This window comes from Hyaena hyaena, unplaced genomic scaffold (genome assembly GCF_003009895.1).
Source record: "Hyaena hyaena isolate Hyena2069 unplaced genomic scaffold, ASM300989v1 scaffold_1438, whole genome shotgun sequence".
NCBI classification, from domain to species: domain Eukaryota; kingdom Metazoa; phylum Chordata; class Mammalia; order Carnivora; family Hyaenidae; genus Hyaena; species Hyaena hyaena.
The window spans coordinates 75,471-147,559 of NW_024082061.1; the positions used below are offsets into that span (position 1 = coordinate 75,471).

General features: G+C 41.8%; 3 protein-coding genes across 4 annotated transcripts in view; 1 reads left to right on the plus strand and 2 right to left on the minus strand.

Moving 5' to 3' along the window:
- Positions 1 to 8,586: 8,586 nt before the first annotated feature.
- Positions 8,587 to 36,060, minus strand: TRIM4 (tripartite motif containing 4). 2 transcript variants are annotated; one of them, XM_039223713.1, is made up of 7 exons: positions 35,387 to 36,056; positions 30,582 to 30,677; positions 29,685 to 29,915; positions 18,174 to 18,196; positions 17,813 to 17,910; positions 13,815 to 14,030; positions 8,587 to 11,694 (listed from the first exon to the last, which is right to left on the minus strand). In XM_039223713.1, exons 1-7 carry the CDS (start codon positions 35,777 to 35,779, stop codon positions 11,603 to 11,605), a joined length of 1,149 nt encoding a protein of 382 aa, XP_039079644.1. In that variant the 5' UTR covers positions 35,780 to 36,056; the 3' UTR covers positions 8,587 to 11,602. The 2 variants fall into 2 exon arrangements, with proteins under 2 accessions (XP_039079644.1, XP_039079643.1); XM_039223712.1 differs by having other exon boundaries at positions 11,601 to 14,030; positions 35,387 to 36,060.
- Positions 36,061 to 40,382: 4,322 nt separating this feature from the next.
- Positions 40,383 to 41,646, minus strand: GJC3 (gap junction protein gamma 3). The gene is made up of 2 exons (XM_039223722.1): positions 40,812 to 41,646; positions 40,383 to 40,468 (listed from the first exon to the last, which is right to left on the minus strand). Exons 1-2 carry the CDS (start codon positions 41,590 to 41,592, stop codon positions 40,383 to 40,385), a joined length of 867 nt encoding a protein of 288 aa, XP_039079653.1. The 5' UTR covers positions 41,593 to 41,646.
- Positions 41,647 to 67,844: 26,198 nt separating this feature from the next.
- The window catches only part of AZGP1 (alpha-2-glycoprotein 1, zinc-binding), a 6,362-nt gene continuing 2,117 nt past the window's right edge, over positions 67,845 to 72,089 (plus strand). Inside the window, exons 1-2 of the mRNA XM_039223714.1 lie at positions 67,845 to 67,962; positions 69,523 to 69,783. Of these exons, the coding sequence (XP_039079645.1) occupies positions 67,887 to 67,962; positions 69,523 to 69,783 (337 nt within the window). The 5' untranslated portion in view covers positions 67,845 to 67,886. The remainder of the gene's footprint in view (positions 67,963 to 69,522; positions 69,784 to 72,089) is intronic.

Consider the following 72,089-nt stretch of genomic DNA (forward strand, 5'->3'; position numbering starts at 1 on the left):
AGGCACTTTTTAAAGTTTATTTATCTTTTCTGAGAGAGAGAGAGAGAGAGAGAGAGAGAGAGAGGCAGAGAGAGAGAGAGGGAGAAAGAGAATCCCAAGAAGACTCTATGCTTAGCCTGTCACAGGCTCAATGTCACAACTATGAGATCATGACCTGAGCCAAAATCAAGAGCTGGCCACTCAACCAGCTGAGCTACCCAGGCACCCCTGCTCTCAGACATTTTTATATAGAAGGTACACATACAGCTGGAAGCATTGGTGCCATAATTATGGCTTGACATCCAATATTCCACCACCTCCAACTTTAAAAACTCCAGGAAAGAATAATTTAGCCTGGTGGCCTTGGAGCAATCACTGTGTGCCAGGGCCTGCAGATAAATGATGGACTTGCCTAGGACCAGTGCCTGTCACTTGCAGGGGTTGGAGAGGTAGGATGGTAACAGAACTACCAGAATCACATGGATCTGGAATGAAGTAGTATCAAAAAAGAACCATGATTTGAAGGGGTGACATTAACAGAAGTAGGAAAGAATCCATAAAGGACAAAACTGCATACACCTACTAAAGTGTGATAAAGAAATATTCATTATGCTACAGTAAAACAGGGAGGTCGCTATATTAGACTGGGTCATAAGGGGAAGCCTCTTTAAAAAAGTGGCATCTAAGCTGAGATCTCTAAATTAGGGTGTTAACCACGTAACTAAAAGCAAAAGAGGTCCAGATAAAGGCAAAGACATGCTAAAAATCTGAGTTGAGAAAATGTGTGATGTACTTGAAGACCTGAAAGGAAGCCAAAGTAACAGGAGCTACAGTGGAGAGAGATACAGTAGGAGATGATGTCAGGGAAATAAGCACGAGTCCAAAAAGCAAGGCCTTGAAAGTTTTATACAAAGCTTCTAAGCAAGGGAGTATCAAGATAAAATTTACATGTTTTAAAGTTCACACTAGATGATGCATGAGGGTGGACATATACCAGTGGTAAGCTTCACTTATGAAGCTATTCCTCCATTCCAAAGAAAAACAATAGTGCTTTGGACTAAGACCATAGCAGAGAATAATTTCAAGATATTTTTGGAGGGTGTCATTAACATAAATTTAATATTTATTTAATGTAAGGAACTGAGCATAAGGGACTCTCATGATAGAAGACTAAAAAGACTGCTTTTATTTTTTTAAATTTGAGAGTATATTCTATTTTGTAGGCATACTTATTTTTTAATAATTTATTGTCAAGTTGATTTCCATATAACACCCAGTGCTCATCCCCACAAGTGCCCTCCTCCATGCCCATCACCCCCCTCTCCCCCCCATCAGCCCTCAGTTTGTTCTCGGCATTCAAGAGTCTCTCATGGTTTGCCTCCTCCCTCTCCCCCACTATTTTCCCCCTAGAAAGAGTTTTAAGGGTGTCATGTAAAATCAGTTATAAGCAAAATACTAGGATAAAATATACAACTTTCTTAAATTTCAGAACTATTTTTTAAAAAGTAGCTATATGTATAAATATTTTTAAAATAAGAGCAGAAAACATAGAAATACAATGTGACAGAATTCAGGACAAAAATAGCTGGGATATATTTTTTTAATTTTAATGTTTATTTACTTTTGAGAGAAAGAGATAGAGGCATGAGCATGAGAGGTGCAGAGAGAGGGAGGCATAGAATCCGAAGCAGGCTCCAGGCTCTGAGCTGTCAGCACAGAGCCTGATGCAAGGCTCAAAATCACAGACCATGAGATCATGACCTGAACTGAAGTCAGCTGCTTAAACGACTGAGCCACCCAGGTGCCCCAATAGCTGGGCTACTAATAAATGTAAACGGACTTAATCCAATTATTCACGGAAACGGATTTTCAAATTAGGTCACAAAGCAAAATTGAACTCTATTGTAATTTTTTTAAATTAACTCCAAAAAAAGTATTTCATAAAGATAAAAGGATGGGCAGAGCTAAATGTACATTTTAAAAAAAGATTTTGATGTTAGCATCAAAAAAATTCGAATTCAATTCCAATGGAATGAAAGACAAAGAAAATACTGTAATGTTAAAGGGTATTCCCTGAAGTGTATATAATATCAACACTGAAATCTGTAAGAGACTGTAAAAAAGGATGCAATCTATAATGAAAATGAAGTCGTTTGGAGATGTAAGTACCAACACAACAACAACACTTAATAAAGTAAATTATAGGAACTACAGGAGAAACAGAGATTCACTGGTGGAAGTAATCTGCCTCTCAGTCTAAAAAAGATTAGATGGGCAAAAATACAATTCAAGACTGAAGAAAATAAAGATACCTAACCAACATAAGAAGAGAGCTCTCATCAGTCTGCTGAGAAAATCTGCATGGTGCAGTGATTAAGCACAGGAATATGAGGCCAGAGACCCTGAATTCAAATCCCAGTTCCAGTACTTACCGGCTATGCGGTCATAGGCAAGTTTCTTCAACAACTATGCTTATTTCCTCTTTTGAAAAAAAGGTGGTAAAAATAATATATGAGAATTCAATCATTTAATGTGTCTAAAACATGCAATATAGTGTTATGGTGTCTGTTACATAATAAGTTCTCTGTAAGTGTAAGCTATTATTATTATTATCCATGAGAATGTAGTTATACAAGGGCAGAGCTACATTCTGATTTGTGCAGAAGATGTTTTCTTCATTGATGCATTCTCATTACCTAAAACAGAATTTGAGTTTTCTGACAACAGATAATTTTAAATAATTGCCAAGATTGGTTAGGAAAAATGCCAGAAATTTAACACATCTGTTTGAATTTCTCTGTTCATAAAGCCACATCGCTTTATAATAATATATATTAAACATTCAAGTTATACAATTTAATTAGAATATGACAAATATTAAGGTACTCAAGAATTCCAATTAAGTAAAATGTATTGTCTAGTGAAAATAAAATCAGAACAAGAGGTAGAGATGGTTTGAGTGTGAGAAAAATCCTTTTCTAATTGCTTAAAACATACTTGTAGGGACTTTTGCTTCTGAAGATGGATTAACACAGGTGGGATTTTCTCTTCTGCCTGAAATAACTTTTAAAAATGTACATAATGTATGAAAATCAATTTAAGATACTAAACATCAGATTGTTTAAAAGGACAGTGATCCCTGCCCTAAGAGTTTCCAGGCTTCAGTGCTGGAAGAAATCAACTGGAACCAAACCAACTCCCTGAATTGAGAAGATAGAGCTGATAGTGTGAAAACTCCATGCTTACTGGAATTTGTAGGGCGGAGTATGCTAGAGAGAGAGAAAAAAAGCTGCACAAAGAGGAAAAACCCAGAGATGTGCAGGAGCTTTATCTCCAGTATTTAGCAAAGTACTGACCAGGATACACACTTGATGCAACTACCCAAGGCTTGGAAAAAGAAGTACCTGAAAATATTGGAAAAACAGTACCTGAATCTGGACCAGGCCACCACCAAACCAGAAAGCAGTTTTAGAGTATTGGGCACAATACACAGAAGGGTCTTGAGGAATAATTAGACTTAGACTACACCCTGCTATGGTTCTGCCTAACAAATCCTAAAACTTAAGATACAAAAGGATTCAATTCACAGTAAATTAACTGCATTCCAGAACAAAGCTCAAAAATTTTTAGAAATATAAAAATATCCAGAACATGACAAGGTAAAATTCATAATGTCTACCATCCAATAAAAAATTACCAAGCATGGAAACATAAACTGGTACAACCCCTCTGGAAAACAGTGTGGAGTTTCCTCAAAAAATTAACAATAGAACTCCCCTATGACCCAGCAATAGCACTGCTAGGACTTTACCCAAGGGATACAGGAGTGCTGATGCACAGGGGCACATGTACCCCAATGTTCATAGCAGCACTCTCAACAATAGCCAAAACATGATAAGAGTCTAAGTGTCCATCAACTGATGAATGGGTCAAGATGTGGTTCACCTATACAATGGAATACTCCATGGAAATGAGAAAGAATGAAATCTGGCCATGTGTAGCAACATGGATGGAACTTGAGGGTGTTATGCTGAGCGAAATAAGTCAGGTAGAGAAGGATAGATACCATATGTTTGCACGTATAGGAGGATTAGGAAGAACTTAATGGAGCACCATGGGGGAGAAAAGGGGAAAAATAGTGGGGGAGAGGGAGGGAGGCAGACCACAAGAAACTCTTGAGTGCTGAGAACAAACTGAGGGCTGATAGGGGTGGGGGACAGGGGAAGAGGGTGATGGGCATGGAGGAGGGCACTTGTTGAGATGAGCACTGGGTGTTATATGGAAACCAACTTGACAATAAACTATTTTTAAAAAGAAAAAAAATTACCAAGCATACAAAGAAATAGAAAAATATTATCCATCATGAGTAGAAAAAATCTGTGACTTGAAACCAACCCAGAACTGATACTCAATATACCAATTTGAGATATCTTATTATGTTGTTTAGATCAGACAGAATTAGCAAAGACACTGCACTTATTACAACTGTATTCCATCTGTTCAAAATGCTAAAGGAAATATTAGGCATATTAGTAGAGACAAAAAAGATAAAACACAAACACATATACATGTTTCTTTTGTTGAAAACTACAGTGTCTATAATGAAAAACACTCTAGAGTGATTAGCAGCAAATTGGACATTGCAAAAAAACATATATGTTTTATATATGTTATATACATATATTTATATATGTTATATATATATGAAAACATAGCAATAAAAACTATTCAGAATGAAACGAGATAGAAAAAAAGTCTAAAAAATAATGAACACAGCATCTGTGATCTTTAGGACAACCTCAAACAGCCTAATATACATATAATTGGAGTCCTGAAAAAGCAGAGACAGTAGGAATAGAAAAAAATATTTCAGGTAGGGCACCTGGGTGACTCAGTCAGTTAAGTATCCTACTGTTGATTTCAGCTCAAGTCATGATCTCATGGTTCGTGGGTTTGGACCCCATGTCAGGCTCTGCACTGATGCAGAGCCTGCTTGGGATTCTCAATATCTCTCTCTCTCTCTCTCTCTTTCTCTCTGTCCCTACCCCGCTCATGCGCTCTCTCTCTCTCAAGAATAAAAATAAATTAAAATTAAAATTAAAGATAAAATGAATGAATATTTGAGGAAATAATAAAACACTATTAGCTAAATAGACCCAACTGACACTTGTAAAACATCTCATTCAACAAAAGACTAATACATATCATTCAAGTGCATATGGAACATTTATCAAGATAGACTATATTCTGGGCATAATAAAAGCATCAGTAAATTTTTTTAAGTTTATTTATTTATTTTGAGGGGGAAGAGGGGCAGAGACAGAGGGAGAGAGAGAGAAACCCAAGCAGGCTCCACACAAGCCCAACGTGGGACTTAAACTCACAAAGTATGAGATCATGACCTGAGCAGAAATCAAGAGTCAGATGCTGAATTGACGGAGCCGCACAGGCACGCCAAGCACCAGTAAATTTTAAAAGAATTTAATTTGTACAAAGTATTTTTCAGGTCACAATAGAATTAGAAATCATAACAAATTCTCCATAAAAATTTCAAATATTTGTTAACTAAATAGCATAACTCTAAATAATGTATATCAAAAGATAAATCAGAGAAATAAGTAGGTATTTGTTTTGTTTAAACCACTTTATTGAAGTGTGATTGGCATACAAAAAGCTATACATATTTAAAGAACAAAACTTGAAGAGTTTGGAGATAAATGTACATACATGAAACCATCACTATAATCTATGCCATAACATATCCATCACCTCCAAATTTTCTTCCTGCCTTATTGTTTTGTGATAAGAACACTTAACATAAGATCTCACTCTTATCAAAATTTTAAGTATATAATACTGTAGTGTTAACTATAGTATCTATGCTGTACAGCATATCTCTAGGACTTATTCTTGTATAACTGAAACTTTATACCCTTTAACTAATACCCATTTCTACCTCCTCCCTCCCCCAGTACTTTGCAACCATCACTCTAATCTCTGCTTCTATGAGTCTGAATAGTTTAGATTACTTAATTGTTTAAGTGGTATCATGTAGCATTTGCCCTTTTGATTCTGGCTTATTTCTCTTAACTAATGTCCTCCAGATTCATCCATGTGGTCAAAAGTGGCAGGACTTAAAGACAAATAATATTTCATTGCAAGTACATACCATTTTCTTTATCTATTCATCATTTTTATGGTCTGATGGACATTTAGTTTTGTTCCCATGCCTTGAGTATTGTGAATAGTGCTGCAAGAAACACGAGTTTATTAAGATCTCAAAGATTCTTCTTTTGGATATTGATTTCAAGTGTTTGGGATATATAGTTAGAAGTGGATTTCTAGCTCATATATAGTTCTATTTTAAAATTTTTGAGGAACCTCCATACTGCTTCCCATCTTTTGGTTTCTTGATAATAGCCATCCAAATAAATGTGATGTTACATCTCGTTGCAGACTTGATTTGCATTTCCCCAATGATAAGTCATGTTGAGCACTTTTTCATGTACCTGTTGGCCATTTGTATGTCTTCTCTGTAGAAATGTCTATCCAGACCCTTTGCTCTTTTTGAAAAATAGGGTTATTTGACTTTTGGTATTCTGGTTATTAACCCTCTATCAGATCATGGTTTGCAAGTATTTTCTCCAATTCCATAGGTTACCTTTTCATTGTGTTGATCATTTACTTTGCTGGACAATGTTTTAATTTGATGTAATACCATTTGTTTATTTTTGCTTTTGATGCCTATGCTTTTGGTGTCATATATAAGAAATGACTGCCAAGGCCAACATCATGATTTTTCTGTTTTCTTCTAGAGGTTTTACAGTCTCAGGTTTTGTATTTAATTCTTTAAACCATTTCAAGTTTTTGGCATAAAGATCCAATTTCCCAAAAACCACTTCTCAAAGAGCCTATAATTTCCCCATTCTGTATTCTTGACACCCTTGTTGAAGAACAGTTGACCAAAATGTCAAATTTAAAATCTTTTGATTGATTGATTGATTAGAGAGTGAGAGACTGCATGCAAGCAGGGGAGAGCGGCAGAGGGAGGGAGAGAGAATCTTAAGCAGGCCCCACACTGAGTGTGGAGCGTCACATAGGGCTCAATCCCATAACTCTGGGATCATGACCTGAGCCAAATTCTATAGTTGGACACTCAACCAACTGAGCCACCCAGGCACCCCTAAAATCTTGGTTTTTAATAGAAGTATAGCTCTAAAGAGATCCAAAAGCTAAAATAAAAATATTTTATTAATGCAAAAGACAGGAAAAAATAGATTGAAAGCAGAAAGGTGAAATTTAAATCAAGTTGATACACTTAAACTCAACTATGTCAATAATTTCATTAAATGCAAATGGACTAAACAGATCAACTAAAAGCCAGAGATTCTTACAATGGATAAAGAAGACCTGAAAGTGTATATCATGCTAAATAAGAAATCACAAATGGGATAACCTGTCAACAGGCATTCTATATGTCTACACTGTGACATTGATAATGGTAAAACTAAGGAAAGGCAAACTGTACCTTCAAGTTTTTTTTTCAGAGAACTCTGATCCTTTTGACTGAAAATCTTTTCCATTTAAAAATTATTTATCTTTGGAGTGCCTGGGTGGTTCAGTTGGTTAAGTGCATGACTCTTGATTTTGGCTCAGGTCATGATCTCATGGTTCATGAGATCAAGCCCCACATCAGGCTCTGCACTGACAGTGTGGAGCCTGCTCAGGATTCTCTGTCTCCTTCTCTCTCTGCTCCTCTTCCTCTCAAAATAAACTTAAACACTCTTGAATGCTGAGAACAAACTGAGGACTGATGGGTATGTGGGGGGAGGGAGGAGATGGGCATGGAGGAGGGCACTTGTGGAGATGAGCACTGGGTGTTATATGGAAACCAACTTGACAATAAACTATTTGTAAAAAAATTAAAAAATTAAAAAAAATAAATGTAAACAAACAAACAAACAAAAAGAATTGTCTATCTGTTGCATTCTTTCTTTTAACCCTGAAAAGAGGCCAGGTCACTGAAGAATAGAAGGCTAAACTGTCAACATCCAGATTGTGGAGGAGCTGATTTTCTTTCCTGAGAGCCTCTCTTGGCTGCAGGAATGTAGTCTATACAAGTCATTTTTCCAAAATCTTTTATGAGTCTTCAGTTACCTGGGTTTCTTCATTGTGTCTCCTTTCCACCTTTTTGTTGTTGTTGTCAGTTCACACCCCCTTACACTTTCAATATACCAGAAGATGTTTAAAGCAAATAAGTGTTTAAGACATTAAAAGTAACAATGTATTGGGTATTTATTGCCTACATAAAAGTGAATTATATGATAACAATAGAACAAGGACTGGAAAACAAATTCTACTATTATAAAGTCTTTCACTATACATTAAATGACATGTGACTTGAAGGTAGATTCAGATTTTTTCAAAATGTATATTGTAAATCCTATGACAATGACTAAAAAAGTTTTTGAAAGAAATATAAATAGTAAGTAGAGGAGATAAAATGAATTTTATTTTTAAAATACACAATAAAAGTAGAGAAAGTAGAAAAAGGAAAAAATAAACTTAGAAAAAAGGAAACTAATAAAAAAAGGACTAGCAAAACAATATATTTTCATCAAACTGTATCAAACAATAGCTTTTTTTCTTGCAGTTTTATACCTTTATCTGACAATCAGTGGTTAGTTCTCATCCACATCTACTGTCTGGAGATTTTTGAAAGTGATGACGAGTACATAGGTAACCAATGTAGAGAGTCTGTTTGATGAATCTTCATCCTTGTTGTTTGGACAACCACAAATGCACATGGTATAGAACATTACTTATTCCTTCGGCCCACAGTAGTATCAATGTGCACATCTGAAGTATCCCATCTCCTTCATGACAAGTTTTCAGATTTCTTTGAGTGCCCACAGGGCACACATCTTGAAATCCACTCCATGGATGCTTGTGAATATTGATGGTGTATTCTCTTGTCACTATCTTGATGATAGAATAGCCCTTCTTCTCACCACCCTTCTTTTCAGGAGCTATTCTGCTGGGCCCATGTTGGATAGAAACAATAACTTTAAAGGCAAATAGTTTAAGACTAACAGTTAAGAACGGAAAGACTAGATGATTAAAAAACAAACAAACAAGGGGTCTTCCAGAAAAACAGAACCAACAGAATGGACAGATCACTGGCCATTACCTCACATCATCATGGAGGCCAAGAGGTCCTACAATCTGCTGTCTGCAAGCTGAAAAATGAGGGAAGAAGCTGGTGCTGTAATTCAATCCAAGGCCAAAGACCTGAAAACTAAGGGAACTAATGGTGTAAGTTCCAGCTGGGGTCCAAAGGCTCAAGAATTAGGGGGTCAATAGTATAAGTCCCATTCCATGTCTGAAGGCCCAAGAACCAGGAGCCCCAAAGTTCCTGGGCAGATGGATGTCCCAGCTCAGGCAGAGGAGAAACTTGCCTCTCTGCTGTTCTATTCGGACTCTCCATTGATTGGACGATGTCTACCCACTTTGGTGAAAATGTGATAGACTCAGTCTATCAGTTCAAATGTTAATCTCTCCTGGAAACACCTTCACAGACACACCCAGAAGTAATGTTTTACCAGCTATCTAGGCATCCTTTAGTTGAGATGACACAATTAACCATACAGGGGTCTCAAAAGAAGCCTATTTTAATATTATGATATATTATGAAAGACTTGCAGTTTCAGCTCCTATGTGTAAAGAATCAGGAAGTCATAACTCACATCCTTACAAGAAAAAGATGAGAAAACTGAAAAGCAACAGCTTTTTCTGGGCCCATCAGAGAACTGAGGTTGTATGGCAAACTGCAACCCCAAAATCTGGATAGACAGGCAAATCCACAGAGGCAAAGCTAAGATCTCCTTAGCAAAGGAGAAGCAAAATCCACCAGAGCTATAAACTTGTAGGAATAAATAATGCTTTTGATGAAGGTTGAGTGTGAGATTGAACGTGGGCTAGCTTAAGGGTGAGAAACTTCTGGGAGCTGCAGGGTTGGGGGTTGGAGAGCAAATATTTATGGATTTACCTCCAGGAACTCCACCAAATTCTCAGAATGAAAAGTTGAGAAAGATCTCCTCCTGCCAGAGCCAGGAGGAGGAGGAATAGACATCATTGAAATATGTGCCTAGAATGCTCTACATAACAAAAACCCAGTCTCCAAGAGAAAAGATTTCAGCAGAGCCTTATCCACTATCACACAGTATAGACATTTGTGCTTATAGCACCTATGCACGTACCCATCAACTTTCAGGGTGGGGCAGTGCAAGTCTAGGTTGAAATCTGAGAGAGTCAAGATCTTCTGGAGAAAGTTTAGGATAAATAGTTGTTACCAAACCATGTTCTGGGAAGTCTCTGAGCTGGTCCCTCAGTTAGTTCCTGTGGTGAAATAAGTTTGAGAAATCCTGTGTAATAAAATACCTCTTCCAATATGTCATAACATGTTAACATAGTAAAGACTCAGAAAAATCCCTAAGTAACACTGAAAACTATTACAAGTTTTTGTAATAGTTCTGTTTGTACATCAGAAGCATCATAAGAGTTTATTTCATTTTTAGTAAATATGATACCTGTGTCCCATCCCATACCTGAGAGGAGCCAATATCAAGACACACAAAAGAGGCAAAAAATTTTGGTAATAAAATAGGTAGAGTAAGAGAAGAGAAGAATATTCTCAGTAAAAGAGGCAAGGTCTTTTATAATAGTGAAGGAAACCAGAATGTGTCAGCCCAAAATATGCCTCTTTAGCATGAGCTGAAGGCAATTAAGAGCAGCAAACCCAGAAAAAGCTCCCCTTTTTCTGTCTGCAGACAGGATATACATTCTCCTTTTGCTGGAGATAACACCAAAGAGGAATCTGCAAACAAGCATTTCTTCCATTAGTTTCCTCACATGCATTTACCTTCCCACGGACTGCCACACCTGGAAGGCTAAGATATTCTTCCTTCATCCTGTCATCTCTCCACAAATGTACTATTATTTGTTAAAAGTACTATGTAAGCCAGAATTCTAAGCCTCCACTTTGAGTTACTCTTCATTTTAGGTTTCTCCTGAATGGTGTGTGCTGCATGTATTAATAAACTGTTTTTCTCTTGTTAATCTGACTTCTTGTTAAGAGGCCCAGCTGAAAACCTAAGACAGGTAGAGGTAAAGTTTCCCTCCCCTATACTAGTATGAATGAGGGCTCATGAAGCCTTGAGAGAGGAGGAAATGGTCTGGAATCACTGCCACCAGAGATGTAAGAGAAAGTCAAGGGGTAAAAAAATAAGTGTTGTTCACTAAGCAGCTCAAGGAGCCCACTTGAAGTCAGAAAGCTAGACTTTGTAGCAGAAGCTGGCTCAACAGCTCAGGAGGAAGATGGAAGAAAGGTAGTGATGAGTTTCCTAAGGACTGGAAACAAACAAGGCAGGCACTGGAGAAGTCCTGATGGGCACATGTATTTGCTTCCTAAGGCTCCGTAACAAGCCACAAACCAGAAGCTTAAAATAACAAAAGTTTATCATCTCACAGTTCTGGAGGCTATAGGTCTGAAATCAAGGGGTTGGCAGAGCCATGCTCCTCTAAAAGCTCCTAGAGAAGGGTTCTTCCTTGCCTTTTCCAGCTTCTAGCAGCCCTCAGCTGGCTTGTGGCAGCATGACACCAATCTCTCCCGCAGCCATCTTCTCTCTGTGTCTTCACGTGGCACTTCCATGCGCACTGCAGATTATTATTACTATTATTATTAGGGTGCCAGTTATATTGGGTTAGGGCCCACCCTAATGACCTCATCTTAATTTCCAAATAAGGTCATATTCACAGGTAGGACCTCAACCTATCTTTTTAGAGGATACAATTCAACTCCTAACAGCAAGTACTTTGGAAAATTAAGGAGAATTCAGCAGAAATCATTGGATGAGGGGGGTTGATCAGGCTGAAGAGGAAGACAAGCCAGGATGGGCAGGGACATGGGAGAGAAAGAAGGGTTAGGGAAGGTACTGGAAGTTTTATAAGAAGCCCTATTAAATCACTGCCAGAAAGTCTACAGAAGTCTGGGAGGAAACACGTTAAAATGTTAGAAGTGGGGAGATTATCAAGAACTTTCAGCTTCTTTACACTTTTTGTATGTTCCAAATTTTTTACCATAAGTGGACAACTTTTACAACTAGAGAGAAACAATCATTATTTTTAAAATAACTACCCAGTTCCTGTCACAATCCTGAGAGCTTGTACTCTAGAGAACAAAGATAAAATGAGCGAAAACACATATACCTGAATTTAAAATGTATAACAAAATAAAAGCCCGATGCAAAGATGATGCTAATGTGCAATCTGCATTCAATAAATACTTACAGAGAGCATTACAAAGGCCAGAAGCTTATAAAGACCAGAAAAGGGCACAGGCTTTTAACTCAGACCCATCTGGATTTAATCCCAACACTCCTATTTGCCAGCTAAACAGTACTGAGTGAGTTACCCCAAAGGTAAACTCTTTCTGTTTTCTTACTTGTAAAAAGAGGATTTTAATTTCCATCTCACACCAAGTTTCTGTGGGAGTCATAGAAGAGCATTACTGAAGAGGCAAGAAGTGTGGTGTGAATGCTTAGCAAGTGTCTCCCAACATTTTAGGTTTGACGTTAATACCTTGCATACACAACGTAAGAACTTGCCAGATGGAAACATACTGAACACTTGAAGGCAAGGATGTGGTCGAGTGAAGAAGAGGCACAGCCTGGGCAGAGTAAGGGAAGATTCCCTCAACTTTCTGATCAGGAAAAGTGGGAGGTATCCATACCTACTGGAGAGCAGAGGAATTACATTACTGAGCAGAAACAGAGTCTACAAATCTATAAAGTTTCAGAAAAAAAGACCATCCTATATGAAAATGCAACCTGAATTGCCTTATACATTAAGGGAGCAATAACCTCCTCTGACAAGAAACTGGGGATTAAGGAAATTCCCAACAGTCCAACAAAGCCAACAAAGCCCACGTTCCTTCTTCCTTTCCACTGACACTGCGCTCTGCTCAGTTTCAAGACATCTGCTAACGTCAGAAGTGGGGCTGTGTCTCCTCAAATACCTCTTTTTTAAAGCTACAAAATTTTTCTCCAGACGCATTTTGGAACATTTCTCATTCCAGCTCATTGGCCAGAATTGTCTCACATTGGGGAGAGCTGCCACTCCTGAAGCACAGGGAGGGTGCACAGCAAACAGTTCAATGAGGAAGAACCAGAAGAGAAGAAGGGTCGTGGAGCAAGTGGGTACTGGAAAGGCCCCTATCGAGGTCTGCCATACATGCCTGTGCACAGTGCACGCAAGGAGCTGAACAAGATGTCAAATTGGAATCTGAATGGACAGTACTGATGTGCTACCTGGACCAGTATGTACAGAGTGAAAGAAGAGGACCAAGGGATCCATGTCCCCAGGTTGGGGTAGAGTCAGAGATTCCTGGGTAGGGGAAGAACAGCCTCATTTCCCACTAGTCACTGCTGGGATGACTAAAGATGCTAATGGACTCAACCAAAAAAATGGCCGGAGGCTGGAGGTATGAGGACAAGAGAAAGTGTGTAGATGCGCTCCATCCACAGCACTGTAGAAGGAGATGTCCCCCGCCTCGTGATCTAGGAAAACTCCCACCCGGTGAAGAGCAGGCTCTTGCTTGATAGGACTTACAGAAAAGCTTGTTAGGGGCCGGTAGCCAGCAGAACTCCAACAAATAGCCCAGATTCCCGTAATGGGGGACATTTTTGAACTATCAACAATCCCCATGATGCCGTCCCGACACACTCCCACAGCAATCTCCAGGCTATCTCGGTTCTCAACTTCCCAGTAATACTTCCCTGAAGTGAAAACGTTTTTTCCCAAAACACAGGGTAAGTGCTGAAATCTTTCCACAGACTGTGTGGTCTTTGGAGGGTTCCTCCATCCACTAACGTAGCCCCAAGCTGAGGAAAACAATGGCCAAGAACTGGCTGATGCTCCATTTTTCACAAATCTCCCTTCCTGGGAGAAGACAAGTTTGGGATGGGCTGTGTGTTCAGCTAGATTTACAGCCACTGTAGAGAAAATGAGAACAGAGATTTACAGTGTGACAACTTACCACCAACCCTTCTCCAGAAATGCCCCTCCTTTCCACCTTCAGCCCCATCCTTCTCTTAACAAGAACTGTTAGGGATGGGACTCCCCACTGCCTCTCAACTGATCCTCAGCTGGGCCCCACAGGCCACACTGTGGCCCTAAACTAAATGAAATCTTCGTTCCCCTTCTGCTCTAAAAGATTAAGACCTTCATGATTTCACAGTTTGTGAGTTCAAGCCCGACATTGGGCTCTATGTTGACAGCTTGAAGCCTGGAGCCTTCTTCAAATTCTGTATCTCCCTTTCTCTCTCTGCCTCTCCCCTGCTCGCACTCTTTCTCTCTGTGTCTCTCAAACCATAAGAGACTCTTAAATACCTAGAACAAACTGAGGGTTGATGGTGCGTGGGGAGAGGGGAAAGTGGGTGATGGGCATTGAGGAAGGCACTTGTTGGGATGAGCACTGGGTGTTGTATGGAAACCAATTTGACGATAAATTATATTTAAAAATCAAAAATAAATAAATGTTAAAAATTTTTTAAAGATTAAGACCTAAAAACAGGGGGCTCATTATTTCATGACCCCAAGTCTTCACAATCAGCATAAAGTTGGGAGAAATAGTAACGAATTCTGACCTGGTGAATCAGGACCACACCAAGATGGCTGATGGACTGGTTCTTTGCCCTGGGACACAGGGATGTCATTGTTAGCAAATTTACTCTTCCCTGGTTCCAGCTGTTCACTGGGCAGCTCCACAGGCCCCTAACAGATCACTCAAAATGGAACTCACTATTCTGTGCCTTTCCATCCTCTTGAGACAAATACCCATTCACATGCAGACATCTTGTCTTCTGTGTTCTCTGAGGTATACACCTTCACCCAAACAACTGACACTGAAATCTTGAGGTTATCTGACTCCTCTTTCTTTGAGGCTTATTAGTTTGACCTTTGATGGCTTATTAGTCACTTAGTCCTATCAAATCCACCTCTGGAAATACCACCCAGGTTCCTTTCCTCCTCTGTTCTCACTACCACTGTCCTCACTCAGACTTTCAGCACCTCGTACTTTAACTGTGTCTCTAACTTCCTCCCTGGCCTCCCCACCTCCCGATTCTCTTCCCTCCCAGACTCTCCATGTCCATTTCTCGAGTATTTTTTAAAATCAGAAATGGATGCTGGGTTTTGACCAATTCTTTTTCTGCATCTACTGAGGTGATCATATAGTTTTCCTTTTTTCAGTCCGCTAATGTGGTGAATTACAGATTTTTCAAATGTTAAACCAACCCTGCTTTTCTAGAATAAAACCTATTTGGTTATGATTCATTATCTTTCAATATATCATTAGGTTCGATTTGCTAAAATTTCCTTTAGAATTCTTCTGTCTGTGTTCATGAGGGATGTTGATCTATAGACCTTTTCTCTGGTAATGTTTTTGTCTGATTTTGGTATCATGATAATGCAGGCCTCATAGAATGAATTGGGAATTGTCCTCTCTTCAGTTTTTTGTGCAAGTTCACACAGAATGGAGATTTCTTTCTTTTTTTAAAAAAAATCTAATGTTTATTTTTGAGAGAGAGAAAGAGAGCGAGCGCTAGAGTGGAGAAAGGGGCAGAGAAAGAGGGAGACACACAATCCGAAGCAGGCTCTAGGCTCTGAGCTGTCAGCACAGAGTCTAATACAGGACTTGTGAGAATTTGACCTGAGCTGAAGTTGGATGCTTAACCAACAAGCCTCCCAAGTACCCCTGGAGATTCCTTTCTTAAATATTTGGTGAATTCAGGGAAATACAATGTCATCTTTTTTTTTCCTTTATAAGTAACATGTGCTTTTTCTATTCTTGCATAGAAAATTTTCTCTTAACACTCATTTTTTGGTGTAGTTTCCATCCTATTTCTTCTGTTTAGGACTAGTGGAGCTTATTGGATCTGTGGACTTAAGAGTCTTCATCAAATTTGGAAAATTGTTGGTCATTATTTCTTCAGATACTTTTCCTATCTCATCCTCATTCCGCTCATCTTTTCAGGGACCCCAATTACTCCACATAAGACTGCATGATATTGTTCCCCAGCTCACCAGTGCTCTTCTCATTTTGTAAGTTTTTTTCCTGAACATTTCATTTTGTAGTTTCTACTGCTTCATCTTCAAGTTCACTCGCCTTTTTCTCCGCAATATCTATTCACCTATTAATCACAACCAGTGTATTCTTCATCTCAGTCACTGTGGTTTTATCTGCAGAGGTTTGATCTGGGATTTTTTAAATCTTCCACATCTCCAAATCCCTCTTTACAGGGTAGTTATAATAAATGTATTATAAAGTCCTTTGGAGCTTATTCTAACACCTGGATCAATCCTGGTCAGTCTCCATCAATTATTCTCATTATGGGTCATGCCTTCCTACCTTTTTGCATGCTCAGTAATCTTTGATTGGATGCCAAGCATTGTGAACTTACATTGTTGGGTACTCATTTTTAAACCTCAAGCTTTGTCTCGGGATGCAGTTATCTGGAAATAACTTGATCCTTTTGGGTCTTAAACTCATGACTTTTAAGGTGGGCCCAAAGCAGTGCTCAGTGTAGGGCTAATTACTCTCCACAAATGAGGCAAGATTTTCCCAGGAATGAAGGGTTTTCCAGTCTGGCTGGTAGGAACGAGCATTGTCTAGGGCCTGTGGGAGCCTCAGGAACTGTTCCTTCTAATCATTTTGGAAAGGCCTTCCTCAGCCTAAGGTAATTTTTCACAAGCACGTGCTGAGCAGTACTCTGCTGAATACTCAGGGGGCACCTCCGTCGATCATCAGGACTCTCCCTCTCAACAGCCCTTTCCTTGCCAGTACTCTGCCTAGTACTTTGCAAGTTCTCACTGCTTTGTTCTCCCTGGACTCATCCCCATTCCTCAATCTGGTTCCACCTCCACTACTCCTCCCTATAGTGGCCCAAAAGCTCTTTCAAGGCTGGAGGATGGAGCCATTATAGACCTCACCTCATTTGTTTCACAATTTTCAGGGATCCTTGGCCTGCACTTCCTGACATCCAGGGTTGGGAAACCTGTTCTTCATATAAAATATCTGTTTTATTTTAGTTTTATTAGTTAGCTAAGTTTTAGGCTACCACGTGGTTCTTCATCAGAGATGTGCACATGAGAACCACCTGTGTAGCTTTGACACCTACATGCCTTGGCGCTTCCCTGGAGATCCAGTAAATTTATCTTCAGACTTTTCTATGATCATCTTCTCAACCTCAGCTCCTGCCTTTCCCCACATGCATCTTATGGTTTAGTCACACTGGATACCCTCCCCTCCATTTCCTCCACATCTTGGCTCACACTGCTCACTCTGCTTACATGAATATGCCTCCATTATCCATTTAGCAAACTCCTACTCACCCCTGAAATCCCAGATCAATGTCACCTAAGTGTGAAAACCTCCCCACTTCACCCCAACAGAGCTCTTTCTCTGTACTTCCATAATATCTTATTCATACCACCATAAACAGTAGATCCCACTATGTTACAGTAAGTGATACGGGTGTGCCTCTCCAATTTGCTTAAATTCTTAGAAAGGTCTTTTTCTTTCTATATCACTCTTATAACCTCTAGTATGTGTTAAGTAAATGCTTCTTGAATGAAGCACATATCCACGTATTCCTAAGTAGTTTTTACCATTTTTCCTGCTAGCTGCATGCTCTGTTTTCTCTTTCCTTTCCAAACTTTTCTCATTGCTTATTCTCTTATTTTAAAGATTTCTAGGGAGTTCCAACCTGCTCACCTTGGAATCGCTTCAGCATTTCCTTCATCATGGGTATCTTGCACACAGTCTTCACTGTTAGAACTTCAGGGGAATAGTTCACATCTTGGTTCTCACTCCTAAGAAAAGTAGAGAAGGTTGTTCTTCTTATAGGATACAACTCAAGCAGCCAAGACACCCACCTCCTGTGGAAGGTTCCAAGCCCAAAGCTCACACCACCACTCTCCCATTCCCCCTTGCAAAAGTGAACAGCAGAATTCCTCCTCCATAGACTCCCAGGGTGTGCCCAGACTGTTCTTTGGAGTCCAGGCCTGTTTCCCGTCTATTCAGCCTGTATCTTTACCATTCCATCCAGGCCCCATAAGAAAGCAGCAGCTCATACCTGGTCAATACATCTTTTGGATTCTGTGAAGAGAAGAAAAACATAAGCAAGTTATGCCCCTTCCTCCTAAGATCTGGTACTCAACTTCGGGAGCAGGTATTTTTCTGTCAATTGCTTTTGTTAATGTCATATATGATCTTATGCTGCCAAAGGCAATGGACTGACACATAGAATCTTTCTTCACATGACCTCTCTGCACCATCTGACAATGTTAACCAATCCCTTGAAATCCTATTCTTTCTCCTTTGGCACTATGACACGAACTCTCCCCTGGGTTTTTTTGCCTACTTCTCCATCTATTCTCTTTCAGCTACAGACACTAACAAGTATTGTTGACGATGTGATGGGAACGTAAAATGGTTTAGCCACTCTGGAAAACAGTTTGGCAGTTTCTAAAGAATTAAATATAGGGGCGCTTGGGTGGCTCAGTCAGTTAAGCCTCTGACTTTGGCCCAGGTCATGATCTCATGGTTAGTGGGTTCGAGCCCTGCATCAGGCTCTGTGCTGGCAGCTAGCTCAGAGCCTAGAGCCTGCTTCTGATTCTGTGTCTCCCTCTCTCTCTGGCCCTTCCCTGCTCATGCTGTCTCTCTCTCTCAGAAAAAAAAAAAGAATTTAATATAAATATATGGCACAGCCCAACAATTATGCTCCTACTATCTACCTAAGAGAAATGAAAAGGTATGTCCAAACAAAGAATGGCAGGCAAATGTTCATGGAGCATCATTCTTAATAGCCAAAAGGTGGAAACAACCCAAATGTACATCAATTAGTGAACAGAGAAACAAATGTGGTATAGTCTCCGATGAAATACTATTCAGGGATTTAAAAAAAAGGAATATAAATACAGTACTAATACATGCTACAACATGATTGAACCTCAAAAACATTATAAATGAAAGATTCCATACACAAATGACCATATATTATATGACTCTGTTTATGTGGTATATTTCAAAAAGGGAAATCTATAAGAGTCAGAAAGTAGGTTGTCTGGGACTGGAAGCAGGAACAGAGATTAACTATATACAAACACAAATGCTCCAAAACTGGACTTTGGTAAGGTTTCCACAACTTGGTAAAACTACAAAAATCACTTAATAATGATAAAAAGTACACTTAAAATAGGTGAATTATAAGATATATACATTATACCTCAAGAAAGCTTTTAAAAAGAAACAGAAGTGTATCAAAATGGTTAATTAACACATGAAAAAATGCTCAACCACATTAGTCGTTTGGGAAATGCATCTACCCTTTGGAAGGAGGGAAGGGGTGCTGACTGAGTGCCTGAGTTAACATTCTATACCATTCAGCTAAAAGTAGAGAGCTGACAATTCTAAGCACTGATGATCACACAGAGCAACTGATCTCTCTCACACTGCAAGTAACAGTATAAACTGACACAACCACTTTGGAAAATAGTTTGGAATCATCTACTCAAGCTGAACCAACATATGCCCTGTGATTCGGAATTGCTTTCACAGGTACATAACTGACAGACACACAGACACATATGCACCAAAAAAGACATGTTCATAACTGCTTTTTTTGTAACAATAAAAACTAGAAACAACCCAAATTTTGCTAGAGTGAATGGTATTTTTGGTATACTAATACCATGGAATACTGCAGAACAGGGCCTTCGACCTCAGCACTATTAACATTCGGGGCTGGAGAAGTCTTTGCTGGGAGCTGTGGGAGAGGCATGTTCTGTGCATTATAGGATGTTTAGCAGCATCCGTGGCCTCTACCGCCACATGCCGGTAATAGCCACCCTCAGGTTGTGACAACCAAAAATGTCCCCAACACTGCCCCCCAGGGCAAGCAAAATTGCTCCTGGTTGAGAAGCTGTACAGTGATGCAAACAAACATCTGCTGTCATCTACAGCAACATAGGGTAACTTCACAACATGATGTGGAGCAAAAGCAGCACATACTGAAAAAGTCTTACTCAAAACCAGACAAAACAGAACAGTGTGAGGAGTCTGGAGGGACAACAACCTCGAGGAGAAGGGAAGGGGTGTTGACTGGAGCACACGGAGGGCGCCTGGCAAGCTACTCGTGTTCTATTATTTGACTTGGTTGCTGGTTCCATGGATGGGTCACTTGGTGATAATCTGTCAGGTGTATGATTTATGCATTTTTCTCTCTGGATGTTACACTAAAATATATTTAAACATATTTATTTTGTTATGACAGTAAAAATGATGTTGCCTGAATCCACAAACACAAACAATACTTAAAGTTGAAAGTATAGTTTAAAAATATTTCATGACCTGAGCTAAAATCAAGAGTCAGATGCTTGAACCACCCAGGCACCCCTGTCCTTTTTTAAGTATTAAAAAATACAAGACAAGATAAAGAGAGAGGTGGGGGGCAAGATGGCAGAGAAATAGGGAGTTCCGTACTTCCCACCTGCATCTCTCAAACAAAGAAGGGCTGAAGCCAAAGGACTCTGAACCGCAAGAGTCTAGGAGGAAAAGAGACGGTGTCTACTAAGAAGACAGCTTCATAGGTGCATGACTGTGAACTGGGGAAGACAAAAATGGGCCAGGACATGGAGGCATGGAGGGGAGGGAGTCCTCTCTGCAGAGGGACAAAGGGAAGAGAAAGAGCAGCTGGGGAATCGTAGAACTGTCCCTAGAGAAGAGAAAAACCTTGACAAGGGACAGAGAGGGGCCCTATCATCCCATCTCTAACCAAAGTGCTTTCAGAGAGAAATCCTATCTCTAACTGTGGAGCTTTCTTTGGGCTGGGTGCCTTGGTCCCAGAAATTCCCTCCAAGATAGACTGTACACAAGGGACGCAGTTGGCTTCAGGAGGAACAGATCCCCTACTCGATCCCCTGCTAGGAAGTGCTCCAGCTTGCAGGATTACATTTTGAGCAGTATCATTAATGCACATGGAGTAAGAACATGGCCCACCTCAGCTGCACTCATGGCACAGTGAGATCGGACCCAAAAGAGTGATTTGCAATGCCTGGTTTGAGAAGGGACTAGGAGGTTGCCATTTTTTCCCCCACAACCACCAAGGTGGGGCCTCAGGGAGCAGCCCTCAGGACCCACAGTGGAGGTGGGACCTGCCTATACCAAACCACACCCATCTGTGCTGGGTAGCTGCTTTTTTTTACTGGAGCCCAGATAGATAATAGGGAAACAAACAACCCCTCCCCCAAGACCAGCACTGATGCATTGCCATGATTAACTCTAGATCAATTCTTGCTATTCAGATATATTCTCCATTATCTCATTCTTATCTCTCCCCTCCTCTGGACTGGGTATTCTGGTTATAGGTTTGCTTAAACAGGCATATTTAATCCATTCTCTTGATGAATTGTTCTACACCTCCATCATTACCTTCCTTTCTCTCTCTCTCTGAAATAATCAGACTGTACAGTTTCTCTGGGTAACATTATCTTCGTTTCTTTTTTTTTTTTTTTTTCTCCTCACCTCCTGCCGTATTCTCCTTTTGCTCTCTCTGAATTAAGCCTTTTAGTCTCTTTGCCTGGTCAATGTTCAATTTCTCTTTTTCCCCACCCTTGTCATTTCTCTCTTTGTGTATGCTCTACCATCACCACTGCCTCCACTCTGCTCTTTAATTGTAGCTAGGATTTCTAGTTTTATACTTTTAGACTATCCTTTGTCTTTTGTTGTTTTGTTTTTTTTCAGTTTGCTTGTTTGTTTGATTTGTTTCTGCATTTGCGTGCTTTTGTTTCCTGTTTGTTTGTCTATTTTCCTTTCGAGGGCTACCTCAAGAAACAAGCCAAAGTACACATGGTGGAGAGTCTCTATCACTACGAGTAGGGAAGTAAAATAATCAAAGGCAAACAAGAGAGACCAAGGGACACCATTAAAAGAACACTTCCTGAATGGACAGGCCCTGGAGAGTCTATGATACTCCTTTCATATAGCAATACTCGCAGGTGCAGAGCACATGCAAAGCTTTTAAAACATATGAGACAGAAAATTGCCAAAATGATGAAACAGAAAAACTGTCCTGTAAAGAAATTCCAGGAAGAAGTGACAGCTAAAGAATTGGTCAAAACAGATATAAACAACATAACTGAACAAAAATTTAGAACAATAGTCATAAAGTTAATCACTGGGCTTGAAAAAGGCATGGAAGACACAAGAGACGCTATTGCTAAAAATATTGCTACAAAGATTATGGACCTGAAAAGTAGTTATGATGGGGGATGGTGGCAAGATGGCGGAGAAGTAGGGAGTTCTGTATCTCCTGCCTGAATCTTTGAAACAAAGAAGGGCTGAAACGAAAAGACTCTGAACCGCAAGAGGCTGGGAGGAAATGAGACGGAGTCCACTAAAAAGATAGCTTCATACAGCTACCTCAAGAAACAAGCCAAAGTATACATGGTGGAGAGTCCCAAATATCACTATGAGTATGGAAATAAAATAACCAAAGTCTCAAAAGCGAGACCAAGAGACACCATTAAAAGAATACTACCTGAACGAACAGGCCCTGGACAGTCAATTGGCCTCCTTTAATATACCAGTACTCGTAGGCACAGAATGCATAACAAGCATTTAAATTTACAAGAGACAGAAAGCTAGCCAAAATGATGAAACAGAAGAACTCCTCTCAAAAGGAATTCCAGGAGGAAGTGACAGCTAAAGAATTGATCAAAACAGATACAGGCAACATAACTGAAGAAGAATTTAGAATAATAGTCATAAAATTAATCGCTGGGCTTGAAAAACAGCATGGAAGACATCAGAGAAGCTATTGCTACAAAGACTATGGACCTTAAAAATAGTTGTGATGAATGAAAAAAATGCTATAAGTGAGGTGCATAATAAAATGGAAGAAGCCACTGCATGGACTGAAGAGGCAGAGAGGAGAATAGGTGAATTAGAAGACACAATTATAGAAAAAGAGGAAGCTGAGAACAAGAGAGGTAAATTGATCCAAGAGCACAAAAGGAGAATTCGAGAACTGAGTGATACAATCAAACAGAACAATATCTATATCGTAGGAATTCCATAAGAAGAAGAGAGAGAGAAAGGCACTGAAGGGGTACTTGAACAAATTATCACTGAGAACTTCCCTAATCTGGGGAAGGAAAAGACATTGAAATCCAAGAAGCACAGAGAATGCCCCTCAGAAGTAACTTGAATTGATCTTCTGTACGACATATCATAGTGAAACTGGAAAAAAATATAGGACAAAGAGAGAATTCTGAAAGCAACTAGGGATAAAAGATCCCTAACAGACAAAGGGAGATATATCAGGGTGGTTGCAGACATATCTACTGAAACTTGGCAGGCCAGAAAGGAAAGGCAGGAAATCTTCAATGTGATGAACAGAAAAAATATGCAGCCAAGAATCCTCTATCGAGCAAGCCTGTCATTCAGAATAGAAGGATAGATAAAAGTCTTTCCAAATAAACAAAAATAGAACGAATTCATCACCACTAAACCAGCCCTACAAGAAATCCTCAGAGAGACACTATGAGGGAAATGTTGCAAGGAACACAAGATACCAGAGACACCACCACAAGCATAAATCCAACAAAGGACACAATGACTCTAAACCCATATTTTTCAATAATAACACTGACTATAAATGGGCTGAATGCTCCAATCAAAAGACATAGGGTAGCAGAATGGATTTTAAAAAAAATACCAAGATCCATCTATTTATTGTCTACAAGAGACTCATTTTAGACCTGAGGATGCCTTCAGATTGAATGTGAGGGAGTGGAGAAATATCTATCATGCTACTGGGTGTCAAAAGAAAGCTTGAGTAGCGATACTATATCAGACAAACTGGACTTTAAAGTTAAGGCAGTAACAAGAGATGAAGAAGGGTATTATATAATAATTACAGGATCTATCCATCAGGAAGAGCTAACAATTATAAATGTCTATGCAACAAATATGGAAGCACCCAAATACATAAAACAATTAAGCACAAACAGAAACAATATTATTGATAAGAATGTGCTAGTTGCAGGGGACTTTAATACTCCACTTACAGCAATGGATAGATCAACTAGACAGAAAATAACTAAAGAAACAATGAAACTGATGACACATTGGACCAGATGGATCTGACAGATATATGTAGAACTGTGCATCTTGAGGCCATGGAATTCACTTTCTTCTTGAGTGCACATTCTCTAAGATAGACCATATACTGGATCAAAAAGCTGCCCTCAATAAACATAAAGGAATTGAGATCATACCATGCACACTTTCAGATCACAATGCTATTAAATTTGAAATCAATAACAGGAAAAAGTCTGGAAAACCTCCACAAACATGGAGGTTAAAGAGCACCCTACTAAAGAATGAATGGGCCAACTGGGCAATTAGAGCAGAAACTAAAAATTAATAGAAACAAATGAAAATGAAAATACAACAATCCAAACTCTATTGGATGCGGCAAAGGCAGTCCTAAGAGGAAAGTACATTGCACTCCAGGCCTATTTCAAGAAATTAGAAAAAGTGCAAGTGCAAAATCTAATAGCACACCTAAAGAAGTAGAAGCAGAGCACAAGAGCACCCCAAACCCAGCAGAAGAAGAGAAATAATAAAGATCAGGAAAGAAATAAACATAGAATCCAAAAAAACAGTTGAACAGATCAATGAAACCAAAAGTTGGTTTTTTGAAAAAGTAAACACAATTAACAAACCTCTAGCCAGGCTTCTCAAAAAAGAAAAGAGAGAGCACCGAAATAGACACAATCAAGAATGAAAATGGACTTATTACAACCAACCCCTCAGAAATACAAGCAATTATCAGGGAATACTATAAAAAATGATATGCCAACAAACTGGACAACCTAGAAGAAATGGACAAATTCCTAAACACACACACACTACCAAAATTCACACAGGAAGAGATAGAAAATCTGAACAGACCTATCACTAGTGAAGAAATTGGATCAGTTCTCAAATATCTCCCAACATATAAGAGCCCTGGCCAGAAGGCTTCCCTGAGGAATTCTACCAGACATTTAAATCAGAGTAATACCCATTCTTCTCAAGCTATTCCAAAAAATAGAAATCAAAGGAAAACTTCCAGACTCATTCTACAAAGCCAGCATTACTTGGATTCCCAAGCCAAACAGAGACCCAGCAAAAAAAGAGAACTATAGCCCAATATACTTGATGAATACAGATGCAAAAATCCTCAACAAGATACTAGCAAATCGAATTCAACAGTATATAAAAAGATTTATCCACCATGATCAAGTGGGATTCATTCCTGGCTTACAGGGTTAGTTCAGTATTCACAAGTCAATCAATGTGATACATCACATCTACAAAAGAAAAGATAAAAACCATATGATCCAGTCTATAGATACAGAAAAAGCATTTGACAAAATACAGCATCCTTTCTTAATAAAGATCCTCGAGAAAGTCAGGATAGAAGGAACATACTTAAACATTATAGAAGCCATTTATGAAAATCCCACAGCTAATATCATCCTCAATGAGGAGAAACTGAGGGCTTTCCCCTGAGATCAGGAACACGACAGGGATGTCCACTCTCACCACTGTTGTTTAACATAGTGCTGGAATTCCTAGCATTAGCCATCAGATATAAAAGGAAATAAAAGGCAACAGAATTGGCAAAGATGATGTCAAACTTTCACTTTTCACAGATTATATGATACTCTACATGGAAAATCCGACAGACTCTACCAGAAGCCGACTAGAACTGATCAATGAATTCAGCAAAGTTGCAGGATACAAAATCAACGTACGGAAATCGGTTGTAGTTTTATACGCCAATAATGAAGCAACAGAAAGAGAAATCAAGAACTGATCTCATCATAATTGCAAAAGAAGCCATTAATTACCTAGGAATAAATCTAACCAAAGATGTAAAAGATCTGTATGCTGAAAACTATAGAAAACTTATGAAGGAAATTGAAGAAGACACAAAGTAATGGAAAACATTCCATGCTCATGGATCAAAAGAATAAATATTGTTAAAATGTCAATACTACCACTACCCAAAGCAATCTACACATTCAATGTAATTCAATCAAAATTGGATTTTGGAATAATCCTAAAATTTGTATGGAACCACAAAAAACCCTGAAGCGCCAAAGTAATATTGAAGAAGAAAACCAAAATGGGAGGCATCACCATCCCAGACTTTAGCCTCTACTACAAAGCTGTCATCATCAAGACAGTATGGTATTGGCACAAAAACAGACACATAGAACAATGGAATAGAGAACTCAGATTTGGACCCACAAATGTATGGCCAACTAATCTTTGACAAAGCAAGAAAGAATATCCAATGGAAAAAAGACAACCTCTTTAACATATGGTGCTGGAAGAACTGGACAACAACATGCAGAAGAATGAAACTACATCATTTTCTCACACCATACACAAAAATAAACTTAAAATGGATAAACAACCTGAATGTGAGACAGAAAACCATCAAACCCCTAGAGGAGAAAGCAGGAAACAAACTCCTTGACCTCAACCTCAGCAATTTCTTACTCTTAAGGGAATCAAAAGCAAAAATAAACTACTGGGACCTCATCAAGATTAAAAGCTTCTACACGGCAAAGGAAACAATCAATAAAACTGACAGGCAACTGACAGAATAGGAAAAGATAGTTGCAAATGACATATCAGATAAAGGGCTAGTATCCAAAATCTATAAGGAACTCACCAAACTCCATACCCGAAGAACAAATAATTCAGTGAAGAAATGGGCAGAAGGCATGAACAGACACTTCTCCTAAGATGACATCCAATGGCCAACAGACACATGAAATGTTGCTTAGCACCCCTCCTCATCAGGGAAATACAAATCAAAACCACACTGAGATACCACTTCAGGCCATCAGAGTAGCTAAAATGAACAAATCAGGAGACTCTAGATGCTGGTGAGGATGTGGAGAAATGGGCACCCTCCTACACTGTTGGTGGGAATGTAAACTGGTGCAGCCCCTCTGGAAAACAGTGTGGAGGTTCCTCAGAAAATTAACAATAGAACTCCCCTAGGACCCAGCAACAGCACTGCTAGGAATTTACCCAAGGGATACAGGAGTGCTGATGCATAGGGGCACATGTATCCCAATATTCATAGCAGCACTTTCAACAATAACCAGATCATGGAAAGAGCCTAAATATACATCAACTGACAAATGGATCAAGAAGATTTGGTTTATCTATATAATGGAATACCACATGGCAATGAGAAAGAATGAAATTTGGCCATGTGTAGCAACGTGTATGGAACTCGAGGGTGTTATGCTGAACGAAATAAGTCAGGCAGAGAAGGACAGATACCATATGTCTTCACTTATAAGTGGACCAGGAGAAACTTAAGAGGCCACCAGGGAGGAGAAGGGGAAAAGAATCATTGGGGAGATGGAGGGAGGCAAACCATGAAAGACTCTTGAATACTGAGAACAAACTGAGGGCTGTGGGGGGGTGAGGGGGTGGTAGGGAAGAGGGGAAGGGGGGTGATGGACATGAAACAGGGCACTTGTTGGGATGAGCACTGGGTGTTATATGGAAACCAACTTGGCAATAAACTATAAAAGGAAAAAAAACAAAACATAGTGCCTATTGAAAAAATCAAGAGATGGAATGCAGAAAGATTAAATATTTGCATAAATTAAAAATACAAACACCAGAGGAATACTGTATATTGTGTAAGAACACATTCAAATAAAAAGATAAAAGTTAGGCACAACAGGGGCGCCCGGGTGGCTCAGTCAGTTAAGCGTCCGACTTCAGCTCAGATCATGACCTCACCTCATGGGTTCGAGCCCCGCATCTGGCTCTGTGCTGACTGCCAGCTCAGAGCCTGGATCCTGTTTCAGACTCTGTATCTCCCTCTCTCTCTGACCGTCCCCTGCTCATGCTGTCTCTCTCTCTCTCTCTCAGAAATAAATAAAACATAAAAATAAAAAGTTTGGCACAACATAATATTTTTTCTTTTTAAAAAAAATTTTTAATGTTTATTTGCTTTTGATAGAGAAAGAGACAGAGCATGAGCTGGGAAGGGGCGGAGGGAGGAGACACAGAATCTGGAACAGGCTCCAGGCTCTGAGCTGTCAGCACAGAGCCCGAAGCGAGGCTCGAACCCATGGACCGCGAGATCATGACCTGAGCCGTAGTTGGATGCTTAACCGACTGAGCCACCCAGGCGCCCCAGAATTGTTCTTTAATGTTTCTATAGGGTTTTTTTGAGGTGTCTATACAGTTCTAATAAGAATGGAACTGAATTATGGGCTAAAAATGAAGAAATAACAGGAAAAAAGATGGTAAATGAATAGATCAGTAAAATAAGTTCCCTTAGGCTCTGAGATTCTATAATCCAATTGTCTTCTTTAATCATTTCCCTACCCTTGCACTTCTATTGGCTGATATATTTTTTGTAAGTATACTGCTGGTTCATGCGTATCTTTGAGGTTTCATTCTGAGTAGATATTAAACCTCTATTTAAAAAATTGTTTGGATGTGTTATTTCAAAGATTCTGCTAGAGTATACACTAGAGTAGAAAACTTCGTGGCTCAAGCAAGTTGTAAAAGTTGTAGACAATTCTGGGAAATCATTACATTAATATAGCCTGTAATACCCCTCCCCTAGCAATTTCTTGCTGAAAATAACTGGTAAGTGGGTCTGTGTCTCTCTCCTCTCCTTAGAGCAGAATGTTGTCTCCTGATGCGGAAAAAAAAGTAATCAGATTGAAGGGCTCTTCAACAGTTCTTTCCTCCTTAGTCACATGATGTGGAGGAAAGAGAGGTTCTGAGGGATCTAAGACCAAAGATGAATTAGCAGGAAAAAAAGAAGACAGTTACAAATGTTGTGTCCTATCCTAAAACTGAAAGAAGCTATAAAGACACTTTACTTGCTGAAGATATAAAGGTAAAGATTATAATAAACTGGCTTAAAAGTCCCTAATCTAAGTACTGAAAAATTACTTTTTTTTTTTTTTTAAAGGAGGTTCCATACCCAAATGGGGCTTGAACTCACAACCCTGAGATCAAGAGTCACATGCTTTACTGACTGAGCCAGCCTGGTGCCCATAAGTGCTAATGAATTAGAATTATAACCTTTTAACAGCTACTGGATATTAGAAATTATTTAAATAAATGTACCAATCAAAATCTGAGGCTAAGAGCAAAGTTATTATCAAGCTATGATTATAATGACTAAAAATTAGTAAGACAAATTTATTTTAAAAACTGATATAGTTATCTCCGTAGTGATTTTAGGTTTGCTTTATTCTACTATTTTAACAAAGAATCATAAATGTATAAGATGAATGGAAAAGTTTTACATGTGCTTCAGATCCTCGGCAAACCAAGCGAACCTAGGTATCTCCATAGCACCTGAGCTCAGCATACCTAAATGTCATGTTAAGTTCCTCTTAATGGGGAATCTTTGACTCTTTAATTGTATAACGACAGTAGCAACACAATTATCAATAGAGAGAACACATTTCTTCTATTAAAGCAACTCACCAGGAAAGACAAGAGGAAATTCAGTGAGTGACCGTCTCACCTGCAGCAACTCCAGGGCGGGGCTCTGGCTCTTCCTCCCGACCTCTAGGATGAGCTCCTTCAAGGAAGTGATCATCTGATGGAGCTTTAACGTGTTCTCATTCTGTTTCTTCTTTGTCTCTTCCTCTTCCTTGCTTAGTCTCTGAAGAAACTGCTGCTCTTCTTCGGCCAGGAAGTGGTGCAGCTTTGCAAACTCTGCACCGAATCTCATTCGCTGGTTTTTCATCTTCTCCTACAGCCACATGACACTTGCTCAGTCCTTGTCCTGCTCTTGCTCCTAAATTCCATGCACATGACTCCCCAACAGTCCATGGTTTCTCCATCCCAATCACCTATAGAAAACTCCTACCCACCCTCCACAAATTCCTGCTAATTTATTTATACTCATTTGGTATCTTCGTACTGGCCTTTATAGTGTTAGTTCATTCTTTGTGACATTTGAGTCTCTACTACTGATGGCAATGCCTTGTTTGTGAACTTTTTAAACTAAAATACACTTTCACATCTATTACTTAGTTTAGCCTCCAGAACACCTACTGTTTGGTCTCATTAAGCCTTTAGATGTGCTTCTGTGCGTGCACATCATGCCTCCCAACTAGACCAGTATCTCTGAAAGCAAAGTCCATTTACTTTCCACAATGCTATGGACCCAGACCAACTACAACCTAGGGAGTATATTTAGGAAAAAGTGGGAAGGAGAGGGGTACCACCTTAGAGAGATGGGGATGAAGTATGTGGAACTCCCACTGCCCAAAGCCACAGGTCAGTAGAGAAACACACTTCCTGTTCTGTCACCTTCTCTGCAAGGGGCCTGACCACTCACAACATCATGCAAGCTCCTCCCAATGACACCAAAGGGTCTGAGAGACAAGAAAGGCCCAACAGATTCTGCTATTACCTTCCACTCAGTAGCATTTTTCACTTCCATGTCCTGCAAATGCATGGCTTTCTTCATCTTGGCCGTCAGACTACACTGAGTCTCAAGAAGTTTTTCCTGCCAGCAGAAACACATATCAGAGAGAAAGCGTCTCCCCAAGCAACTTGCTTATTTAAGAGCTAAACAGGCAAGGCGATTGAGAAAACGTTGAAGATACTTACAGAATTTGGCATAGGAAGTATTCTGATCTGACATCTTTATAACACTCTATAGAGTCTGCCTATTAAGTTGGCAAAAAAATGAAAACTGCTAGAGGTTTAGTAAATACCTCATACTGGCGAGGGAGGCCTCTGACACTACAATAGTAGGAGACTTATAAAAAGGTGCCATCCTTTTGAAGGGCAACTGGCAGGATTTAAAACCATCTGAAATGTGCATAATTCTACTTCCAATAATCTGTGCAACAAGACACTAGCAAAAATAATCAATATGTATAGGAATGTTCACTGCAGCAGTATTTATTATCCATTCGTGGGGAATTATTAAATAAATAATGGTATATTGATACTCTGTACCAATCTCAGGTAGCTCTCTCTATTGATGTGTTCTAAGTAAACAAACAAAAAAACCCCTGTGCTGTAGAACAATAGTATTGTATAATTCTGTTTTGAAAAGAATAAATATACATGTATCTGTGCATGGGTGTGCATATTTAAATAGAAGAAAAATCTGGAAGAACATACACCTACAGATTAACACTGGTTATTTCTGGGGAATAGAAATGGCTTGGAAGTTTGGTGAGGGACTAAAACTTTTACGAATTTCTGCTTTGATTTTCTACAAGAAGTATATACCATTTTAGAATTTAAAAACCTGAATGAGCTATTACAAAATAAAAGGAGTCGATTAGCATTAACAAAGAGGGCTGTGAAGGGGCAGCACCTGATAGCTGAAGGTGGGACTTGATCGTAGACAGAAGCACGCAGGTGAGAGACACATACACACATAAGAGGAAAACCAGCAAGAACCAATGACCAAATGGCTGTGAGAGGAAGGAGTCCAGATTTCACTCCTGGGTTCTGGCTTGACAGCTAGAAGGACTGTGGGCTATTTACCAAATAGGGAAGTGAGTGGTATGTAAATAGAAGGGGGGGGATTAAATTAGACTTGACTAAATTGAGTTTGGGGGTAGGGGTCTCTGATGAGTATACTTAGCAGTTAAGGGTCAAGTAAGAGATCTGAGCTGCAGAAGCAGATGGGGGGGGGGCGTGGTTAGAGCACAGGCAGCAGGTGCAGCCAGATATGAGTAAAATCCCCCAGTAAGAGTCTATCAAGAAGGTGATCCAGGCTGGAATGAGGAACAACCGCATATAAGGGGTGTGCAGAGGACCAAAACCCTACAAGAAGCTAAGCTGAGTGGTGGCTGGTGAAAAACCAAGAGAGAATGGTTTCTCATACACCAAAGGAAGAGAAAATTTAAATAAAAACCGGTGAATGCTGTCAAATGCCGAAGAGTGGCCTAGAACGGCTTTCTGAACATGTGAACACCTGTCAAAATAAAAAGCTAAAAGAAAGAAAAAAAGGAAATGAACAGAACTAGAAATAAGCAGGGCATTTTTTTTTTTCCCTAAGAGAATAATGAAAAATAGTCAGTATCACTTTTCTTCGTATCACTTACAAATGACAATGGCTACAGCAAAGTGAGGTCATTGAAGAGTGACACCACCAAAACTGGCAAAGGTGTGGAGCTTCCAGAGCTTCCACATGGTGCTGGTGGTTATGAGAAATGGAACAACCATTCTGGAAAAAGGGCCGGCGTCAAACGAAGCATACATCAATCCCAGACCCAGCAGTACAACTCCTAGACCCAGGAAACATGAAAACATGCGTCCACAAAAAGACCTCTATGAGAATACTCATACCAGCTTCATTCAAAAACTGGAAACAGCCCAGGTATGCAATGATAGAGAGATGGATAAGCAAACTGCAGTATGTTCATAAAATGGAATATGTCTCAGCAAGAAAAATTAACAGGCTACTGACATGCACAAAATGGGTGAATCTCAAAATCAATATGCTGAGCAAAAGGAGTCTATATAGAGGAGTACAGAGTATTCTTCCAACTTTCATGTGTGGATGGAAATTGCACAGTGAAATGTTGGAGGGGGCAGATGAAATTAGGTTGCAAAAGGATTCTATTCATATGAAGTTCCACAACAGGCAAAACTAATCTTCAGGCAAAACTAATCTTCATTGCAAAAAGATTAGAACAGTAGCTGGGTGGGGAAGAGGGAGCAGAGATTAACTAGGAGAGGAGGGAGGAGCTTCCTGGATTGATGTTAATATTCTCTCTTTTTGTCTTAAGATTTATTTTTAAGTAAGCACCACACTCAATGTGTAGTTCGAATTTACAACCCCGCGATCAAGAGGCACATGCTCCGCTGACTGAGCCAGCCAGGTGCCCCAGTAATGTTCTTTATCTTGAGAAGGGCTTAGGGTGCCCAGATGTATGCATTTGTCAAAGCTCAGCAAATGTACACTAAAGATGTGCATATTTAGTATTAAATGTGACTTCAAAAACCACCATAAATGAATGTTAAATATGGTTGACGGTAAGCATGCTAAAGTACAGGAGGAAGGGGACTATCTTCAATTAAGTTTAAATGTCTCAAAAGGAAACAAGAATTGATGGATGCAGAGAATAGATAGGTGATAAACAGAAAATGCTAATGGCAGAACCTAGATGTGGGTGTATTGGTATTATAAAATTCTTCCAGCTTTCACATCTGCTTGGAAATTGCATAGTGAAATGTTGGGGCGGAGGATGAAATTAGGTTGCCAAGTGCTTTATGTAGTTGTTATACATCATAAAATCACCTGTGCTATTTTCTAACACTATATTTTCTAACATTATATAATCTACTTATTACCTCTAGTTGTTAAATAGGTATATAATCCTGCTACTTGGAAAGCTATTTCAAGTAACTTTTTCCTTTATCAATTATGTAACTGCCACTTTGTAATCACTGTCAAATTTGATGTATATGGGAAGCCTGTAATCAGATAAGTAGCTCTTTTGAATGTTATCAAGATTTTTTTAAGTTTTCACTTTTGTTTAATAATGAAAAATATAAATTTTAACTAGAATTTTTTAATTGTTTAAAAGTCCTTAACAGTTCCAGTATTTATGAATTATCCTGTATCGCTGGTTCTATTCCAAGACACTACCTAAGTCTTTTCGAATCCTACCACAGTTGAGATCTGAAAAGGGGCCCCTGAATGAAAATGGTTAATTCCAGGAAGATTAGAAAATTCCTTCCCTACAATAACAGAAACTGCCAGATGGCAGGAGGGCAAGACCAAGCAGTTCCCCAGCCTTAATTGCCACCATCCTACCTCCCTCTACCCTCCAGAAATATTGAGCAACTTCCAGTACTCTTACATTGATCACATGCCATTCCAAGCAGCAACACTGTTGTATATGCTGTTCCTTTGGCCTGAATATCCTCTCCCCTATCTACCAACTTACCCTTCAAGAGTGAGTTCATGTTCAACTCCGTGAAGCCATTTCTCCTCAGACCTTCCATGTACTGGATACAAACTTGGATAACTTGATACAAACTTGATACAAACTTGAAATTATTGGTCTACATGCTTATGTACCCTACAAGACAAGGCTCATGTACTTCTTATCTGTTTATGTCCAGATTCTAGAACAATGCCTGGCTTACAGTAAGCATAAATAAAGGTTACTGAGTGAAGGGTGGAACTTTGCATATTTCCTGTTTGTCATCAGTTAATAAAACTGTATGTCATTTTATAGTTTACAAAATACGTTAACTTGTATCATTAAACTTGTGTATTCAACCAGTACTTACTAGATACCAATTCTGCTGGAGACCACTGGAGTTACACCATCAGTAATAGAAGGGGGGTAGGGCTACTCTGGAAAGGATGATCAAGGAAGGTCTTCAAGCTAAAAGCTAAAAAGATGTAAAGGATGGAAGGTGTGGGTAGAGAAAGAGAACAGACTTGAAACAAAAGAAGGCAGTGTGGCTGGAGTAGAGTAAGATAAACTGCTTTATTCAACTGAAGCTCCTTAATCCATAAAATAGGCATGACAGATTAATCTCCAAATTCAAACATTAAGTGATTTTTCCCAACTGATGAAGGAAGCTAGTATCAAACCCCAGCCTCACCACTCCAAGGCAGGATTTTCCCATATCACCAGTTGTCTATAAACCCTGTGGATATACACCTGCACTGTCCAATACAGCATCCATTAGCCAGGTGAGCACCCAAACTGTGGACAGTTCGAGTTGATATGTGCTGTAAACATAAACACAGATTTCAAAAATCTTTTGTATTATGAAAAACAAAAGTAAAATGTCTCACGGATAACTTTTCATAGCGATCGATGTCGAATGATAATAGTCTGGAAAATTGGGTTAAATACAATATATTACTAAAATTAGCATCACTCATTTATTTTAACCATTAGGAAAGTTTCATTACATATGTGGTTCGCCTCGTGTTTCTATTGGGCGGCACTGGTATACACCCCCTCGGTATGACTGTCTTAAGCCGGGAGCTCCCAAGAGCCAGTGCCTTGGAAAATCTATACAGATCCTCCCTACCTCAGTTTTAACCCCAACTCTGAGATCTGTGTGTCGCTTAATTTCTTCCCACGGGAGGTGGGGGGCGGAGGAGGTCATACTTCCAATGGGCATTGCGGCCACCTCGTAGGTCTCTCATGACAATGACCTATGACATGACATGACGACGGTATTCCGGGAATACCGGCAACCCCGCTACAGCCGGCTCACCCGGTAGCTGGCGAAGGCCTCGTCGATGGGCGCCATGGTGTGCGCCTGGTGCTCCTGCGACTCCTTGCACACCAAGCACACGGGCCGCTGGTCGTTCTCGCAGAAGAGCCGCAGCGCTTCCCAGTGGCGGCCACACAGGCCAGGGGGCACCGGGCCCTGTCGCCGGCGCCGCGTCTTCTCCGTCAGCCGGGCCAGGGCCCAGTTGGGCCGCAGAGCGGCGGGCGCCGACGGCTGCCGGCACTCGGGGCAGGGGAACGCGCCGCCGCTCGGCGCCCAGCTGCGGTGCAGGCAGCCGCGGCAGAAGTTATGGCCGCATTCGATGGACACTGGGTCCTCGAAATAGTCCAGGCAGATGGAGCAGGTCAAGTCCTCCTGGAGGTCCTCGGCTTCCATGCCGCTTCTCCGCCGCGGGACCGGACGCAAGGCGCGGGACTGCGGGCGGGACGGGAAAGTCCTCCGGGGCCTCGGGCCCCGGGCGGCGCTGACCGAGCGGCGACCCTTCCCCGCGCGCGCTGCAGGACCCCAGCCGGAGCCAGGCAGCCGCTGTGTTTCCGCGACTCGAGGGCGCCGCGAGGCACGACGGGACGTGGGCTGAGCCTCGGGCCAGCAATAGAGACGCGGAACTTGCTCCGGGACGCCTAGAGAGGACCGGAGGAGCCCTTGCGAGCAGCGGCTGGAGGAGCAAAGCGGGGCGGCGCTAAGGAGTTCAGCCTGTCTTTCACGTTGCAAAGGTGAGGTGCTTAAGTTCTGGCGTCTTTGGCGAGCTGCCCCTGGGGCGGGTGTTCTGCGGGTGCTGCAGTCCCAGGGCCTGGAGCGGTCTGTGCAGCTGGGCCTGAAGTGGGGGCAAAGGAGGCACCGGCCCGTTAACCTTGCTCTCACTGAAGTCCGCTCTTTCCTTTCAGCCTTCGTTCTCGGCCTCCACCTTCAGGGGCTAGTCGAGTTCTTGGAAAGGCAGGATTTCCTACTGCCCCGCGAAGGCCACCTACTGTCCTGGTGTTGGGTGAATTGGAGGGCCAGTATTCCAAGGGGGGAGGCAGGAAAGGGAGTGTTTAGCCGCCCATGAACTAGTGGGATGATGGCTGGTCACCCTGCCACCCCGATTTCCCTCTCTTCCCAAGCTCCCGAGACAAACACCAGATAAAGGAAGCCCATTCTTAGAGCATGAGACACACTCACCCAGCGCAGATGGGGGTTCTAACAGTTAAGTCAGGGTAAAGAATCGGGTTAGATGATCTTACTCACATTTGAGACTCCCCACCAGTGTACGGTGGTTCAACTCCTAGGAGGTCTGTGGGTATGGGATGCTCCAAGCCAGCTCGGGGTGATCTGCTGAGTGGCTGTTGTCTAAGATGCTGGAAAGGAGCAGATCCTGTAGCTTCATCCCCAGCTTCAGGAGCAGTTCCTGACCCTCCTGCCTAGAATGTCAAGACCAGGGTGCCAGAACAATGCCTGGAGAGTGGAGTTGGAGCTGTCATAAGGAGGATATTATGAAGTATCTGCTGGGACCAGAGAGTAGGTGGAAAGATCAAAATTTTTAAGTAGGAGTGGTTAAGATTCAGAAGTATGGACACATCGTTTTTGGTACCCAACTTGAAATACAGCAATCATTTTTCTATCTCAAGAAACATCCATTGAGGCTTTCAACAAACAGAATGCTTGCCTATTTCAGAGAATTGTCTATTTCCCTTCATTGGATTTTTTATTTATTGGTCTCTATTCCTTTTCTTATGAATGAAAATTTTAAATTCTTCTTGCGTCCCAATATCAGATACTGCCTTTCCCATAATATGCTTAGTCAGTAGTTACTGAATGTCCAACTAAATACTTGGAAAGGGGATTTCTGTGATCTCTGTTTTGGGATTTTTGACAAAAACCAGACAGAAAAATCTACTTTTTTAGATGCTTAAATTACACAATTAATAAATGCATTTTCTATGAAAATTAGAATACTGTATTGAGAAGGAGTCTGAGTCTTAAAATGGACCAAGCAGGAAGAAATGCTCTCATCTGTTATTAATGTTTGCCATGAGTGTGATATAAGTGTGTATGTGTCTATATGTCTGCCTGTGTATTGAATGACAAACATAAGATCCCATGACACCTTAAGGTCCTTATGGCTTCTATCTTACCATACACCTGAGATAAACTTCCTTCCTTACTGAAAATATTGAGCCCCACTAAGTCGCAGTTTTACTCATACAGAATTTCAAGGGACCCCAAGGAGCCAAACAACCTTGAAAAGAAGAACAAAATTAGAGGATTCACACTTCCCAATTTCAAACCTTATAACAGAGCTACAGTAATCAAAACATGTGATACCAGGATAGAGATAAACATGTAGATCAATGAAATAGAACTGAAAGTCTAGAAATAATGCGTACATTGACAAGCAATGGATTTTCAAAAGGATGCCAAAAACCATTATATGGAAGAAAAATGGACTTTTCCATATATGGTGCTGGGACAACTAGATATCCATATGCAAAAGAATGAAGTTTAACCCTTATACCATATATAAAAATTAATTCAGAATCAATCAGACCTAAATGTAAAGCTAAAACTATAAAACTCTTAGAAGGGAATGCATGTGTAAACCCTCACAATCATGGATTAAGCAATGGTTTCTTAACTATGACACCAAAATCACAAGCAACAAAGGAAAAATTGATAAATTGAATTTCATTCCAAATTAAAAACTTACTCATCAAAGGACACTAATAGTGAAGTGGAAAACAATCCACTGAATGGGTGAAAATATTTGGAAATCATATATCGGATAAAGACCTAGGAGCCAGAATATATAAATAACAACAAAAATACAAACAACCTAATTAAAAAGTGGGCCAAGGATGTGTGTAGACATTTCTCCAAAGAAAATATACAAATAGTCCATAAGCGCATGAAAGATGCTCAACATCGTTAGGAAAACGCAAATCAAACCACAATGGTATACCACTTCACGCCATTAGGATGGCTACAACTTTAAATGTCAAATAAGAAAGACAGGAAAGAAGAAAACAAAAAGAAAGAAAATACCAAGTGTTGGTGAAGATGTGGGTAAATTGGAACCCATTAATACATTGCTGCTGAGAATGTAAACAGTACAGCTTGCTGTAAAAACAGTGTGGTAGTTCCTTAAAAAGAGTTACCATATGCCCCAGCAATTCCACTCCTAGGTATTTACCCAAGAGAGTTGAAGACATGTATTTGTACAAAAACTGATATACGAATATTTGTAGCACCATTATTCACAATAGCCAACGAGTGGAAACAATTCAAAAGTCCATCAACTAAAAAATGAACAAAAAAAGTGTGGAGCCATACAATGAAATAATACTAAACGATAAACAGCAATGAAGTACTGATTCATCCAACAACATGGATAAACTTCAAAAACATGGTGCTGGGGCACTTGTGGCTCAGTCAGTTAAGTGTTGACTTCAGCTCAGGTCATGATCTCATGGTCTGTGAGTTAGGTTCTGCGCTGACAGCATTGAGCCTGCTTTGGACGCTCTGTCTCCCTCTCTGTCCTTCCCGTGCTCTCTCTCTCTCTCTCAAAAATTAATTAATTAGTTAAAACTTTAAATAAATTTGCATACATTTATTTAAAAAAAAAACAACATGGTGCTAAATGAAAGAAGCCAGTCCCAAAGACCACATATTGTATGATGGATTCTATTTATATGAACAGTCCAGAATAGGAAAATCTATATATAGAGAAATTATATTAGTGGTTGTTTATGTCTGCTGGGGGCCGTGGACATTTGGGAGTAAAAGCTAAGGGTTACAGGGCTTCTTTTTGAGTTGGAAAATGTCCTAAAATTGTATTAACAGATGCACAATTCTGTGACTATACTAAAAGGCATTAAATTGTATGCTTTACGTTTTAAATGGGTGAATTATATGGCATGTGAACTATTTCTCAATAAAGCTGTTTTAAAAGGGTTGTCAAAGAGGAATTATGAATAAGGACATTTGCTTTTTTCCATCCTTGGTCATTTGGCTGTACTCTGGTTACAGTAGATGAAGGATTCTATATAAAACACTTGTATGGCATAAAGAAAAATTATTAGTTTTCTAGTTGCTGTCAAAAGGTCCCCTGAGGGACCAAATAGCTTTCCTTAGGAATGAGCCTTCCTACTTTACCCAGGGATAATTTGGGATTCAGAAGAAGAAAACAAAACTAGGTAGCTTCTCTTGTTGAGAATTTGAAGGCAAGGAAGAAGGGAGGGGAAGATGTTTCTGCAGGAAGGTGAGAGGCTGGAACCCTTGGGCAGATTTGATGGAGAGACTCCAGAAAAGAGTAGTTTCATACTTAGCTTTATGTTATCTGCTACTGTGATGTAAACCTCCCTTCCTGCTAACTCTGTCAGCAGCAAAACTCTCCTGTCTTTTCTTTGTGGAAATGAGGGGTATGAGTTTAAAAAGTAGCAATTTGTTGGGGCACCCGGGGAGCTCAGTCTGCTAAGCATCTGACTTCAACTCAGGTCATGATCTCATGGGTTCATGAGTTCTAGCCCGCATCAGGCTGTCTGCTGTCAGCAGAGCCCACTTCAGATTCTCTGCCCCCCTCTCTTTCTGCCCCTCTCCTCCTCTCAAAATACACAAATAAACATTAAAAAAATAAAAAAGGACATTGGGTTAGATATGCGTGGAAAGCCAATCTGAATATGACCTATGCCGCAGGGCTGGGGGTATCCATAGGTTACAGGACTTTGAAGTTGAGGGGAGCACAGAGAAAGTGGATCAACAGAGGACAGGGAAGTAGAGTCACCGTGACAGGAAGGTCGCATTCAGCCACAAGAATGCCAACAGCAGCAGTCAGTATTTATTGTGCAGGACAGGGGAGAAGCACAGCTTTACAGAGGCTTCTGCTGGCTGACTCTGGAACCAAGCCCATGATCACTGTAAAGCTGACAGCAGAAGATTCTGGTGGGAGGGCACAAGTGGAAGATCTCCCAGGAAATGCGTCAGGCAGCAAGGCCCACCATGGCCCTTAGAGACGCTTCAACAGCCTCTCATTTGTCGGAAGTAAATCCCCACTCACTGGATGTTCGGAAGAAGATCCAATCACAGGGTTCCCTTCAGAGGCGAACCAGGTGCCGTCATAACTCTGCAAAGTAGAGAATCAAGCAGGAGCTGAGGCTTTTTCTGAGTGGGAAGAAACCTAAAAGGAAGGGCAGGAAGTACAGCTGGCTGAGAGCCCCGGTCCTGGTTCATTGGAAGGAATCGGCAAACAGACGGGAACAAGGGTTGGGAGACAGGTCAGGAGCAGCGGTCAGAAGACATCTGCCTCAAACCTGGTTTTCTATTTTGTAACACTTAGGAAGTGTGCCTACCAGAGTTCGAGGGACCTGCTGTGGGAGGTCATCAGGACAGAGACCTCAGAAGCAGGAAGAAAGAGGGACATCAGTGCTCTTCTCACCTGCTTCTCGGAACGGCTCTTTGGTCTCCACCTCTGGGAAGTTCTCAGTCGGTTCATTGTGTCTTTTGGTGCTCTCTGAAGTTGGGAAGTAGTTAGAAGGGGGAGATTTGTGCTTCCGGGCCCTCCACCATCGCCCCAGGACCAGGAGAACAAGTTCCAAAAGCGTGAACAAGAGACAGAGCCCACTGACCCCAAACATGGTCCTTAGGAAGACAGTCTTCTCAAAAGGGCGGGACAGGTAACAGGTTATACTACCAAGGCAAGGCTCTCGGCGACATGCAACAGAGCTGGGCACCTTGAACCCATACACATAGTACTGCACCCCCAAGGCCGCCCCCTCAAGGACCAGTCGCACCCCCAGCTGTGCCACATAGGCCCAGAGCAGCCTGGGGCTTCCAGGGCCTGAGGCATCTCTGCTCTCCTCCCCGTGGGGGATCAGAGTCTCCTCCTTCTTCCCCTTTCCTGACTCTTCCCAAAGCCAGATAACATGATACAGAGTGAGACCCACGTAGAGGGCGCTGGGCACGGCCACCAAGATGACCTGGAAGGCCCAGAAGCGCAGTGGGGAGAAAGGGCGGAAGGTGTCGTAGCAGGCGGCCTTGCAGCCTGGCTCCTGGGTGTGACACACGAATTCACTCTGCTCATCGCCGTAGACCCCGGCCCCGCTGGTGGCCAGCAGCATGAGGCGGAACCCCAGGAGCACGGGGAGCAGAAGGCGCCCCACGGAGGTGGAGTGCCTGCTCTCCTCAGCCACCAGCTGCCTCAGGAACTGGCCACACATCCTGTTAGGGAGCAGAGGGCAGTAATGAGCATGGGTGTGTTACTCCCTGATCCTGAGGAGGTTCTCTGGGCCACCTCTTCACTGCTAACCCAAGGATAGATAAGGCAAACTTTTTCACTCCTCTCCAAGGTTCTGGTTGGTTGTTACCAAAACTCTGGTGGTGCCTGTTTATAGGTAATGGAGTCATTTGTGGAAAATAGAGAGTGGATGTGGGTATGGCTGTCTTTTCTGCCCCCTTCTGTAACTGGTGGTGGAAAGCCAGGATCTGTGTTTGCCTCTTTCCTTCCCTCCCTCTCTCTGTCCCTTTCCCAAAGGCTAAACAGCCAGAGAGTCCAGAGCCCTCTGAAAACTAATGCTTCCTGGTTGATGGCTGCCAGGTCTGGCCCTAGTGTCACTGGCACCTGAACAGAATCAGTGCTGACCCCAGAGGGGAACGCACATTCTCTTGCTTTCTGCTTTTCTCTGGCGCCAGGCCTTGGCTGATCACAGGTGTGCGGGTCTGGCCTCTGCTTCCACTGCAGTGGTAAGATTGAGATGCAGTTAGGCTAGGGGCCCTGATGTGGGTCAAGTGAACAGTGAGTGTCAAGGCTCGCTTCAGTCTGGTGTTCCTTAGACCTAACCAGCTTGGAGAAAGGAGACTATTTTAAAGAAAACCCAACAGAATCTATTGACTGAATGTAACGAGGAGTGGGGAGAAAGCCAGAGATGACTGGATAAAAATTCAAAATTCCACTCTGTAATTGTTGCCCTTGGCTCATCTCTCCCATGCAGTGAGAGGTGACTGTGGTCAGGGACAGGCTTCAGAAAACCCCTGACTTCTCTGGACAGAGTAGCATCCTGCTATAAGCACATGTGGCATCTTTATCTTTGTCACAACCGGCAGGCTCCTCAATGCCCAGTGGCTGTCTCTCACCACCCCTGTTCAGCGTAAACTCTGACATTGCAAATGTTTTACTCCACAGGGAAAATAAAGACTCTTGGCTGGGAAGCCATGCAGCCCCTCTTATCTTCATGCTCCTCCTTTCTGTAGCATCTTAGAGAGAGAAGTGGCCTTGCACTTGTCCAAGGCCACCCTCCCTCCCAGACCCGTGTCATTGGGTCTCTCCAGCTGCTTCAAGGACTTGGCCCTCGTTTCCTCCCTGAACCTGTTTAGGTCTCTCCCTTTCAATTCCAGTAATAATAACCTGAATTTTTAACTCTTTGACATGGCAACAAATAAGACCTGCCCAATTTGCCTTCTATCAGCTTCCCAATTATAATACCCAGAGGGACACCTGGGTGCCTCAGTCTGTAAAGCATCTGACTCTTGGTTTCTACTCAGGTCATGATCTTACGGTTCATGAGTTTGGGCCCTGCATCAGGCTCTGCATTGACAGCGTGCCGTCTGCTTAGGATTCTCTCTCCCTCTCTCTCTGCCCCTCCCTCACTCATGCTTTTTCTCTCTCTCTAAAAATAAATAAATAAGCTTTAAAAAAAAGAAAAGCTATATATAATACCCAGAAAGATGCACAAAGCAATTTAAGTGAGAACTCGTACTATAAACTACAGTTGTTTCACCCTTGAACAATGTGGGGGTTGGGGCACTTACCCTTACACAGTCAAAACCACCCCCTATAACTTTTGGCTCCTCCCCCCCCCACACTTAACTAAGCCTGCTGTTGAGCAGAAGCCTGACCAATAACATAGTCAGTTAACACATGCTTTGTAGGTTATGTGTATTATATGCTGTATTCTAACAGTACAGGTAAGCTACAGAAAAGAAAATGTTACTAGAAATTCATAAGAGAGAGAAATACATTCACAGTACTGCATGTATATTGAAAAAGAAACCCATATTTAGGCCAGATGGCAGGGACAGGGTCAGCTGCAGCTGCTCACGAATGTGCTGGCCTCCAGGAAGCTGCCTTGAGGAGGGGTTGGTACCTGGCAGGAAGGAGCCCAAGGCCCACAGCTGCCCTAGCAAAGCCCCAAGACCCGGGTGTTCCACTTGATCACCCCAACAGCACACAGGATGATCTGCAGCCCAGCCAGTACCAGGGCCCCTTGGGGACTGCAGACGTGCTTGGCAGGCCTCCCTAGGTGCTCAGGTCAGCAGGCTCAACTGCCTGGGTAGCCTTCCATTCAGTCCCATGGAGATGGGGTGCGCAGCTGTAAAATGCCTTGTGGCCTTTGCCATCAACTCCCTTAAAAAAAAAAACACCTCACTGAGCCTGGGTGGCTCAGTCAGTTAAGCATCTGACTTCTGCTCAGGTCATGATCTCATGACTCATGGGTTCTAGCCCTGTGTTGGGCTCTCTGCTATCATCACAGAGCCTGCTTCAGATCCTGCCCCCCTCTCTCTCTGCCTCTCCTCTGCTCATGCTCTCCCTCTGTCTGTCTCTCTCAAAAGTAAATAAACATTTTTTAAAAAATCCACTAGGGCACTTGGCTGGCTAGGTCCATGGAGTGTGCCACTCTTGATCAGGGTCATGAGTTCGAACCCCACATTGGCTGTAGAGATTGCTTTTTTAAAAAATCCACATATGAGGGGCATCTGGGTGTCTAAGTCGGCTAAGCATCCAACTTTGGCTCAGGTCATGATCTCACAGTTCATGAGATCAAGCCCCACATTGGGCTCTGTGCTGACAGCTCAGAGCCTGGAGCCTGCTTCTGATTCTGAGTCTCTGAAAGATTATGATTCTCTCAAAAATAAATAAACATTAAAAAATAATGACAAAATAAATAAAAATTCACATATGAGTGGACCAGCAGGGTTCAAATCTATGTTGTTCAAGGGTCACCTATATAGATAAGAACATGCCTTGGTGCCAAAGCTGAGGCAGAATGGTCACTTCCGTGCAGTCAGAACGGATGGATTGAGATGCTTCCAAGGGACTGTTATAAAGGACTTAATTGGCCAGAGAACCATGTCACCATCCACCAACTGAGAGACCATGTTTTGAGCCACTAGCAATCAGAATGTGAACCTCTACTTGCCTGTCCATCCCTATCTTTCTACCTCCTTCAAAGACTGTGAAGACTCCAAAGTCTGTTGGGCTACTGAAAATTCTTCTCTTCTCCATAAAATTGTGTTAAAATTTTTAGAAGAAATTCATTCTCAGTCCTTAGAAAGATGTTAAATTGGCCTCATGATTAAAAGATGGCAGATTGAAGATGGAGATTTACCCCCTCTCATTCCAGAGACCCCTCCAAAATGAGAGTAAATGGATCTTTGAGTCTATAAACCCACTACAGATGCAAGAGAAGGATCACTGGTAGCACAACAGACTGAGGAAATTCAGATTGCTGGCAAGCATACTGGGTAATTCTTCCAGAATTCAGAGAAAGAAGATGAATCCTTGAAAATAATAAAAGTTGACTAGATAACGGAAATCTATATCCTAATTTGAAAAGCAAAGACCACAATAAAGCAAAATCTCTATGCTGTTTTCAGATGAGAACACTTAGTGAAGTGCCTGGGCAACCCAGTGCTGGCCCTGGGTTTCTCAGCCTTGGCACCATTGATATTTGGGGCCTGACCATTTGGTTTGGGATGGGGAAGGCTGTCCTGTGAGTTATGAAATGTTTGGTGGCATTCCTGGCCTTGGTCCACTAGATGCCAGTATAACACTTCTCCCACACCCCACTCCCATGCCTCCAGACATTGCTGAATGTCTCCTGGGGTCAGATTCAGCCCTGGTTGAGAACTACCGCCTGAGGGTCACACCTGCCCATCACCTCTCCACCAATGGGTTCAGTCACTAGCTCTGTAAAGCAAGACATCTGTGCTGGAGCATCTCAAAGGGTTTTAATTTTGTGGGACGTGATGATTGGCCCATTTCCAGGCTGCTTTCACATCCTCCCCTCAAAAAGCCCTGGTCTATGAGGAAGCCTGCAGACCCTATGAGGTCCTTGCACTTAGGGGAGGCAGCCCCAGGCTCAGTGAGGGGTATCGGGGGTCGGGGGCAGTGGTCCGCTCTGGTTCTCCTGGAGCATTGCAAGACTAAAAACTGATTTGGTAAATTCACAAGTCTGGCTCTCAGCCTCATCTTGTTTCAGAGTACAGGCCCAGCATGCTAGAAACACGTTTCTAGCACATTCCCAGCAGACCTGGAATTTAACCCAGAGCCGGCTTGCCATATTCCAGCGTTGGGAATTTGAGGAATTCTGAGAGTCTCTATCACTGGTTCTTCTCTCCTGTGCCCACCCCAGACTGGTAGCCAGATACCCAATGTCCTCTGAGAGGCTCTAGGAACTGAATTGGGGTCTCCAGACCTCACCACAGAGCTTTGGAGATTTGGGAGAGAGATAGAGCATGGAAAGAGCAGGACGAAAGGACTTGTCCAAGAACCCCTTGGTTTGGAGCTCCCACATCAAGTTCGGAGCACCCTTCTGTGTCCTCTGCCCTGTGGCTGTTACTACCAAAACAACACTAATTCCGGAACTTCCTGGAAGATTCACACAAAATCATACTCCATCTCCCAAAGTCTGCAGACCAAAGGCAATTTCTTATACAAGTGGGGCCTCAACACAGGAAGGCCTTCCTCCTCCTCCCTCCCCTGCTTTCCTGGGAGCCTGTGGTCTCTCCCTCATCTCTTCCAGCTGTCCCCAGCCCTCCAGGCTCACTCTCTCAGACCAGCATCCCACAAACATCTGCAGCTTTGTCCAGGGGTGCCAGAGGCCCCAAGCTAGAGTCCGACCAGGGGAGTGGAGAGCTCAGCATTGTTTTCAAAGCTAAAGCTCCAGGGACACCACTCTGTTGCCAGGAGTGGAGAAATCATTTGCAAATACATCTTTTGGGAAGGAGTTGGCAGAATCTGAGCCCTGTCAAGATTTTCATTAGTGAGCAATACCTGTGAGCTCAAGATTTGGGAGAGGGAGGAAAGCCCAGCATGTGAAGGGATTTTTAAATATGTAAATAGACTTTTTAAATTCCATCATGATTTTAGTAAGAATTTTTCTTTTTTTTAATTTTTTAGACTTTTAATGCTTTATTTTAAATTTGTGTGTGTGTGTGTGTGAGAGAGAGAGAGAGAGAGAGAGAGACAGCGTGAGCATGAGAGGGTCAGTGAGAGAGAGGGAGACACAGAATCTGAAGCAGGCTCCAGGCTCTGAGCTGTCAGCACAGAGCCCAACATGGGGCTCAAACCCACTAACCGTGAGATCATGACCTGAGCTGAAGTCGGCGCTTAACTGACTGGGCCACCCAGGCGCCCCTTAGTAAGAATTTTTCTAAGCATCTCTATTCTATGGAAGAAATTTTTCAGGATTCCATTGGTGGCAGAACTCCTCTCAGCCAGTGAAGGCATGAAGGAGGGATTTCCACCAAGGGCAGTGCTGGACCAGCTCTCTGCTCCCATCTCAGCCCACCCGGCCTGGAAAATGTTCTAGATTCTTTTACCTAAAGTGTAATCCCTGGATGCACTGGCATCACCAGGAAGGCAGAACCTCAGGCTGCATCCCAGGCTTAGCAAATCAAATCTGAATTGTAGTAATGCCCCCCAGGTCACTGGTATATGTGTTAGAGTTAGAGAAACCCAGTCTGGTGCCTTGCCCCAATACCCCCTCCCCCACCCATCTGTACCAGCCCAGCTGCTCTCTTCCCCTGCACTCACCTGGCAGCGCCTAACAGAAGCACCAACAACAGGGGAAAGAGGCAGAGAAGAGTCAGACTGCAGCCAGCAGGGTCCCAGCTCTCCCCCAGGCCCTGCCTCCTGCCACCACCCACGCCTTCTGCCCTCCCCTCTTCATTCCTGGCAGCCTTAGTGAAGGATGAGAGAGTGGCAGCTGGAGGAGCCGGCAGCCCTGCTATTAAAGAATGGGGTCTGGAGAATAACCCTCTGTTGTTGAGGGCAAGGGGTGCCTCTTCTAAGTGAACTGAAACAGAGATTTTGAAATCAACTGAAGAGAGATCAATGGCCTCTGCATGTTTACAGGGCCGGGGGAAGGCAGTGCTCACAGGCAACAATAGATAGAATTTCTGCAAGTTTACATCTCTATTAAGCTCCCCACTCTCCTGGCCAAAGTACTCAAAGCACAAGTTTACCCACAACAGCGTAGTGTGTGTGTGTGTGTGTGTGTGTGTGTGTGTGCGCGCGCGCGCGCGTGCGCTGGGCTGGGAGAAATAGCACAGGCTTCCTCTCAGCAAGGTGGGCATCTCCTCCCTGTCCCTTCAGCATCTCAGGGAGCCCAGTCCCTCTCCTCCAGGTCCAGTGAGAGCTGTGACTCCTGTCCCCATGGCTCGAGCCGGGTTCCCCTCCAGAGCAAGGAAGGGGTGAAGCTGAGCAAGCAGGTGGTGAGAGAGAGCATAACTTACTACAGAGTCTTGGCCAGAATCAACCCTGCACTTCTTACAGAGGAGAGCTAGAGGGACCCTCCAATCCAGATGCTGCTTCTGTGGGTGTTGGTGGCATCATTCCACTGTCTCCTAGCACATAGCATTGTTAGAGAGAAGTTTAAGTCCAGCTTGATAGTCTTCACAGTTTACGTGATCTGATCTTCTTGACAGTTGCCAACTGGATTTTTTTTTTTAATCCTTTGGAGGCTGTTAACTCCTACAGGGGATTCCATCAAGCAAGGCATAAGATAAGCTGGCATTGCCTCTCTCCTTGCCACATTCACATCTGATCCACAGGCCAGTTCCAAAGCAGCCACATGTCCATCCTTTCATCTGCTGGCTCACCCATCTCTGGCCTTTTTGATTTTTCAGTCAGGAGTCAATGGACATGTTTGAGTCTTTCTCTCTAGGCTTGAGATGAAGGAGGCAGCACCCTCACCTCTTGCCCTTGAGGAGTACTAATAGCCTATCTCTTTCCAAAGAAACCCTCTCTCCCTCTAATTTCCAACTCTGCCAACTGTATACAACTCTGATGTGGGCAAAGAGTTTAAGAGTGATACGCCCGAAATATAAACAAACAAACAAACAAACAAATAAGTAAATAAAAGAATGATACGCCCGTTGGAGGAGGACATTTGTAGGGATAAGCACTGGGTATTATATGGAAACCAACTTGACCATAAACTATTAAAAAAAAAAAAAAAGAAAGATATGCCCGTTATTTATTTATTTGGGGCTTTTTTTTTCCCTTTGAAATATTTCATCTCAGATTAGCAAATCACTTTAGAATGTCATATGTGTTTTATTTTCTAAAACATGATACCCTGAAATCCCAGTCAAATTTTCCAATTTAATATCCTGTTACACTAACACTTATTCAGTACTTAATAAGTGACATATAATCTAAGTACTAGAAGGCTACTTGTTATCCCCCATAGCAACCTCATGATGTAAGTTTATTATTATTATCCTCTGTTACAGAAGAGAGAGCTGAAGAATAGGAAGGTTAAGTAACTTATTTGGGGGTTAAGCAGCTAGTGAGTGGAGAAGTTGGGATTTGAATACACATTGTAGCAGCAGGTGGCAAACCCGTAAATGCCACAACATTGCTAGCTTCCCCATTATTCAGATTACCAGCCTTTAAAGAGCTTTTGATTTTAAACCCTTTGTAATTTCATACCCAAAAGAAAATAAAAATACTCTGCTCACATGTTCTACTTCTTAATGACTAACTTCATTATGCACCCTGGATCCCAACCAAAACCTGGGTGTCCTCACGGACAACCCCTCCTTCATTGACCATTGTCTTCCCAGCTGACCAGTGGCACAGATTCTGCCCCTTGAACTAAGATGGCATTTTAGTTCAAGAGTGAATGACCAAAACACGACCCTCGTGGGCCCGCTCATAGATGTGTCCCACCTCTAATTCATTCTGTGCATTGCAAACAGAATGTTTAACTCAATTCTTATGTAGGTTTAACAAAAAACATGTTTCCCAGTTTCTTGGCTCCATGTTGGTTTTTGAATCCTGTACCTTCCCTCTGGGATAAATTTCCTCCCCCACTCTCCTCCTTTTTAACAGTCTTAATCATTTTAAGTGTGCAATTCAGTAATGTTAAGTGTACTCATGCTGTTGTGCAGCAGATTCTTTCATCTTGCAAAACTGAAACTTCGTACCCATTTCTCCCTACCTTCAGCCCCTGGTGATACCTACCTTCTGTTACCACGAATTGGAGAACTTCACTGGATTCAATGGAATCACACAGCATTTGTATTTTTTTTTTTAAGTTTAATAATTTATCCTGAGAGAGAGAGAGAGCAGGAGAGGGAATGCCAAGCAGGCACCACACTGACAGTGCAGAGCCCAGTGTGAGACTCAAACCCATGAACTGCGAGATCATGACCTGAGCCAAAATCAAGAGTCAGATGCTTAACCAACTGAACCACCCAGGAACCCCACAGCATTTGTCTTTTTGTGACTGGCTTAGCTTAATGTCTTCAGGGTTCATCCATTTTATAGTTATCTGTCAGAAATGTATTCCCTTTTAAGGTCAAATAATATTTCTTGTATGTATGTATGAAATTTTGTTCATTCATTCATCCACTGATAGATACTTGGATTGCTTCAACCTCTTGGCAATCATGAATGGTGCTGTTGTGAATACAGTGTGCCAAATTTTCTTCTTCTTGAAACACAACCTTCAGTAGTTTTTCTACTGGGGAACTGTTGGGGGTAAACTATTTTGATCCTCTTTGGTCTTAAAGTGCTTTCATTTTATCCTCAGTCTTGAACTGTTATTTAGTTGGCTAGTGAATTCTTGGCTGATGATTATTTTCTTTCAGAACTTTAAAGGTATTATTTAATTAGCTTCTACTACCTAGTGGGTTTATAAATCTTTTCTGTAAAATGCCTATAGTGGATCACATAATGCCCCCCAAGATATCGACATTGTCATCCCTGGAACCTGTGAATGTTGCCTTATATCAGAAATAGGACTTTAGAAATGTGATTAGGTTAAGGATCTTGAGATGGGGACACTCATGGATGGTCTGGGTGGGCCTGGTGACATCACAGGGTTCCTTATAAGAACTAGAGAGGAGGTCAAAGGGTACAATAAAAGATGTGATGACAGAGGCAAGACTCTGGAGCCATATGTGGAAGAGAGCATGAGCCAAAGAACACAAATAGCTGGAAAAGACAAGGAAACTGATTGTCCCTGAAGTTTTTGCAAGGAATGCAGCCAAAACCTTGATTTTAGACTTCTAACCTCCAGAACCGTAAGAGAATATATATGTGTTGTTTTAAGCCACTAAATCTGTGGCAAGTTGTCACAGCAGCAATTGGAAAACAGTACAATGGCTGTTCTTGACTTTTGCCCAAATTTTTATTGCGTTGTTCTTCTTTTCTTAAGAATTTGTAGGAGGCCTGGGGCACCTGGGTGGCTTAGTCGGTTGAGTGTCCGACTTTCGCTTGGGTCATGATCTCGCGGTTCGTGGGTTCGAGCCCCGTGTCGGGCTCTGTGCTGACTGCCAGCTCAGAGCCTGGAGCCTGTTTCGGTCTGTGACTCCCTCTCTCTCTGACCCTCCCCTGCTCACTCTGTCTCTCTCTCTCTCCTGGAAATAAATAAAACATTAAAAAAAAAAAAAAAAGAATTTGTAGGAGGCTTTTGTATGTGTTTTTTGGTCAGTTATATATTTTGCAAATATCTTCTCCCAGTTAGTGATTTCATTTTTCACTCTTGTCATGGAGGCTTTTGATAACAAATGTTCTTCACACAGTCCTATCTTCCAATTATTTTCTTCGATAGTGGGTAATTTTTGTCTGAAGATTCTCTTCCCTATCCAGATATAATACTTTTGATTTGGAGAATTTTTATCCAGCTTAAAATATTTTTTTAATTTTCCATCATTACTTCTCACATGGATGGAATGTTTAAAAGTATGATTTTAAATTCCCAAATGTATGGGAATTTTCTGCTTATCTTTTTTATATTAATGCATTCTGGTCTGAAGGAACATAATTCCTATAATATCAGCCCTTTAATTTTCTTGAGACTTACTCTGTGACTTAACATGTATAGAGTTTTCTTAAATATTCCATATATATGCTTTAAAAATATTGTTTTCCTCTTATTACTGAGTACAGTGTCCCCTATAAGATCACTAAATTAGTGTTGTATTTTGCTCTGTGTCTATACTATCCAATATGGCAAACATAAGCCACATGTGGCTTTTGAGCATCTGAAATATAGCTGGGACAACTGACGAAATGGATTTTTTAAAAAGTTTTATTTATTTAAGTGATCTTTGCACCCAACGTGGGCCTTGAACTCACAACCCCAAGATCAAGAGACAGATGCTCTACTGACTGAGGGTCCCTGAAGAAATGGATTTTCATTGTATTTTTAAAAATATTTTTTAAAAATGTTTATTTATTTGGAAAGAGAGAGAGAGCAGGGGAGGGGCAGAGAAAGGGAGAGAGAGAGAATCCCAAGCAGGGTATATGCCATCAGCACAGAGCTGAATGCAGGGTTTGAACCCGGGAGATCATGACCTGAGCCAAAATAAAGAATCAGATGCTGAACCGACTGAGCCATCCAAGCACCCCTAGAAATGTATTTTTAAATTCATATAAGTATAATTAATTTATTTAAATTTAAAAACTGAAATCCCATAAAATATTTTTCTGTTAAATACAACTTTGTTGTTTTAGTAGGACAAGATTGCCTTAACCTTCCATTGTATAAGATATTATTGTTACATTATTGTGCAAATACCAGGCATATGCATTGTTTCTGGTAATTCACATAAACATATCACTGATATGCCAATAGATTGATTCAGTTCAATGATTTAATTTAATTTTCTACTTAACCAACATAACATTACAATGTCTTTATTAAATATGCAGACAGGATGCTATAATACCTATGTAAATTATAGTGGTAGTTAAACTGAAGTACTTTTTATTTTAATTATAATATAATTAAATTATTTTACTAATTAAAAGAAACTAAATAGAGGAGCACCTGGCTGGCTCAGTCAGTACAGCATGCATGCAACTCTTGATCTCGAGGTTGTGAGCTCAAGCCCCACACTGGTTGCAGAGATTACTTAAAAACAAAATCAATCACAGGGCACCTGGGTGGCTCAGTCGGTTGAGCGTCTGACTCTTGATTTTGGCTCAGGCCATGATCTCACAGGTTCTTGGGTTCAAACCCCACATCAGACTCTGTGTTGGCAGCATGGAGCCTGCTCGAGATTTTCTGTTTCCCTCTCTCTCTGCCCCTCCCCCACTCACTCCCTATCTCTCTCTCAAAAATAGACATATAAAAAATAAAAATAAATCAAATCAATCAATAAAAATAGGAATAATTTTTTTTTAATGTTTATTTATTTTTGAGAGAGAGAGATACAACATGAATGGGGGAGGGGCGGAGAGAAAGAGAGACACAGAATCCGACGCAGGCACCAGGCTCCAAGCCATCAGCACAGAGCCCGGTGTGGGAAAAATAGGAATAAATTTTTAATTTTCAAATGAAGGCACACTACTGATACAGAATCAAGTGGAGATAAAGAACTTAGCATTGTACTTAATTATAGAGAACAGTCTGATGATGTCTGACTCTTGATTTTGGCTTGACAAAATCTCACAAACTGTGATATCAAGCTCTCCACTGGGCTTTGCATTAACAGCGTGGAGCCTGCTTGGGATATTCTCTCCCTCTCTCTCTCTCTGCCCCTACCCTGCACACACACTCGTGCTTGCACACTCTCTCTCTTTCTCTCTCTCTCAAAATAAATCAGATGAATCATGTGATAAAAAGAGACACTGCCCAATTAATATTTTGGGTACATTTTGTCTCAGTGTATTTCCAAATTCATGAAAAAATGTTGTCAAATCATGGCCTAAAAAACCCCCAAACTTTCAGCATAGATATTTTGTAGTCTTTAACAACTATCAAAGAAGAATTTCAGCTAGAAATTTTAAAAAATATTTACTATCGCGATGGACATTTCTCTAGATGTTTCCCTTGTGTTTTGTTTCACCATGTGATACATATTGAGAATATTTGTGTTCAGTTTTCTGAAGCAGACTCTAAAAAAACCATCATGAATACAGTTGATAAATTCATGGAGTATAATGTGCAAATACTATAAGTAATCACTGGTTTGTGGAACAGCTATACTAAAGAGAGGAAAAGAATTTAATGATTTGTGCTCTTTGCTAATGCTTATTGGTTGAGCCATGGAAGAGTTTTGCAAAGATTTACTATATTGATAATGCTAATGTAAGGTTTTCTTGAAACAAAAAAAAGCTTGCCAAAATATCCAGTAATCAAAGGCCAAAATAATGGCAATGTGATTCATGTTTCCCCACTGATATCATACCACAGATGAACAAACTAATTTTGAAGCTCCAAATAAAAGAAAAACATATTTGTGAAATAGCCAGAGAGATATGAGAGTTTATGTCAAAATTTAAACTTTTTGAAATACAAATCAATAATAATGATTTTATACATCATATATGTAGTATATATAATATATAATTTTAATTCCAATAATTAATAATATATAATTATTATTCCACCAATAATAACAGTGTTAATATTAGTTTCAATTGCACAATAGAGTGATTTGACAAGTCTATACATTACTCAGTGTTCATTGTGATAAGTAGTTTACACAGTTTCCTAACATTGAATCAGTATGGACACTAATCAGATTAAATAGCTATTTACCATATAACAGAAGCTATGTTATGGGACTCCTACTTGGTTAATACTTTAGTGGTGCACCATCATCTGCCATTATCCATTTTGTCATCCATTATCTAGGGCCCAGTGTAGTGAATTCAATGGGAATTTGATGGAGGCCACATTCATGCATTCCTTAATTCCTAAATGCCACTGATTTCTGCCATTTCTCCTAGGATGCAATATTGTTTTCCTTTTCTTTTTAAATGGTTATCTATTTTTGTGAGAGAGAAAAAGAGAGCACAAGCAGGGAAGGGTCATAGAGAGAGGGAGACAGATATCCCAAGCAGGGTCCACACTGTCTGAACAGAGCCTGATGTGGAGCTCAAATTCACAAACTGTCAGATAAAATTACCTGAGCCTAAATCAAGAGTCAGACGCTTAACCTTCTGAGCCACCCAGGCACCCCAATATTGTTTTCTACTTAGTATCTTGGCCTGGTGTGTGTTTGTGGGGAGGAGGGTCCATTTGGCCTGTGCTACACACATTTGACCCTTGAACAACACAGTGATTAGAGACACTGACCCCTGTGCAGTCAAAAATCCATGTATAACTTTTGACTCTCCAAAAGCTTAACTACTACTAGAACTGCAAGAGGTCATTTTTTTATTGCAATATACAATGTCCTGGAGAGATGAACTGCCCACTGGGAGATGATTAGCATCCCAAGTTTTAAGCAGGCCCTCACACTTGAGCTCACTGCAGTAGCAACAGGAAGTGGCTATTAAATTACTACAGAACAATATGTACTACAGTTAATTTTATGCAGTTAGGATTTAATACTGCACCTTACATTTATTTACATTTCTCTCAATGGCAAATAATGCCATTTACAGTCTGCAAGTGTGTGCATACGTTTTGACAAATTTTAACTTTTTAAAATAAAATTTGTGGGGGCACCTTGCTGATTCAGTCAGTAAAGCACGTGACTCTTGATCTTGGGGTTGTGAGTTCGAGCCCCATGTTGGGTATAGAGATTACTTAAAAATAAAATATTTAAAAATAATAAAATAGGGGCACCTGGCTGGCTCAGTCTGTAGAGCATGGGACTCAATCTCAGGGTCATGAGTTCAAGCCCCACATTGGGCATGGAGATTTCTTTTAAAATATTAAAATAAAATTTTTTAAAAAATAATAATGAAATAAAAGATAAAATAAATTTGTGTATTTTATGGTAGTAAATGATAAAGTAGATTCATATCTATTCATATCTAATAAACTTTTTAAAGTTTATTTTATGCATTCATGACATAATCTTCTTATTTAATTTTTTTAATATTTCTAGGCTACATGGTTTATCTGTGACTTTTTTCAAAGTGTTACAAATCTCCAAACATTTTTCCAATATATTTATTGAAAAAAAAGCCACATATGAGGGGATTTACACAATTTAAACCCAAATAACGTGGGTTTCAAGGGTTTCCTTCCATTTTATAGTTGAATAATATTCCGTTGTGGGGTGTGTGTGTGTGTGTGGGTGTGTGTGTGTGTCTGTGTGTGTCTGTGTCTGTGTGTCTGTGTGTCTGTGTCTGTGTCTGTCTGTCTGTCTGTTTCTCTGTATCACTTCTTTATTAATTCATTAATATGGACAGTTGAGTTGTTTCCACACCGTGGCTCTTGTAAATAATGCTGCAGTGAACATGGGAGTGCAGTTATCACTCTGAGATCCTGATTTCATTTTCTTTGGATATATACCCAGATGTGGAATTGCAAGATAATAGTGTCCTTCTATTTTTAATTTTTTTTTGAGAAACTGCCATACTTTTTTCCATAGTGGCTGTACCAGTTTAAATTCCCACCAGTAGTGCACCAGGGTTCTCTTTTCTCCACATCCAAACTAACATTTATTATCTCATCTTTTTCATAATAGCCATTCTGACAGGTGTGAAATGATATCTCACTGTGGTTTTTATTTGCATTTCCCTGATGAATAGTAATGTTGAACACCTCTTTTAAAAATGTTTACTTATTTATTTTTGAGAGAGAGAGAGAAAGAGATCATGAGCAGGAAAGGGGCAGAGAAAAAGGGAGAGAGAATCCCAAGCAGGCTCCACACTACCAGCCCAGAGCCCATCGCGGGGCTTGAACTTACAAACTGTGAAATCATCACCTGAGCTGAAATCAAGAGTCAGACGTTGAACCAACCGAGCCACTCAGGCTCCCAGAGCACCTTTTGATATATTTTGTGGCAATTTGAATATCTTCTCTGAGAAGAAAAAAGTCTATTCAAGTCCTCTGAGTATTTGTTTTTTTAGTAATCTCTGCACCCAACATGGGGCTTGAACTCACAAACTAGAGATCAAGAGTTGCATGCTTTTCCAATTGAGTCAGGCAGGCACCCCCTCCCCTCACATTATTAAATTGGATTGTTTGGGGGGTGTTTTTGCTCTAAGTTATATGAGTTCTTTGTATACTTTGGATATTAACCCGTTATCAGAATAGGGTTTGCAAATATTTCTTCCCATTCCATAAGCTACCTTTTCATTTTGTTGATTGTTTCTTTCGCTGTGCAGAAACTTTTAAATTTGATGTAGTCTCACTCATTTATTTTATTTTTGTTCCTTGTGCTTTTGGTGTCACATCCAAAAAGTCATTGCCAAGATAAACATCAAGAAGATGATGTTCTATGTTCTCTCCTGGGAGTTCTATAGTTTCAGGTCTTATGTTTAAGTCCTTAATTCATTTTCAATTAATTTTTGTAAGTGATGTATTAAGGTAAGGGTCCAGTCTCATTCTTTTGCAAGTGAATATTCAGTTTTTCCAACCCCATTTATTAAAGAGACTGTCCTTTCCTCATTGAGTATGCTTGACTAGCTTGTCAAATATTAGTTGGCCATAGATGCATGGGTTTATGTCTGGGCTCTTGATTCTGTTCCATTGGTCAGTGTGTTTGTTTTTAATGTCAGTACTATACTCTTGATTACTATATCCTTGTAATATAGCTTGAAATCAGGAAATGGGAAACCTCAAATATTGTTCTTTCATAAGATTGCTTTGGCTATCTGGGGTCAATTGTGGCTCCATACAGATTATAGCTTTGTTTTTTTCTATTTCTATGAAAAATGCCATTAGAATTTTGATAGGGATTGTATTGACTGTATAAACAGATTTGAGTAGTATGGACATTTTTAATGATATTAACTCTTCCAATCCATGAACATGGGGTATATTTCCAATTATTTGTGTCTTCAGTCTCATTTATCAAAGTCTTATAGTTTTTGATATATAGCTCTTTCACTTCTTTGGTTAAAGTTATTCATAAGTACCTTGTTGTTTTTTGTGTTATTGTAAATGGAATTGTTTCTTTCTTTCTCATCTTGCTCATTGTTACTATATGGAAACACACTGATTTTTGTCTGTTGATTTCGTATCCTGCAACTTTACTGAATTCATTGATTAATTTTAACAGTTTTTTGTTGGAGTCTTTAGGATTTTCTATATATAAGATTATGTCAGCAGCAAACAGAAACAGTTTTACTTCTGCCTTTCCAGTTTGGATGCCTTTTATTTCTTTTTCTTGCCTAGTGGCTCTGACTAGGATTTCCACTACTGTGTTGAATAGGAGTAGTGAGATGACATCTTTTTTTTTGTTCCCAGTATTAGGGGAAAAGCACTCAACCCTATCACTGATGAGTATGATGTTAGCTATGGGTTTATCATATATGGCCTTTATTATGTTGAGATGTGTTCTTTCTCTACCCAATTTGTTGAGAGTTGTTATCATGAAAAGACATTGAATTTTGCCAAATGTTTTTTTTCTGTATCTATTGAAATGATAGTATGATTTTTGTCTTTCATTCTATTAGTGTGGTTGTATCACATTTATTGATTTGCATATGGTACACCAACCTTGCATCCCAGGGATAAATCCCACTTGGTCTTGGTGTGTAATCCTTTTAATTTGCTGTTGAATTCAGTTTGCTAGTATTTTGTTGAGAATTTTTGCATCTGTCTTCATCAGGGATATTGGTCTCTAGTTTTTTCTTGTAATATCTTTACCTGGTTTTGGTATCCAGGTAATGCTGACCTTGTAAAATGAGTTTGAAAGTATTTCCTCCTTTTCTATTTTCTGGAAGAGTTTGAGAAGGACTGACATTAATTTTTTAAATTTTTGGTAGAATTCACCATGAGGCCATCTGGTCCTGGACTTTTTTTTTTTTAATGTTTATTTATTTATTTTGAGAGAGAGACAGAGAGTATGAGCAGAGGAGGGACAGAGAGACACACACAGAATCCAAAGCAGGCTCCAGGCTCTAAGCTGTCAGCACAGGGTTTAGTGCAGGGCTCGAACTCACAAACCATGATCATGACCTGAGCTGAAGTCAGACACTCATCTGAATAAACCACCCAGGTGCCCAATCCTTGGCTTTTTATTGTTGGAGGTGGGGTTTCTGATCACTGATTTAATCTCCTTACTTATCATTAGTCTGTTCAGATTTTCTATTCATGATTCATACTTGGTAGGTTTTCTGTTTCTACAAATTTATCCATTTCTTCTAGGCTGTCCAATTTGTTGATATATAATTGTTTATTCTAGTCATATATACTCCTTTTATTTTAGTGGTATTAGTTGTAGTATCCCCACTTTCATTTGTAATTTTATTTGAGTTCTCTCTCTTTCTTAGTAAGCCTAGCTAAAGGTTTGTTAATTTTATCTTTTTTTTTTTTTTTAAGGCTCTTAATTTCATTGATCCTTTCTATTGTGTTTCTGTTCTTTGTTTTATTTATTTCTACTCTGGAAGAGGCAGGATGGGAACTAAGGGTGGCTTTAGGATCAGACTCTTAGACCTCTGCCAAACTACTTCTCAAGGAGGAGCCACTGAGTCAGGTCCTTTTGCACATCTTTGCATATGACTTGCAATCATCTCCTTGGAAACCAAGAGCTGTGACCCCACATTCAGGGTTATGCAGATGGTCTGCCAGAGTGACCAAAGTCCTTGTCTAAATGTCTGAAGTGGGAGTGGAAAGTGGGGAGGTGCACAGAGCCCAGGGAATAGGGACACTTTTCAAAGTTGCATGAATTTCTCCAGATTCTTCAATGGCTCCATTTATAAGTGTCCCCAGTGCTCGGGTCAGTGTGGGTATCAAGGGAGGAGGCTAAGTTTGGTGCCGGGGGTAGGGAAAGGGGTTTTTTGCCTAGTTATTTCTAAACTTCTGACAAGACCCTAAAGCACCAAGACAAACTTCTCTTTCACAATAAGTTTCTGAGCATTGGTGCCAGGAAAGAAGCCCCTGAGGGTCAAGAGAGCTCTCCTCCCACTTCTTTATTCCACCAAACAATGTGTTCTTTGTCTCTCCTCTTCCCACCAACTGAGACCAGCCTCCTCCCATAGCCATATGTTGATGACATGTGCCAAGACCTGGAGCAGCAGGGTGCAGAGATCCAAGGGTAGGGAGTAGAAAGAATTGTAGAGGCCTAGCATCTCTGTACTCACTGCTATGGAGGAGAAACCTTTCTTCTCTTCCTCCCTCCTTCGTTTCCACAGTTGGATGTATCTGTCTGGTTTTGAGGAGAGTGAGAGGTCACCAGGAACAAAGGTTGAGGAGGGGTCAGCAGAAAGAAAGTATCAGAACAAGAAGGAAAACATCTGCCCCAGAAAATTGAATATGGCAGCACTGCACCTAAGAGACCTGGAAAGAAGAGAACTAAGCTAGTCCTGGGCCCATCATCACAATGAAAATCTGCAGGAAACAAAAATATAAACTAATAATTTCTTAAGATTGTGCAGGTTTAAAATCTGTAACATTTACAAATAGTCAACAAATATATTTCTCACCATTATGGCAAGAACTCAACTTAGCAACAAGGAAAACTGAAAGAATTGTTGATATAGAGGCAGCATCCTGGTTTTATTCCATCTGTTCCCATCTGGCTCATTTCTAGAATTTCTAGAAAATTCTCCTCCCTGAACTTTGTAGTACATAAAGGCAAGCTCTTGCCCATGCAAGAATGCAATGCTGAGAGACAGACAGAAAGGAAAGCCTGGAGACCAGAGGCTATGGTCAACTGTTGATCCCAATGACCAAGTTTTTTCCTTCTTGACCTTCTGCTACCTCACAGTGGGACTCACAGTTGACCCATAACTCAAAATCCTCTCCACCTTAGTAGCTCCTTCGTCTGTGACTTTCCAGGCCTAGTGATGTCTTCCCCAGGTTTTAGGTCACTGCCTGCGCCAACAATCAGGCCTTCTTTCTCCGTGATTATAAAAGCAGAAAGCCCCTGGGACTCTAGTACCAAGTGGTAGGGATGGAGAACAAGAGGAAGGCCAAGTTCAGAAGACCAGAAAGGACATCTTTGAAAGACATCACAGACTATTCCAAGGCCAGAAGATTGAATGCTATGCTGTTTTCACAAACTCAAGAGGAAATCCCTAGTGATATAGGAGTGCTGATGCATAGGGAGACATGTACCCCAATGTTCATAGCAGCACTCTCAACAGTAGCCAAATCATGGAAAGAGCCTAAGTGTCCATCAACTGACGAATGGATCAAGAAGATGCAGTTTATCTATACAATGGAATACTCCATGGCAATGAGAAAGAATGAAATCTGGCCATGTGTAGCAATATGGATGGACCTTGAGGGTGTTATGCTGAGTGAAATAAGTCAGGCAGAGAAGGACAGCTACCATATGTTTACACGTATAGGAGGACTAGGAGGAACTTAACGGAGGACCATGGGGGAGAAGAAGGGGAAAAATAGTTGGGGAGAGGGAGGGAGGCAAACCATGAGAGACTCTTGAATGCCGAGAACAAACTGAGGGCTGATGGGAGTTGGGGGGAAGGGAAGGGAGGTCATGGGCATGGAGGAGGGCACTTGTGGGGATGAACACTGGGTGTTATATGGAAACCAACTTGACAATAAACTATTAAAAAAAAAAAAAAAGAGGAAATCCCCAGTAGGCATGAAGAGGGAAGTTAGCAGGAAGGAAATATCAGAGCCCCAAATATCAACAAAAGACATAGTAGAAATACACAGACACAACTCACCTACTTTCCTCCTTCCCCACTTCCTCTCCATCCTCACCCCCAAGCCTTAGCTCTCACATAAGAAGTGGTGTCAGAGCCAACTCTTATCCAGGCACATCTGACTACACCCCTACCCATTTGAAGCTGATTCCACTTTAGAAAGCCTCAGACTCACCCCTGCCCAGGGTTGTTGGGTAGACATGAGCCAACTTTGGGGTCATTCTCACCAAGGTTCACATGGTGGCTCTGCTAGTCATTAGATATTTCATAGTGGCTTTATCAAGTGACTTAATCATCTGGGCTGCTTTGTATCAACAACCCCTCTCATGGTTATTGTTAGAATTCCATTTTTAAAAACTAGCCTATGTAAGCTACATGAGGACAAGGGATAGTGTCTTTTGATCTGCCCTGTTCCTCCATTGCCAAGGATGTTGCTCAGCATTTAGAAGTTTCTCATTAAATAAGGTCCATAGTTAATAGTCCATTTGGGGTTTTTACTGTTTCCATTTCATTGACTGTTTTCCTTTCCATTGACTGTTACAACCACATGGAACACTAAAGATCCTCCAGGCCATTTTACATAAGAGGAAACAGACCCAGAAAAATAATTTCTATGGGTCATACAGACTGCAAGATGCAGAGCAAGAGGCCAGTTCCTCAGGCTCGGTAAATTATTGGTACCAAGCACAGAATTAGAGACAAAGAGTGGGAGTAGAGACCAAATGCCCAAAAATCTGCAGAGAATCTGGACTCTCCAGGAGGATGAATCAGGAAAAGAGCCTGAATCATAAGCAGGAGTGATTTGGGAGCAGAGGACTAGGAAGGACATTACCTGGAACAGAAAAGTTGTGGTCAGAAGCCGTGAATAATGGATGATAAAGACAGAAGAGGGGGACACAAGGTAATTATAATAGATGGCATTTACTGAGCAAGTGCTATGTACCAAGTACCTTCAATCTTATTTGATTCTCACCAAAAAAAACCACATCAGAGATAAAGCTATTGCTATTAATATCCATCTTAGTGATGAGGAAATTGAAGCATAGAGGAATTAAGCAATTTTCTCAAGGTCGCAAATGTAGCAGGTGATGGTGGTACTGGGGATCAAACCCACACATGCTGTCTGTAAAACCTGGATCACTAACTAAAACTCTCACCGTATTAGGGGTTACTGTTGTTGTTGTTTTTTTTAATGTTTATTTATTTTTGAGACAGAGAGAGACAGAGCATGAGCAGGAGACGGGCAGAGAGAGAGGGAGACACAGAATCTGAAGCAGTCTCCAGGCTCTGGGCTGTCAGCACAGAGCCAACGCAGGGCTTGAACTCACAAACCGCAAGATCATGACCTGAGCTGAAGTCGGGAGCTTAACCCACTGAGCCACCCAGGCGCCCCTAGGGGTTACCGTTTTGAATAATCAGAGGGAGGGAGGGGGAAGACCCAGGTAGGGATTATATTGATCCCAGAGACTGACTGCTCAGAGGATAAAACAAAGGAGCATTTTGAAAATGGATGGGGGAGACAGGGACATCAGGAATTTGAGATGAGGATAGTAAAAGAATAAAGGAGCAGACGTAATCACTGCACAACCATAAAACTGAACAGTTGAACTCTTAAGTTGAATGGAAAGAAAAATTGCAAATAATCTAAAGACTAAAAATAATTTTCATTTGGTTCTGGAATACCTACAAATGTTGTTGTGTCTGATGCCCTCAATAGTCACAAGATTTCCAAAGAAATAAATTCTGTTAACGGACTCGGGAGCATCCTCAGATCTGATTTTTGTCTCTCAGCCCGCTGATAAGCTCCCTCTTGTGGCAAATGGGAGATTACCTTTAAGACTCAAGAAACACCAACCCAAGTGGAAATGTCTGGCTTGGACCTTACTGATGTGAGTATATTAGGTTTACAGGTCCACTGCAGTTCCAGGAGGCCAGGAGTGAGGGCTGGACCATCCTGTTTGCCCTGCAGTGGTAGACTTTCCCAAAATTGCACCAGCATATTTACACAAAAGGAGCCTTCCCTGCTCAACCCCCCTCTGCCAAGAGTAGAGCACACAGGTGGGTTGATCACCTTAGCACACAAAATCCCCTCTGCCAGTGGGGATCCAAATCCAGACAGGAGAGGTGTGGGACTATCCCCTGACGCAGGTGCTTGTCAGAGTCTGGAATTTAGCCCTACTAGCAAGCCCATAAATTAACCTGTTTCATGGATGCTGGCAGGAGACAGGAGGACCTTGGGACATAGACAAAGGACTGTTGGTCATGGCACATCAAGCAATATGAATGTCATGTTGGCCAGGGTTACCTTGGGCCCCTGAATCCCAGACAGTATCTCTGAAAGACCCAAATGGATACAATATAAGGAGTAAGCTTGTGTAGGTACAGTCAAGGAACACTGAACTTAGGAAATGCATGCTTTTCTCATGAGCTGTGATGAGCCTGATCTTTTTTCAAAGGGCATCTCTTAAGTTGTTCACTGCAAACACTACCCTGAGAAACGGCCAGGTAATGATCACATAGGGCTTGGCATTCTTTTTTTTTTTTTTTTTTTAAAGTTTTTTTTTTTTTTTTTTTTTAATTTATTTCTAGGAGAGAGAGAGAGAGACAGCGTGAACAGGGGAGGGTCAGAGAGAGAGGGAGTCACAGACTGAAACAGGCTCCAGGCTCTGAGCTGGCAGTCAGCACAGAGCCCGACGCGGGGCTTGAACCCACGAACCGTGAGATCATGACCTAAGCGAAAGTCGGACGCTCAACCGACTAAGCCACCCAGGCGCCCCACATAGGGCTTGGCATTCTTGACATGCCCAGTAAGAACATGCAAGAAGCTCAAGCTCAAGGCCCATGGCAGATTGCCCTCCCCAGCAGATACCCCCGCCCCCCCCCCCCCCCCCCCCACCGCGGTGCTGGGTTGACCAGTTGTTCCCATGAGCTCTGCAACTCACAAGATGATTGCTCCTACTGGTAAGGCAGGATTGCATCCCAAAGATACTGACACACTGATCTTTGGTGACTCTGTGTGTGTGTGTTGCAATGAGATTAATATGATTGGTGAGGAGTTTGCAGTTGAATAAGAACATAGAAAGGTAATGACTTAACGTCTCCATTGAAAACAAAGGTTTGTGTGGAAGAGTAAAATAATTATAGTTGATTGCATAGCAGAGACTATTACATAGTCAAAATAATGAAAACAATGAATATAGATCTAACCTAAGTTCCCATATATAATATTTATATTAGGGAGATAGATGATAGGAAGTGGGTATGTGTGGTGGAGGCTGGCAAAGGAAAGAAAGTAAATCATCTCTTCCAGGATATCTAGGATATGTATGTATGTATGTAAATATATATATTTATTTATATATATTTATATATATATTTACATATATATATAAAATGCCTAACACTGAAATATAAAGAAAGCATTTTATTCAGAGTTATGAAGGTAAACATCTCCAAAATAACTAGCTAAAAAGATATGAAAATCGTTGAATGAAAAATAAAGGAAAAATATTTTGGAAATCATTTTGCATTGCATAAACCAGGCATTGAAAAAATACTTATTGTCTTAAGTAAAGAACTTTCACTGGGAAATGGTTGACAGAAAACAGAGGAACTGCAGAAAGACCATGTAATTGGAAGTAACAATGTGGAAATTTCAATTCTAAGTAATCTCTGTACCCAACGTGGGGCTCAAACTTAACAACCCCAAGCCCAAGAGTTGAGCACTCCACAGGCTGAGCCAGCCAGGCAACCCAAGAAATTTATTTTATTTTTTAAAATGTTTTATTTAGGGGGCGCCTGGGTGGCTTAGTCGGTTAAGCGTCCGACTTTCCGACTTTCGCTTAGGTCATGATCTCGCGGTTTGTGGGTTCGAGCCCCGCGTCAGGCTCTGAGCTGACTGCCAGCTCGGAGCCTGGAGCCTGTTTCAGTCTGTGACTCCCTCTCTCTCTGACCCTCCCCTGCTCACGCTATCTCTCTCCTAGAAATTAAAAAAAAAAAAAAAACATTTAAAATTATAAAAAAAAATAAATAAAATAAAAAAATTAAAAAATAAAATGTTTTATTTAGGGGCGCCTGGGTGGCTTAGTCGGTTAAGCGTCCGACTTTCGCTTAGGTCATGATCTCGCGGTTCTTGGGTTCGGGCCCCGCGTCAGGCTCTGCGCTGACTGCCAGCTCAGAGCCTGGAGCCTGTTTCAGTCTGTGACTCCTTCTCTCTCTGACCCTCCCCTGCTCACGCTGCCTCTCTCTCTCTCTCTCTCCTAGAAATAAATAAAAAAAAAATTAAAAAATTAAAAAAAATGTTTATTTTTGAGAGAGAGATAGAGACAGCATGACCAGGGGAGGATCAGAGAGAGAGGGAGTCACAGAATCCGAAGACAGGTTCCAGGCTCTGAGCTGGCTGTCAGCACAGAGCCCGACACGGGGCCCGAACCCACGAACGGTGAGATCATGACCTGAGCTGAAGTCAGACGCTTACCTGACTGAGCCACCCAGGCACCCCCAAGAAATTTATTTTAAACCAAAAATTTGACTCAATCCTCAACTGCTTTTATAGGATAAAATAAAATAAAATAAAATAAAATAAAATAAAATAGGGGCACCTGGGTGGCTTAGTTGGTTAAGCGACCGACTTTCGCTTAGGTCATGATCTCGCGGTTCGTGGGTTCGAGCCCCGCGTCGGGCTCTGTGCTGACTGCCAGCTCAGAGTCTGGAGCCTATTTCAGAGTCTGTGTCTCCCTCTCTCTCTGACCCTCCCCTGCTCACGCTGTCTCTGTCTCTCCTGGAAATAAATAAAAATATTAAAATAAAATAAAATAAAAATATATGGCCAGACTAACTGGCTGTGCATGAGGTGTTAACTTCAGGGTCTCATACCTTCCAGGGAATGTCAGTTGAAAGCTCTAGAGTAAAAAAAAGAAAAAAAGATATCAAATTCAACAAAGGAATCCCAGCTTGAGCTCCCTCAGACCCTGTAGCCCTGGACAGCAGTCAAAAATGGGAATCAGAGAACATCCCAGTGAAGTGGCCAAGGTCTACCTGGAGGCAGAGTATCCCGTCTGCTCAGAGGGATCACCTACTACCTGGACTAAGCAAACATGCTTCTTATGTCCTACTCACCAGCAATGAGCATGAGAAGGACCAAGGAACCTTGAGAAGAGAGGACATAGCAAGTGGAAGACCCCGCAGAATAGAAAAAGGGCTTAATAGTATGGAATGATGTTCCTCAGAATCCTGCTTTAGCCACTACAAGTATTCTCAAAAGCTCGGAGTTCAGGACAAGAATGGGGACAGGGAAAGACATTCCCAGCCAGCCCACTCATGAGACTAAAGGAAGGTGCCTAAGTTCAGATTCTGTCCTTGTTCTGAGCTCCCTAAGGAGAAACTGGCCTAGATGAGCCAGCTCCTTTAGATCTCTTGCTCAGTAGTACTTTCTCTTACAACAAATTGGGTAGGCAATATGCAAAAATACTGTCTTTGATATTTAGTCTTGGAAGAAAACTCAAATAACTCAGAAGGAAATAACTTAGCCAGTGATATTTCAAACCACATGACACTGGACAAATAAAGAAAACCACGTGACAGGAGAAGTTTAGATCAATAAGGAAACCCAAAGTCCACAGGAACAGGCCAGAACTAAGGCAGACTGGAATGTGAGACCCCGCCCCATCAAGGACAGGAGAGATGGCTTGAGGGTGGGCCAGGGAAGGGAACCTCAGAAGACCCCAGGCCTGGCTAGCTGTGGGGGAGAGGGAGAGGGATACAGAGTCATTCAGGCACCCAGAGAAATTTCCTGGTGGAGGGATTCAGATTTCAGAGGAGGTATGAAGGCCAAGACAGCTAGCCAAGAAGAGGTAAGGCCAGTCAGGCATGAGATGGCTGAGCAGAGGGCCACAGGGGCCTGACAAAGGACATGACTGAGAGTGGGGCTGGGCCGTGGGCATCCCTAGGCCCACCAGGGAAGATAAGGGACCCAGAGGACCAAATGTGTGTCCTTCCATGAGCACCTCCCACCGGCCCAACAGAGAACCAACAACAGATCCTCTTGCAGGCAGAACCAAGTTCAAGTGCGTTTTGAAGACCCCCACCCCCACCCCAGGAGGGCCTCACTGCCACAAACTGTCTCCTTCCTGGCAGTTCCTCAGTCCCTTAGTACTCCTTGTCTCTCTGGCAGATTCCTCTGGGGATAGAGAGATAGGGAGGGAGTCAGGGATGTGAACGTCCTCCAGAGAGAACTCTGGTGTGCTGGATATGTAAGAGAGAAAGAGAATCATACCTTAGCTGGGATCTGCCCGGGGCCCAGGCTCTGGCCAGGTACAGAGCTATTCCAGAGGTAGTCTGACAACACCCAAATCCCCTCTCCCGCCACAGTGAGCCTAGGGTGGGTCATGAGAGACTACAAAGGGGACACACATCCCAGGCATTTGCTGCCTGATACCCCCATCCACTGGCATTCTTTCACCTTGGGGATACACAGAGTTTTTGGCCTGCAGATCAGCTGTCTCAGCTCTCAGTTTGCACACCATCTCTGAACTCAACCGAGTGCAGACTCTGCCCAGGGTGGCTTGTGCATCCTTCTCTCTCACTGTTAGGGGAGGAGCCTGTCCTGCACTCTCATTGGCCTGCAGAGTCACCTTTCCTGGGCTGGGCTCAAAGCCCAGCCATTCCCATTAATACACCTGGCTTTATCTCCAAGTAGTCTGCTCTGAGCTCCAAGACCCAGGGCAGTCCAGAACTTTCCAGTCAGGCACAATGAGCACAATGGTGTCTGCCCTGCTGTCCCTGTTGCTCCTTCTGGGTTCTGCAGTCCCTCAGGAGACCCACACTGGTGAGTAAGGAACCAAGGATGGCTCTGGAGAAAAATGGAGGGGAAGTAATAAACAGGACAGATGGGCTGGAGAAGGACCTCTCTTACAGCTGGGATTCCCAAGTAGAATGTGCGAATAGGAGTCCAAGGCTATCAGCTAACTCAGCTCAGAATATTCTAGACACACTGAGGGAGCCTCTGGACCAATGCTAAATGAGGCCATAAAGAATTCAGAATCTATAACTCCTTGGTTTACAAATGAACAAAACTAAGACCAGAGAGTTGAAGTGACCTGGCCAAGGTCATAGAGCCAGGACAGGGCAGGAGCCACACAGGTAGAACTTCTTATTCCTTTCTTTCTTCCAACAGCTGGAGGAATCTGACTCTCAGGGAAAGAGAGAGCAACCCCAAGGGGCAGATATGAAGGCAGGTTAACTGGAAGGTTCTAGAAGGAATCTGCCCCCTCCCCCAACAGTGCCACCGTTAGCCCTGAAGGCAAGTGACTGGAAAAGAAGCCAGCTGGAGCCTTGAAAGAACCAAAGTGAACTCTAGAATAGGAAAATGAGGCTGTTTCTCAGCCAAAAATCTCAAGGCAAAGAAATGTAAGCCAAAGTGTGCATGTTTAAAGTTAGTTACATTTACAAACTATGAGAATATAGGTTTTATTTGAAAATGTTAATCACACCCTACACCAAAATCTGTATTAGCCAGGGTTCTCCAGAGAAACAGAACTTCTGGTAAATTCTTCCTACATATTCTAACTATATGTATTAGACTAGGTTATGCTCTAGTAACAAAGTTGTTAGTGGCTTAACCCAACACATGTTTATTTCTTGCTCATGTAAAGTGAATAGAGATAAGGCAACTTTCCGGTCTTCCCTGGGGTGACTCAGGAATCCAGGCTATCTGCATTTTTTTTTTAATTTTTTAAATTTTTTAGTGTTTTTTATTTATTTCTGAGAGAGAGAGAGAGACAGTGTGAGCAGGGGAGGGTCAGAGAGAGAGGTAGACACAGAATCCAAAACAGGCTCCAGGCTCTGAGCTAGCTGTCAGCACAGAGCCCGATGTGGGGCTTGAACCCACGAATCGTGAGATCATCACCTGAGCTGAAGTTGGACGCTTAACTGACTGAGCCACCCAGGCGCCCCCAGGCCGTCTGCATCTTAAGACTCCTGTTTTATCCTGAGACCTCCACAGTTGTCACCTAAATAAGAGAAAGACAGAAAGAACAAACCGGTTCATAGGGCCTCAGACCAGAAGAAAGACATCACTACTACTCACATCCCCTTTTGACAGAATTCAATCTCATGATCCCAATATACCTACAAAGAGGCTGAGAACTATTATCTTGCTTCATATCAAGACAAGACAATGTAGTGAAACTACAGAATGGCCTCTGAAATACCATCCCTAGAATTGAGAGGGCCCTTTCACTCGAGAGAGTCTCCAGTGGGATAGTGGGGTAAGGCTGCAGGTTGAGGAGGCCAAGGCCCAGTGACCACGTTCCCCTTCCTGATCCTCTGCTGCCCCATGCTGGGCCTGCATGGACCCCGCACTTCAAAGTCTTCTCGTCTTTTTCAGGGTCTTACTATCTGAGCTTCCTCTACACCGGGGTATCCAGGCCCACCGACAGCTTCCCCAGCTTCCAGGCCACTGCGTACCTCAATGACCAGATCTTCTTTCACTATGACAGTGAAAGCAGGAAGGCCGTACCCCTAGACCCATGGAGCCAGATGCAAGGAATAGAGGACTGGGAGAAGGAGAGTGAACTTCAGCAGGCCAGGGAGAGCATCTTCATGGAGACCCTGCAGGACATCATGGACTATTACAAGGACAAAGAAGGTCAGTGGACCAAGGACTGCTGGTATGAAGGGTCTTAGCCCTGCAGATGTGAGTGGAAAGGGGTCAGCAGGATGGAACTAATGCCCATCCCAAGGGAGGAACAGAAAGCAGAGTAGAAATACGTAGATGTTCTGCATCCCCCTACCCCCACCCCACAACACATCTGCTTTCCACCTGCCCCATCATGTCCACATCCTCACTCCCAGGCCTCAGCTCCCACAGAAAGTAATGTCAGAGTCAGCTCTCACCCAGGCATGTGTGACCTCTCAGCTCCACACTCCAATCCATCTGGGGCTGCTGGCTGGCACTTTAGAAGGCATCAGACTCCCCTGCCCAGGGATGTCGGGAGGAGAATGAGCTCACCCTGGGGTCGGTCAGACCTGGGTTCATGTGGCAGCCCAGCCAGTCACTAGCCATTTAACAGTGACCATGTTCTTAATCGCCTGGTCTGAATCTCCAAGAGATTCCCTCAAACTCACCTATGTAAATTCCACAAAAGCTAGAACATCGTCTGTCTTGGTCACCCCTCTAGTCCCATCCCCCAGGATAGCCAGTAACACCTGCTCAAATGAAATGTATTGCATGATTGAGAGAAAGTGCCTAACACTAACCTTGGCCCATACCAGGAGCTAGTGAGGATTGAATTCAAAGCCACACGCTGTTAGAGGTACAGGGAATCCTGAAGGCCCTCCTCTCCATGAGAGCTCATCTGGACTTGTAGTATGAGGATATGAGGAGCCTGGGCAGAGCAGGGCACCAGGACTGGCTCTTGTGTCCAGCCCAGCATGTGGTCCCGGGGGACCCTCCGAGTCAGCCAGTCACAGGCTGGCAAAATGTTCATGCTGAGTCATTGTAGGGTGGGTGTCGAAAGATGGGTTTCTGAGTACAAAAAATGCCTAAGAAGCTACACGGAACCTGAAAATTTCCTAAAGGAGGCCAGCATTTTGTAGAAATCTGAAGGATAAGGAATGGGAGGCCCGGGTAGGGAAAACAGCCTGGTCAGTATGTCAGAAGTAGGACAGGCTGATTGATGCACAGGTGTCTGGGAAGGACACCAACAGACATTTGACTGGCTGGAATAAAAATGTTGACATGAGTAATTATGAGGAAAGTGGGTAAAGAGATGGACACAGGGTAGCAGAAAGATAATGGGAGCGAACATTAATTGAGCACTTGCTATGCACTAGGCACAGGTGTTATCACTTGTAATGCTCACGCTAACCCTCTAAAGTAGTACTGTCACCATCGCTGTCTCCAAGATGAGAAAACAGAGACACAGAGAGGTTAAAGGCCCAAGCTGGTGCACAAGCCAGGTGGGGGTGGAGAGAGAGCTGCCCCTTAAGGTTAGGGAGCTTGAGATGAGAAACTGTGCCCTTGGCACTAATAACGACTTTAGCATAAACACCTCCCTTTATCACCAAAATGAAGAGGTTGTGTCGCCTTCCCTAAGGAGGCCTATTTCCAAGACTTGTGGCTCCCTGGGAAGAGAAGGGGCCTCCGAGGTTTATGATGTAAACATCAAATCCTGGAGAAGAGGGAAGCAGTGATCATATCACGTTTAATCCAGTGGTGACATCAGTTCTGCTTAGAACTGAGAGAGGGAAAAGGGGGGGATTTTGCAATCTGCATAAAACTCCAAATATGAAATTCTATTTCATTTGGAGACAGCACTTCAGTGTGGTTGTATCAAGTTCTTAAGAGCTCCCAATGGGGCACCTGGGTGGCTCAGTCAGTTAAGCATCCGACTTCGGCTCAGGTCATGGTCTCACGGTTCATGAATTAGAACTGTGAGTTGGGCTCTGTGCTGACAGCATGGAGACTGGAGCCTGCTTCGAATTCTGTGTCTTGCTTTCTCTGCCCCTCCCCACTCCAACTCTGTCTCTCAAAAACAGGTAAAACATAGGGGCTCCTGGGGGCGCCTGGGTGGCTTAGTCGGTTAAGCGTCCGACTTTCGCTTGGGTCATGATCTCGAGGTTCGTGGGTTCGAGCCCCGCGTCGGGCTCTGTGCTGACTGCCAGCTCAGAGCCTGGAGCCTGTTTCAGTCTGTGACTCCCTCTCTCTCTGACCCTCCCCTGCTCACGCTCTCTCTCTCTCCTAGAAAAAAAAAAACATTTAAAAAAAAAAAAAAAAAAACATAGGGGCTCCTGGATGACTCAGTTGGTTAAGTATCTGAGTTCAATTTAGGCCATGATCTCATGGTTCATGAATTCAAGCCCCACATCAGGCTTTGCGCTGACAGCTCAGAGCCTGGAGGCTGCTTCAGATTCTCTGTCTCCCTCTCTCTCTGCCCTTCTCCCACTCTCTTT

Bases quoted from the DNA above. Each gene is read 5' to 3' on its own strand.
- TRIM4 (XM_039223712.1), bottom strand. From the start codon at position 35,779: ATGGAAGCCGAGGACCTCCAGGAGGACTTGACCTGCTCCATCTGCCTG. The intron at 18,197-29,684 runs GTGAGACGGTCA...TTCTCTTCACAG, and splicing joins CCGCCCTGGAGTTGCTGCAG to AATCCAAAAGATGTATTGAC. The intron at 17,911-18,173 runs GTATGAGCTGCT...TACTTTTCTTAG, and splicing joins CCAAAAGATGTATTGACCAG to GAGTGAGAACCAAGATGTGA.
- GJC3 (XM_039223722.1), bottom strand. From the start codon at position 41,592: ATGTGTGGCCAGTTCCTGAGGCAGCTGGTGGCTGAGGAGAGCAGGCAC. The intron at 40,469-40,811 runs GTGAGAAGAGCA...TCGCCTCTGAAG, and splicing joins AGAGCCGTTCCGAGAAGCAG to GGAACCCTGTGATTGGATCT.